General features: G+C 43.1%; 4 protein-coding genes and 1 non-coding gene across 7 annotated transcripts in view; 4 read left to right on the top strand and 1 right to left on the bottom strand.

Moving 5' to 3' along the window:
• Positions 1-4,519: 4,519 nt before the first annotated feature.
• On the top strand, positions 4,520-5,738 carry htr1d (5-hydroxytryptamine (serotonin) receptor 1D, G protein-coupled). The gene has a single exon (XM_056591005.1). It carries the CDS (start codon positions 4,520-4,522, stop codon positions 5,672-5,674), a length of 1,155 nt encoding a protein of 384 aa, XP_056446980.1. The 3' UTR covers positions 5,675-5,738.
• An 11,083-nt stretch (positions 5,739-16,821) lies between these two features.
• LOC130383323 (U2 spliceosomal RNA) lies at positions 16,822-17,012 on the top strand. Its single transcript, XR_008895762.1, has one exon. It is a non-coding gene; the product is annotated as a U2 spliceosomal RNA (small nuclear RNA).
• A 245-nt stretch (positions 17,013-17,257) lies between these two features.
• Positions 17,258-23,551, top strand: LOC130383175 (interferon-induced protein 44-like). Its single transcript, XM_056591247.1, has 7 exons — positions 17,258-17,449; positions 18,664-18,745; positions 20,145-20,334; positions 20,434-20,586; positions 22,444-22,615; positions 22,949-23,049; positions 23,130-23,551. The coding sequence occupies exons 1-7, from the start codon at positions 17,338-17,340 to the stop codon at positions 23,289-23,291; spliced, it is 972 nt and encodes a 323-aa protein (XP_056447222.1). The 5' UTR covers positions 17,258-17,337; the 3' UTR covers positions 23,292-23,551.
• A 15,532-nt stretch (positions 23,552-39,083) lies between these two features.
• On the top strand, positions 39,084-55,705 carry LOC130382466 (serine/threonine-protein phosphatase 2A 56 kDa regulatory subunit gamma isoform). 2 transcript variants are annotated; one of them, XM_056590240.1, is made up of 14 exons: positions 39,084-39,283; positions 45,091-45,290; positions 45,894-46,004; positions 46,517-46,609; positions 46,712-46,842; positions 47,187-47,246; positions 47,433-47,541; positions 48,116-48,169; positions 48,260-48,430; positions 49,683-49,810; positions 49,963-50,064; positions 51,019-51,091; positions 51,325-51,441; positions 51,812-55,705. In XM_056590240.1, the coding sequence occupies exons 1-13, from the start codon at positions 39,190-39,192 to the stop codon at positions 51,409-51,411; spliced, it is 1,413 nt and encodes a 470-aa protein (XP_056446215.1). In that variant the 5' UTR covers positions 39,084-39,189; the 3' UTR covers positions 51,412-51,441; positions 51,812-55,705. The 2 variants fall into 2 exon arrangements, with proteins under 2 accessions (XP_056446215.1, XP_056446216.1); XM_056590241.1 differs by having other exon boundaries at positions 51,360-51,441; positions 51,812-55,704.
• A 2,877-nt stretch (positions 55,706-58,582) lies between these two features.
• dglucy (D-glutamate cyclase) overlaps positions 58,583-71,481 on the bottom strand; it is a 16,093-nt gene continuing 3,194 nt past the window's right edge. For both annotated transcript variants that reach the window (XM_056590456.1, XM_056590457.1), the window contains exons 4-15: positions 71,348-71,434; positions 70,780-70,942; positions 69,888-70,038; positions 69,314-69,436; positions 68,647-68,838; positions 68,123-68,240; positions 67,821-67,963; positions 67,271-67,370; positions 66,885-67,033; positions 66,661-66,780; positions 66,100-66,254; positions 58,583-65,581 (exon numbers count right to left, since the gene is read on the bottom strand). In XM_056590456.1, coding sequence (XP_056446431.1) covers positions 65,417-65,581; positions 66,100-66,254; positions 66,661-66,780; positions 66,885-67,033; positions 67,271-67,370; positions 67,821-67,963; positions 68,123-68,240; positions 68,647-68,838; positions 69,314-69,436; positions 69,888-70,038; positions 70,780-70,942; positions 71,348-71,434 — 1,666 coding nt within the window. In that variant the 3' untranslated portion in view covers positions 58,583-65,416. The remainder of the gene's footprint in view (positions 65,582-66,099; positions 66,255-66,660; positions 66,781-66,884; positions 67,034-67,270; positions 67,371-67,820; positions 67,964-68,122; positions 68,241-68,646; positions 68,839-69,313; positions 69,437-69,887; positions 70,039-70,779; positions 70,943-71,347; positions 71,435-71,481) is intronic.

The following is a 71,481-nucleotide window of genomic DNA, read 5'->3' on the forward strand; positions in this document are numbered from 1 at the left end:
ATCATCAATAATAATAATAATAATAATACATTTAATTTAGAGGCGCCTTTCAAAACACCCAAGGTCACCTTACAGAGCATATAGTCATCATACATTTTTTAAAAAACAAGACATTGTGGAAAAAATAAATAAATAAATAAATAAATAAACATAAGCAATAAGAAATAAATAAAACAAAAACAAGACAAAACAAAACAAAAAAACAAACAAAACAGTGATCAGTTAGACGTTGTGTGCGAGTTTGAAATGTTGTAAAGTATGTAGTTGGCAAGTTCCCTTGCTAGTGATTAGCGCATACTAGCGATTTTGATGGTTGGGCTTGTGATAAAGAAGATGTCTGTGATACATTGAAACGGCATAATGATAATGCGATTGTCATAATAATTTATTTAATGATTGCTAACAAAGGAAAAACTAACATTTGGGATTTTCAATCCTGTCGCATCTTTCGCCCGCCATCTTGCCTAGGATTTTTTCTTGATTTTCCATTTTAGTATTGTGGGAGTAATATCAATACCCTCGTTTGCAAGTCTGCCCATCGAAATTCTAACTTCCATTTACCCCATATCTTTCCCCCTACCCCTCAATGCAACTACAATGAGGGTTTGGGCGAAGGGGTGGATCGGGATCGGGCCCAAGGCCTCACCAAGGCCAGTCCTAGGTGAACAAGAAAGCTGCTGTTCCCCTTCCCAGCAGCAGCACTCAGTAGGCCGGGGGCTCACTGGGTGCTGGATTATGTATCAATTATGAATGAAGTCACCAGGTGAGGCTGGGAAAAATCAAAGCATATCATCAATATTTGAGTGGCTACTAGAAAATTAAAGTGCAGCACAACCAGGTTCATGTTGGTGAGTGCAAAAGCCGCGTCAGGAATCCCAAACAAAGATTAGTCTTGTTTCCGGAGACCCTGATGCCTGTGTATCTTGCACTTTCTCTACTGGCCCTTGGCCTCTAACTATAGTAGTGTGTTCCTTCATGTCTCAAGTCTCTCTCTTGGGTACTGTGGGAGTGTTGCTTAGGTTTGGCAATATGGGTATTGATCTCCGATCAATCTTGATACCAGGCACCTGCTGCTGGACACTTGACACACATACCTTCATTACGTCTGATGCTATATATAAAAAAAAATACCTCACCTCATTATGTAAGTAGTTATGGTTTTCGGGAGACAGAAGTTCATCAATACTAGTGCAGATTCAGGCAGAGCGGAGCAGGGCCCAGATGTCTTCAAACACTGTGTTAAAAATATATATTTCATATTTGATCATAGTAGAAAATACATATTTTCATTGAAGAGCACCAGCACAGAGAGAGAGAGAGAGAGCGAGAGAGAGAGAGAGAGAGAGAGAGAGAGAGAGAGAGAGAGAGAGAGAGAGAGAGAGAGAGAGAGAGAGAGAGAGAGAGAGAGAGAGAGAGAGAGAGAGAGAGAGAGAGAGAGAGAGAGAGATCTCTGGGTTGGAGTGAAACAACATGATGTAATTTAGATATTCTTGGATGGATTTCATTCGGAGGCCGATGATGATTGCTTGAGCTCATCAGGACCTAAGTTTAGCCTGGCCCCGATGCTCATTTTGATTTGAAAAGCCAGATATCAAAGCTGATGTGTTCTTCCTCACTAGCATGCTGGCTGACCACGCCAGGGCCTCTCCTTAATTGCATATGTTTCCCCGACATTCGTTAATTATGGCTGCCGTTATCTCATTGAGCACCAACCCAAAGGAGAGATAAGCATTTGCCTTTGATTGACTGATCCGGATTCAGAAAAGCATTCTATTTTTGTGCAGGAAATAGAATTGTACTAATGACACTCTGCCATGGTAGCTCTCAGCTGCCAGGCAGGATAATATTCTCCCAATCATAATTCACCATTTCAGCTTAACTAATCATGAACAAATCCTCCTTAAAGCTCTTCACCTAATTCCCAATCAACCAGGAACCAATAATGAACCAATCACTGGCTGATGTTGAATTCCTTGTTAGGAATTCCACATCAGGTTGCTCCACTTCTGGCCCAGTTGGTACTCATCACGAATCCTTCCTTCTTTTTACGATCCCAGTTGTGTGTCTATTTGTTTAACTTCTTCCCTTTGTTTTGTCAGATACCAGGGTGCTGCGATAGCAGCATGGTTATCACTATTTAATGCTGAAACACGTCACCAAAACGCCTTCAAAACAAAATACGTGATTATTTGTTTCTTTACACTCACTGAGCCCCCTCCCTGTCAGTCAAAGGCGTGTGTTTGTCTGTGAGCTCGGGGCCTTCTGATTGGCTGAGCCCAGTATCTGACCGAGGGCTCAAACTTCTGTAGATGTTAGCAAGTGCACTGCAGGGTCATATGTCTGGGAGGTCCACTGCAGTCTTAGCTGCCTTCCTCTGTGAGGCCAGGCTGGGTGGCTGGGGGGGGACCAGAGGCTGGGAGGTACAGAGGCTAGGAGGTACCAGAGGCTGGGAGTGGCTGAATCCTCTCCTCAGCTGGGTTTATGAAGATCTCACTCCGGTTCTCAGCCTGTTGTGTCTTCTGTGGCTATCGTGTGATCGTATGTATAGGTCTGTAAAAGCCCTCAGAGACCGTAGTGCTGAAAAAGGTCCAGACATTGGAAAAACTCACTTTGCACTTTTTTCCTCAGTCATTATCATCCTATTCTATATGTGTAGGTGCGCGCATGCGTGCGCGCGCCTACACATATAGAATAGGATGATAATGACTGAAGATCTTAAAGCTGTCTACAGCTCACCTGTTGATGAGGAAATGGACATTAATATATAATTAACGGTATATAATATTAAAAACACCTGTCCCCACTTGGTCTGCATGCCTCACACTCAGTTCTCTCTCCCTCAATCCAGCTGGCTCCCACCACTTTGGAATCATGCTTCCTTTGGTCATTTGCGTCTCCACCCCCACAGGGATGTACACACATCATGTCCATATTCAGCTCACACTAATGAACACTTGGCAAAGGTAATGAACATATCCTCTGTTTACAATGTAAGCAGAAATGTGTGGTCTCGGAATGTGTTGCAAATCCAGAGCTTAAGAAACACGCATAAATGAGCTACTTTTAGATTTGTTCAATATGGTAACGTAAATGAAACACCAAATCACCCAGGTGCTAATGCTTCCGTTGGTGTTACATATATATACTTTCAACGCCATATATATGTTCTCACACCCTATTCAGGAAGAGGTTTATTTCTCTGCCTTTTGAATCGTGTGCACCGTTCCATATGTATGCCTTTTGGAGCAGGCAGCTGTGTTGTCATTGTGTATCTGTTCGAGGGGGGGTGTGGGGAGGTATGGTATGATTATATATGTATACATTATGTTAAGCTCCATCATTTTCTCTTTGTCTTCTCTTTGTCTTCCCAGGGAGGGGATGCGTCAGAGGAAGTCGGATGAAGTTCCGAAATAAATGTGGACAATCTGACCAGGGTAGCGTCCTCATCCACTGGAAACCAAAGACGGACCTCCGTATCGTCCCACCCATCCGAGGGGAGGAGGACAAACCCACGCGTCCTAAGCATCTCACACGACCTAAACATCTTCTCAGGCACATTAGACACTTAAGACAGCTAGGAACCCCAACCAGGCATTCTCTGATTAGAACATGATCATAGTTCTTGAACCCGTCCCATGCCTTCTGATCAGAACGTGATCGTAGGTTTTGAACCCCAACCAGGCTTCTCTGATCAGAACGTGATCATAGTTTTTGAACCCGTCCCATGCCTTCTGATTAGAACATGATCATAGCTTTTTGAACGCCAACCAGGCTTCTCTGATCAGAACGTGATCGTAGGCTTTGAAGCCCAAACCTTCCCCGGTTCCCGGTTCGCGTGGGAGGGCCTGGCCTCTCGTTGTAACCCGGACCATGAAGCCCCAGCGGCGGTCCTGCTGTAGGATGACTTCCAGCCCCTGACTTGATGCTCTGTGGTGAGGAGATCCACAACACGTTGTTCATCTGTTTCGGTGATCGTCAAGGTGGATTGCAGCGCTCAACGCCGAGGGTTATTGAAAAGGAGGAGCCCCATGCAATCTTTCAACGCATTCAGAAGCTCTAAAGGTGTTGTTTCTGTCTGGCGGCCGCCGGGAGATCAGATAAGAAGAGAGAAGCAGCGCCTGCTGTTAGGACCTGCATACAAATGAATCTCCAGCAAGCCTCAAGCAAGACCGCTGCAACGAATCAATACTGGTTAACCAAAGCGGACAAAAGATCCATTTCCATTACGATGCCATAGATTGTGGTTTGAATTTTTATATGCATATAAAAAAAATATTGATGTAAGAAATTTCAAAAGGGGGGCACGGAGATAAGGGGGCATATTAAAATATTATCGCTGAAAACGGAGGGAACCCTGAAATCGAAAAAGCTCCTTGTCAGAGCGCTGGCGTGTGCCACGATGCAGTGCTCCTCGTTGCCATGAAGGAAGAGCCCTTCAGTCACTCCCTGTAAAGTCCCAGAAGATGCTGATGACACTCTTTTGAAACTGCTTAGGAGATTTGTACAGGCACGAGGCGAGATGGAGCTCGATAACAGCTCGCTGGAACTTTACTTCGGCAACGGCACCGAAGGGTCTCCGGAGAACACCACCACAAACCTGCCCTGGGACGATGCCACGCTGCTGGGCCTGCAGGTCTCCATCTCCGCCCTCCTGGCCCTCCTCACCCTGGCCACCGTGCTGTCCAACGCGTTTGTCATCGCCACCATCTACCTGACCCGCAAGCTGCACACGCCGGCCAACTTCCTGATCGGCTCGCTGGCCGTCACGGACCTGCTGGTGTCCATCCTGGTCATGCCCATCAGCATCGTGTACACCGTGAGCAAGACCTGGGCCCTGGGCCAGATCCTGTGTGACATCTGGCTCTCGTCGGACATCACCTTCTGCACCGCCTCCATCCTGCACCTGTGCGTGATCGCCCTGGACCGCTACTGGGCCATCACGCGCGCCCTGGAGTACTCCCAGCAGCGCACCATGCGGCGGGCGGCCGTGATGGTGGCGGTGGTGTGGGTCATCTCCATCTGCATCTCCATCCCGCCGCTGTTCTGGCGCCAGGCCAAGGCACACGAGGAGCTGACGGAGTGCATGGTGAACACGGACCAGATCTCCTACACGCTGTACTCCACCTTCGGCGCCTTCTACGTGCCCACGGTGCTGCTGATCATCCTCTACGGACGCATCTACGTGGCGGCGCGCTCCCGCATCCTGAAGGCGCCGGCCAGCCGCGCCAAGCGCTTCACCACGGCGCAGCTCATCCAGACCTCGGCCGGCTCCTCCCTCTGCTCCATCAGCTCCGCCTCCATCCAGGAGGCGCACCTCCGGTCGGCAGCCGCCGCCGCCGGGGTCGGGGCGTCGCCGTCGGGCACCAACAGCGTGAAGGTGAAGCTGGCGGACAACCTGCTGGAGAGGAAGCGCCTGTGTGCGGCGAGGGAGAGGAAGGCCACCAAGACGCTGGGCGTGATCCTGGGCGCCTTCATCGTGTGCTGGCTGCCCTTCTTCGTGGGCACGCTGGTGCTGGCCGTGTGCACCCAGTGCTGGTTCCACCCCCTGCTGTTTGACGTGTTCACCTGGCTGGGGTACCTGAACTCCCTGATCAACCCCGTCATCTACACCATGTTCAACGACGACTTCCAGCAGGCCTTCCACAAACTCATGAAGTTCAGGAGGTGCTCTTGAAGAACTGCTTGTTTGCTTTTCTTGCTTCATCTTTTGACACTGTTCATGTGTTGGATTCAATTGACTGACGGAAAGAGAATATATGTATTTTAAGAAAGGACATCAATGTGAGTCAAACTATGGACATGAGAGATCTATTTCTTTGAAATAGCAATTCTATTATATTTGTATATATATGGAGAATAGAAAAAGATATATATATGAATCTATATATATATGAAGATTTATGGAGAATAGAAAAAGAGCCTTATGGACTACAGTATGTTCCATTTAATGTAATGCTATTACTAAAAAAAGATAAGATCAGACATAAAAGATGAAATATAAATATACATGACAGAATGTGTTTTAGTGAGCTGTGTTTTTTTTGTTTGTATGTACTTAAATCTTAAATCACAGAAACTGTACCGTAAATGTCCAGAAACGTCTTCAAACACATTGTTGCATGTGTGTCTGAAAAGACGCTTTCTTGATATTTCATGAAAACACGAACTGGGGTATTTTTAATCCACAGAGAAAGGATAATTGTGAAAGAGATTCCATAAGAGAAGGACAGACTCCTCTTGTTGTGGAGAGCGGGAATGAAAGCCATGGAATATACACGACCACGTCCCAGAATCACAGGATATTGTCCATATGAAGTTGCTGTGACACAGTATGTATTTTAAGAAGTCTATGAAGTGTAAATATCTAATTATATGAACTATAACAAAGAGTTTGTGTGTGTGTGTGTGTGTGTGTGTGTGTGTGTGTGTGTGTGTGTGTGTGTGTGTGTGTGTGTGTGTGTGTGTGTGTGTGTGTGTGTGTGTGTGTGTGTGTGTGTGTGTGTGTGCCCCATGAAAACAATGAGCATAAGGAAGGAAAGCAGAATTTCGTCTTTAGATTGTAAGTAGCCCTAGCAACAAATTATACTGATTTGTTGGATGGAAATATGCCGAAATTGACTGAAGAAGAAATATAAACTGCATCATACATGGCGATGTAAAGTTCATGGGAAACATAGTCTCACCAACAGACACTTTGGCTTTGTATCTGTTTCGACCAATCCTGTGGCAGGAGACGGGATCTGTGCGCGGGTATTTGGCGAACACAAACCCGGCCAGCAGTATTCAACGGTAGAAAGGGTTGGTAAAGGCTCTGCATCAACGCGGCTGGCCCCTGGAGAAATACACGTATCAAAACCCCTTCTGAAAGCTCCTTCCTCTTGCACCAACGCCTTTCCTTTGGTAGAATAGCTTCAGAATTATACAACAATCACAGCGTAACTCCGGGCCTCCGGCCGTCTGCCGTCAGGACTGCTGGATCCGAGATGATGGGAAACATAAATCAAGGTGTCCCTCAATAGCACAGAGGTGGTGCTTGAAGTGTGCAGCAAGATGAAGTTGAGATTGTTTTAGCCAAAGGTAAAGAACCTAAAAGATAGGGTTCCCCATGCCAGAAACAGAACTAATTCTGAAGTCTTGCAGATTTCTGCCTCTGTTGACTTTTAAAGTGAATCCAAATCGCAATGCCGGCCAGGAAACTAGAAAAACAAAGTGTTCTGGTTTGACTTGAGGTTGACCTTGGGAGCACGTCATTTTAGAAATGTATTGGAGAGTAAAGATCGTTTATTCACTTTAGAAACTAAAAGAGGCACCCCTACACAATCCTAATGGATAGTTCATTGACCTTCTACATCCCACCATCTTTTCAGTTTTGTTAACTTATTTCTGATCCACCGAATTGAAAATGACTAGGCAAGGCAAGGCAAGGCAATTATTCTACTGGAGAAGATCAAGTTTCATGATCCTTGCAAAACCATTTGCTGGCTTTCAAAGCAAAGCAACGTCTGCTGTGTACGATGATGCTCAATATGTAGGGATAGGGTTAATGTGTTAGGGTTAGGGTGAGGGTTAATGAGTTAGGGTTAGGGTTTATGTGGTAGGGTTAGGGTTAGGGTTAATGTGTTAGGGTTAGGGTATGGGTTGATCTGATAGGGCTAGGGTTTGGGTTATCGTAATAGGGTTAGGGTAGGGTTAGAGTAGGTTTAGGGATAATGTGGTAGGGTTAGGGTAAGGTTAGGATTAATGTGATAGGGTTAGGGTAGGGTAAGGTTTATTATGATAGGGTTAGGGTAGGGTTAATGTGATAGGGTTAGGGTTAGGATAGGGTTAACGTGATTTGGTTAGGGTAGGGCTAGGGTGAATGTCATCAAATTTGTATTAGGTGTTGGAGCCAAACCAGGACGAGACTGCAGTCAGAAGCTGTCAGAGTCGTAAGATGAAGAAGAATCTGCCCGCAGTTCATCCTGGGTGACAACGCTTGAGGGTTATTAAGGTTAAAAACATTTGAGGTACCCTGTAATGACAAACTAAATGTCTGAAAGAGTGAATTTCTGGATTGAATGGATGAATGGAAAATGAAACAATAAAATAAGAGACTTCAGAAATAAAATAGAACTGAAAACAAAATATGTGTCATTTGTGGTTATCTATTTCAAAACTCTCAAATCTCAGGCTTTCTTCAACAGCGCATAAGAGAGGTTGAAATGCACATTGTTTGGGGGGGAAACCAGGCAGAGAGCAGATGGAGGAGGGGTGAGCAGGGCACCCACACCGACCTTGATGGATAAATGATTAGGCACATTAAAATCCCCTAATTTAACCCTCAACACAGAACAGTGTGTGTGTCCAAAGGGATCTTTCACTGATGAACGTGTCCAAACTGTACAACTGCACTTTACAACTACACTCCCTCCCTCCCTCCCTCCCTCCCTTCCTCCCTCCCTCCCTCACTCAATCCCTCACTCACTAACTCCCTCACTCACTCACTCACTCACTCACTCACTCACTCACTCACTCACTCACTCACTCACTCACTCACTCACTCACTCACTCACTCACTCACTCACTCACTCACTCACTCACTCACTCACTCACTCACTCCCTCCCTCACTCTCCCTGTCTGCCTCACTCCCTCAATCCCTCACTCACTCACTCACTCACTCCCTCACTGCCCTATACCCTTCCTCACTCACTCACTCACACACTCCGTCACTCACTCACTCACTCACTCATTCACTCACTCGAACACTCTTCTCTTCCAGAGCCTTGAGTCAGTAGCAGACAAAGGCTGCACATCACTTTATGGAAATATATTTCTTCTTGGGCTTCGATGAATCACATTAGGAACGCATTAAAGAGGCTGATGCCATGGAAACAATAAAAATATTTAATAAATATGATCAATCATGTGTACACCAACATCAACACCACTCACAGCAACACCACGCAAACACTGAGCTGATTCTGTGTTGCATACCTCAATTGGGATTTATGTTTATCACCAAATAAACACCATGTATTATATAGTATACATTAAAGTACTATATTTAAAACTATGTGTCACATCGTACCTACTTCTGGCCATGGATTTAGTTCTGGAGCTCATAGTGCTCATGTGAAGGGTCTTCCATGTTGCTGCCGCCCAACAGAACAACACAGAAGGGCTGGTGAGATGTCACCTGACACTAAGACAGGACACACAGGACACAGATAAAGGACAAGACACAGTGGACACAGAGGAGGGAGGAAACAGAGGACAACAGATGTAGGCACGACTGTAAGGTAGTAGAGGAGGAGGAGGCATGCAGGTGAACTTTTTTCATCGCTTCCCAGGGAAGAACAGATATGCGCTCCCACCTTGTCCTCTAAAACGCTCTCAACCGCCCACATCAGGTGGATACACACCTGGTATCACTGTATTATGATGCTGTTAGTCTCTCTCTCTAGCCCTCTCTCTCCCTCTCTATTTCTCTTTCACTCTCCCTCTCCCCTTTTCTATCTCTCTCTTACTCACTCACTCCCTCTCTCCTTCTCTCTCTCTCTCTCTCTCTCTCTCTCTCTCTCTCTCTCTCTCTCTCTCTCTCTCTCTCTCTCTCTCTCTCTCTCTCTCTCTCTCTCTCTCTCTCTCTCTCTCTCTCTCTCTCTCTCTCTCTCTCTCTCTCTCTCTCTCTCTCTCTCTCTCTCCCTCACTCTCTCTCTCTCTCTCTCTCTTTCTCTCCTTGACTCTCCTGTGTGTACAAAGAGAGTGTATCAATTATGCCAACAGCAGCATCATAAGAGCGGAACGCTCCATGAGTGGTGCGCTCATTAGCATGCAGGAATGCAGTCCGTCAACACTGTGCTCCTGCATGTGCTCGCTCTCTTTTGATCGCCCGCACCCCTCCTACAGTCAGCCTGTTCATGGAAGAACTTGCATACAAATCTTAATTGCAAATACGCGGAAACAGGATCTCAACACACAGATGCAGAAAAAGACACACGCAGACAGATGCACAATCACACAAAAACACATACACATACAAACACACATGCAGACAACGCACAATCAGACACACACACACAGACAGACACACTCACCGACGTACAACCACAAACATACACACACACACACACACACACACGCACACACACAGACACTTTGTGTTTTATTTATCAAATGCGCAGCATAATGCAGGGAAGTAAAGTCTTTCTTGAACACACACACACGCAGACAGAGGCACAACCACCCACACACACACACACAAGCACCCACACACAAAAACGGTTTCACTTTCTCTAGACATACTGACGCACGCACAAACACACACACAAACACGCACACAAAGACGGTTTCACTTTCTCTAGACATACAGACAAGCATGAACACAAGTACACTGAACACGGTTGAAGCGACATAATGAATATTTTATATCCTATATATATTTTATATATCACTGATCCGAATCCATCACATGAAACGTGAAGCATGAAAAGGAACGCTGGATGAATTGGACAGAGAGGCTCGACACGCGCTTTATCAAACTGTAGAACGCTAGACAACCTGATACTGTACCTGGGTGTCCTCTACTCTGAGGAAGACATCAAGTTGTCCTCTGGACTTATTCATTACAGGGTTAGGGTCAACTCTGAGGTTAGGGTTAGGGTCAACTCTGAGGTTAGGGTTAGGGTTAGGGTCAACTCTGAGGTTGGGGTTAGGGTTAGGGTCAACTCTGAGGTTAGGGTTAGAGTTAGGGGCAACTCTGAGGTTACTGTCAACTCTGATGATAGGGTCAACTCTGAGGTTAGGGTCAACTCATAGGTTAGGGTCAGCTCTGAGGATAGGGTCAGGATTAGAGTCAACTCTGAGGTTAGGGTCCACTTCATGAATGTTTGCATTCATTGTGACGTTACCATGCCAATGAAACAATGAAGAAAACATTGGTTAGTTTAGATTGTGTGTCACAGTTTACACATAAGAAACATTGAGATAGTCCAATGCTCTTTAATTCATGATTGGGATCTGGTTCAAAACCTCCATGTGGATTACATGAGAGACAAGACACGATAAACAGAATACACTAAATGACAAACTAGGGTTAGGGTAAGAGAGTTAGGGTTATGCTAACCCTAACTATGGAAGAAGGAAGCTAGTGACCAACAGAGTAGACTGGGAAGAGGAATAAGTACAGTGGAAAGCACCCTTTTCATACAATTCAGTGAAGGAGTTCCAGCCCTGAATCCATCAGTTTTTCCCTTTTCGCTTCCTCTCTTCATCTCTCACTACATCCATTTTCCAGCCTTGGCAGCCTAAAGTGATGGGGCTCGAGGGGCTGCGTGGGAGGAAGAGGAGGAGGAGGAGGAGGTGGAGGAGGAGGAGGAGGAGGAGGAGGAGGAGGCTGTGTGTAAGGCGGGTGGATGCTGTGTGTGTGAGAGGAGGTAAAGAAGGAGGCAGGGGGGGGGTGTTTGATGGGGGGTGTGGGAGGAGGAGGAGGAGGAGGAGGAGGAGGAGGCTTTGTGTAAGGGGGGTGGAGGGGGCTCGTGAGAGGAGGTAAAGGAGGAGGCAGGGGGGGGGGTGTTTGAGGGGGTGTGGGGGGGGGGGGACCCACACCGTGGTAGAGACGTATCCAGCTGTCTTATCAGGAATGCTTGGCTACGTCTGCCCACCCCTGCTCAGCAAGGGAGAGAGAGAGAGAGAAAGGGATAGAGAGAGAGAGAGAGAGAGAGAGAGAGAGAGAGAGAGAGAGAGAGAAGGAGGAAACCCTTGAGCACATAGAAGAACAATTCCCATGAGATTCCAACTCGTCTCACTCCTCTTCATCTCACTCCTCCTTGTGCGAGGAGAATAAGAATTCAGTAGTGTGTCTTCTGGATCGGGAGATAACATCACAACAAACTGTCAATAATGTAAAAACACACACAACCTATATAATGTACAAATACTTACTATGACAATAGGTACAGCATGGGTTATAAATCCTCAGTTATACTCACCAGAATTTGCACCTCATCGGTTGCTATTAAAAACAAGTAAAGGGCTTTAGCTGAGGGGATCTCTTCATTTCAAATGGCAGAATACTCACCCAATTGAAGCCTATTTCCACAAAGATCCATGTCCTGTATTCCACATCTTCTGGAATACAGGTTAACTAACTCTGTTCAGCATCTCATCTTTGACCGCTTAGTGCAGAGACATATTTTCTCTCTCATATGAAACAATCCCAAAACCAGAAAACTTTGACTTTGAAGAATTGAAACATTTAAATGTATTTACTGCTATTTTACCACATTGATACTTGGTTTATTCCTGTTTCCTGTTTCCTGCATTTCTTTTTACTAATTTGATTAATCCAACTTTGGAAGACAATTACCAGTTGTAATCTTTAACAAAATGTGGTCTTACTTTTAAACCCTGTTCTAAATGGAAATGCGATGAATCTCACATCACATCTCAGTCAGACGTCTAATGCTTTGTGAGAGGCGAGGTGAGTAGAACTGAAGCGCGAGCTCATAAGAGTCACAGCTCCTGGAGCCACTGTCTCCTTGCTCCCTTTCCCTTCTCCTGAATGAGTCTGGGCATTGTGCCCAGCGGCTGAACCCTGAACACTGAACACAGGAGGGGATGCCTCAGGTGTTGGTGCTTAATGAACGAGGAGAAGGTCTGGAGGTTCATGTGATGTTTGGTTTTGTTCTGCCTCTCCCACTTCATAATATATTGCATGTGTGGTGTGGTGTGTGTGTTTTGTGTGCTTGCATTTGTGTGTGTGTGTGTGTTTGTGAGAGGAGGTGGAGGAGGTGGCTGTGCCCACATGTGTGCACACATGTGTGAGTATGTTTATCTGTGTGTGCTTGCATGTCTGCATGCATATATGCAGGCGTGTGTGTCTGGATGTGTGTGTGTATGCGTGCATGTGTGTGTGTGCATGCACACGATGACGTGTCTGTGGCTGAGAGGGCACACACACAGCGTGCCCTGATGCCTCCGTTTGCTTTTGTTCTTAGCTGAGTGTGCCGGTGTGAGGAGCTTTTTAAATGAGGAATGCGTTCACCGCACCAGCGTCTCCCACTGACCTTTATGCAGTCGCTGTGGGTTACTAGAACATCAGGGACACAGCTGTCTCGTTAGGTTCTAGATACAAGGGATACTAATCAATCACAGAACAGTGCTGTAAAAAGTACTTTATTCCATTCTTTATTTTCTAGGTTTGGCTATTGTGTAACATATTTTGTAATATATATTATATATATATATATATATATATATATATATATATATATATACATACATACATATATACATATATATATTCAGTACAGTATATAGGCCCAACACAGAGTCCTCTGGTATTTTCTGCAGTCTGCTGTCCATAAAGGCTACCATTAATGGAAATCTCTTTGCAAGCTGTCGTAACAAGCTTTGTGACACCATGAGGGAATCCTCAGCTCCTTGTGACACCATGAGGTAAAACTCTGCTCCTTGTGACACCATGAGGTAAAACTCAGCTCCTTGTGACACCATGAGGTAAAACTCAGCTCCTTGTGACACCATGAGGTAATCCTCAGCTCCTTGTGACGCCATGAGGTAAAGCTGATGCTCCTTGTGACGCCATGAGGTAATCCTCAGCTCCTTGTGACACCATGAGGTAATCCTCATCTCCTTGTGACCCCATGAGGTAAAGCTGATGCTCCTTGTGACGCCATGAGGTAATCCTCAGCTCCTTGTGACACCATGAGGTAATCCTCAGCTCCTTGTGACACCATGAGGTAATCCTCAGCTCCTTGTGAAGCCATGAGGTAATCCTCAGATCCTTGTGACACCATGAGGTAAAGCTGATGCTCCTTGTGACGCCATGAGGTAAAGCTGATGCTCCTTGTGACGCTATGAGGTAAAGCTAATTTCCATATTTGCTATAATGCCCACTAATTAAACTGCCTGTTCGGCTGTCTGTATTCGCTGGCGGCTACAGCTCAATGAATTTCTCCCTGATAGGATTTACAATTGTAATCCATTTCCTCAGGCTATAACAATTTTGCTCCACAATAATGAGTAGCACTGAGGCTGATGTGTGACACAAGAGACACCTCCCACTCAATTATATTCAGCGGTGGATATACTTAACTCATTAATGAAATGCTAGTCAGTGTTAAAAGAACCATCGTTTGGTTCCTACGGCTGAGACGCCTTATGCCCCCTCCCCCCTCCCCACTCCTCTCTTTTAAAAATCCTTTTCCAGTACTGAGAGACTCCATCTCCAGACCAGGGCCGTCTACTCCTGCACGGCGACACTATATTTATAGGTCATGCTGGATGTTATCTGCCACGAGCCCGCAAGCAGAAGCCCTTTTTTATCTGTGTGCAAAGAGGCCAGCCTCTCTGTCGACCTCTGTCTCCATCTCGCCGCGCCTGGACTCCCCAGATTAGCTGGCCTGCGTTCTGACCCGGCGGTGAGGAGCCGGAGGAAGAGGAAGGAGGAGGGGAAGGAGGAGGAGGAGGAGGAGGAAGAGGAGGAGGAGCAGGAGGAAGAGGAGGAGCAGGAGGAAGAGGAGGAGGATCAGGAGAAGGAGCAGGATAAGGAGGAGGAGCAGAAGGAAGTGCAGGAGGAGGAGGAGCAGAAGGAAGAGGAGGAGCAGGAGGAAGAGGAGGAGGAGGAGCAGGAGCAGAAGGAAGGGCAGGAGGAAGAGGAGCAGGAGGAAGAGGAGGAGCAGAAGGAAGTGCAGGAGGAGGAGGAGGAGCGGGCGGAGGGGGAGCAGGAGGAAGAGGAGCAAGGGGAGGAGCAGGAGAGCTCCTATTGAGAGCGTAGCTTGCGGAGGACTGAGGAAAGAGCAAACGTAAACGTTATGACGTAAAGGTGAACTGGATCGATCGAGTGTGTGTGTGTGTGTGTGTGTGTGTGTGTGTGTGTGTGTGTGTGTGTGTGTGTGTGTGTGTGTGTGTGTGTGTGTGTGTGTGTGTGTGTGTGTGTGTATGAGTGTGTGTGTGTGTGTGCGTGTGTTTGTGTGCGATACGTTCACTATTGACCTTTATACTTTAACCCCTAAACTGTTACATTGTGTGTTTTATAGCCCCACTCTATGTTCCCCATAAGGCCTTTCTGACTGGTTTTTATCGGATAAAAAAGCCCTGCTTTGAAGAACTTTTAGATTCCCAACCAGCTGTTTCCCCGGTGCACATGAACGGTCGCTGTCGGGAACACGCGAAAGCGTGAGCGTCATCACTGGCGAGGCGTCTCCTTATCACCAGGAGAGTGAACGCGCCTTTACAATAACGGCTCTAAACATGTGACATGCCTACGTTTTGTAATGTATGTAAAAAAGGGCGTGGCGGAATAAGGTGGATACAATCACAGAGCCAGGAAATCGGGCCATGTCTAACTGGCCACACTACAAGATTCGAGGGTGCGATGCTCTCTACTTTCTACCATTCACGTTTGCAAGATATTTAGAAAATCTAAGTTTAAGAACTGATAAAAATGTTTTTTATATTTTTGTCATAAAGGTTCCAGTAGTTTTTATATCTGCTCAATGCAGCAACTCGGGCAGCATGTGTGTAGTCCGGGGCATGTGAAGACTGGGACCAGAAGATGGTTATTTTTTCTCCATTGAAACCCATTCATATTTTTCGATCTCCTAGGTCCCATGGGCTCTACCGGAAAGGGCGTGACTTCGCCACTCTAACAAGCGACAGTCAGTAAAATGCAAAGTAGGTTAGGAGGTTAGGAGCCCCCTGTCTGCCTGCATGGGGGATTTTCAAAGAAAATTGGTCTACCCATCTTGGTGTGTCACATCACATTGTATTTTTTTTTTTCTACGTAAAAATGCAATCATACAATTGCATTTCCCCCCCCCCCCCCCCCCCCCCCCCCCCCCCCCCCCCCCCCCCCCCCCCCCCCCCGTCAACAATCTTGCCCGGGGCGCAATTGGACGTAGGATCGCCACTGTCTGCAGCCATGCCTAAACGTAAATGTAAGTTCACGGACGAACTAAAGAAAAAAACACCCATGTTTTCGCCCCCCCCCCCCCCCCCCCCCTCCGCGACGAAGTGTCCTCTTTTTCACAAACTCAAATCTGGTCACCCTATCATACAATGACTGAAGAGATCACATGCTAGCTTGTCACTTTCGCCGCAGACCAATCAATTGTAGGTATATTACTCTTGCAAACATATTAGGAAAATCGGTGTTAATGTCCACCAAGGAGTCATGTTGACCTATTTCTCTGTGACTTGGAAACAACGTGTCAGGCGAGACCGTACTATTTGCCATGTTTTGAGATTGATAAAAAAAACGGTATAAAAATGGTATCAAGGCAACTGTAGAAACGCATTGATTTCATTTTCGCCAGTGTTTGCAGTTCACACAATTGAATATAGGGACACAGCTCGGCTTTGTTGAAGTTGGTGACCTAAACTGTCCACTAGATGGAGGAGGAGTGGTAGCTTCCTAACGTGTGCTTCCTAACGTATTATCTTTCATTGATAAAGGTTACTTTGGTTCATCACCTTTACCAAACGAACACAATTAAATCGTAAAAATGTGTCTGCAGTTGAGATTTACGTCAGTCAGGAGTATATAATGTTATTTCATCACAACAAACTCATTTTACTTCTCTAGCATTCTGGTTGGCGCATGTCAGCCTACGTCATCGGTAACTGCCACGTGTGCAATGAATTGAATCAAGGGTCGATATAAAATAGTTATTTTCGGGCTACATATAAGGAAGGTAACAGGCTATATGTGGTTGACAATCAGTGGTGTATATTGTATTAGTTTGTTCTGTTATTTAATTTGTAAACCGTCTGTGAGAGTGACATACCTGGAGAAGTGGTCCATAGCACTGACAATATTCAGTATCGCTTCTCGGCCTTTTGGCTAAGATCAAGTGTAGTATCTGTTCTTATCAGTTTAATATCTGATACGTCCCCTACCCGGGGACCATATATTAAATTGATTTTTGGAACTGGGAGATGGAAAAGGGGCTTGCTCCGTCCACTCCACGCATCGACCTGGTATTGCAGTACCTCCAGGAACGGTGCACCCCCTAATGCTGTCAATTGAAAAAAATGTCTTTATTATTCTATCTGACACAGTGCAAGCAAGTGCCATGTGTAGTGTTCAATTAGTCTAGATAGCTTTGGTTTTATAGTTATCCAAAAGTTGTATTTAAACTATTATACTTTGTATATATATATTTGCAAATGTCAATGTCGAGAGTATTATTAATTTTCGCCCCCGGTACAATTTTAACGTGACAGCGGACGCAATGAAGCGTCAGGGAATGACTTAATGATGCAAAGGTACCCTATAGACACAATTGAAAAAGGCTAACTTATGAACTCTGAAAGGAAATTCATTGTTTTTTCCCAGAATGTCTTTTGGTGTTCCATCTGCGGGCACTTTGTTCCGTCCGCATGATGGAAAAACGGTAGACAATAACACGACTACCAAAAAAATGGAAGGATCCAAAGAAAAGGAGACAGGTAAAGGATTTATTACAAATGATTTAAATCATAACAAACAACGGTGATCAAACTATATGTGAGAGGCCGTGTTCTGCCAATTTCTGCTACCCATCAGATTTTGGTAGATGGATTGCATTTATATAGTGCTTTTTTGTCACCAATGCCCACTCAAAGCTTTATAATATCGCCTCCCATTCACCTGCACACATTCACACACCGACGGCGGCGTCAGCCATCACTACTATACACCGCGGATCAATAGTGTCCTCATGCGCAGGTAGCAAAATCTGACATGGGCAGGGACCTTGGAAGTAGGGGCCCTCTCAAAGTTAGGAAATGTTCTGGTAAAGTAGGCCTAAAATCTCTCTGATGTGTTCCCTGTTAATGATTTTCTACTGAATTAATTTTAGTTTGTTAACACAAACACTATTAAAAAATTAATGTTAAGTTTCGAGTTGAAAACCGAAACGTAACTATCGCCTTGCTGGGCTGACTTGAGTTGGAGCAGCCTAAAAGCCTAAATGAATAAATGTTGTTACTAAATAGAAGTAATGTGTTATGTGATTTTCGTCAGTAGCCTACAGTAGACCTAGATTCTGCGCTCTGAACGCCACCAACTGTTCTCTAATATGCCTACACTGTCGCCGATCACATGAACACCCAGCCGGCTTCTTTTTTTCTTTTTTTTGATTGATGTGATTTTCGGCAAACCACACAACAGTTGGGAGGCACGTGGTGTTAAAAATCAAAACCCACCTCATGTCTATTTGAACCAATGACAGTGCATGCTATACAGCACGCGCCATGAAAAAATAAATAAAACAACAATGCTGCGCCAATCAGCACCCGGCAGGAGATACAATGTTGCGTCGCGCAGTATCCGGTATCAATGGTTAACCTATGATTCTAACCAGTAGTCTACTGCCGTGTTGCCCCCCCCCCCCCCCCATTGTCCTTGAAAAAGTACTGTGGGACTTGCTCAAAGAGTAACAGCTAAGGCAAACAGCCAAGCACAAAACTAGAAAGAGGGCGAGAGACTGGCATGGTTGTACATAAATTCCTGGTCCAAGGCAAGCAATTAGCAGCAGGATCAGACTGTACAGGTGTACTCCAATCAAGTCAGGAGGACCTATTGAAAAAAAGAGTATACAGGAGAGGGAGAGAAAGAAAACCAAGAGGGTAGGACACCCTGACAGCACGCAACAAAATGAGAGAGGTTTCCTCCATCCCAGGTTCCTCCGACCTCCAAGATAAACCGGACTTGACATGGCTGCAAAAGATGAAGCCTTTAAGAGAAGTTCAGTGGACCAATGAGTGAGTTAAAACATTACTTCATTATATAGTTCACTAAATGTTAACTTTAAGGAGGAACACTTGTTTCTTGTTATTCAACTTCCAATGACTCCATCTGCATTAAATGTTATTTTATCTGTACAAATGTGGATGTAATAAAAATGGATGTTTGTTACCCGGTGATATAAAATACACGACCCAGAATGAACAGAGCCCAATGACTGCTCTCCCAAAAATATTAACTTTATTGACTTATGACAGACATCAAATCAACACTAAAATGGACAAAGAAAGTAAACAATGGGGCTAAACTGTACTATCAGGGTCTTTGCTATAATAATAAAAACAATAATAAGTTATGATTCATCCCAAAATACATAGGCTAAGCAAATTTATAAATAAACCCGCTGCAAACCTAACCAACCAACTCAAATTAAAGGTTTTCTACAGCACTCAAATGAACCCACACCCCCACCTGTATTGTATTGATACACACTCAAATGCATCCTTGTTTAAAAACTAAAAGAGACCCCTGGACATCAGAATCAGAATCAGAATCTCTTTATTATATACATATAAAGAGCCATGTTGCACTGCATTGCAGGGACTAAGAACCCATTTAAATACATCTCCTTTTTGCTTGAGGATAACTTATTTCTTGGCATATGTGCCCAAGTTATCAATCCAAGTTGAAGTCCTAAACCAAGCATGAAGAATCCAACCAAAAAGTATATTTGCAGTTATTTACCAAATCTTTAAATGAATACTATGACCTAAAATAAATATTCATCGGTCTATGTTCTCACTATCAAGATCATGCTTTTAAACATTAATACAAAGATAACCTACCAAATCAAACAACAGCCTCAGCTGCTCTCTCTCAGGTGTGTCTCATTACAGGAAGAAAGGTCAAGGTGACTCTTCAGACCTTTTTTAGAAAAAATATCAACATAGAGTTTTATGACACATAATAGGCAAACGATTAAGTAATTAATCAAATTATGAAATATCATGTGCAAATCCAATTTTATATATAGGCCCACTTACTAAAATTGATATATCTTATCCCATTCACGCTTGTACAATTATACGCATTTCATTTGTAACATTGATTGTGCCGCTTAATATTAACATCCAGAATACTTGATTGATCCCAAGGGAAATTGTTATGCTTACAGGTGCTCTGCTCAATGATAGAAACAAGCATCTCAAAATTATGTACAAATATAACACATAAAGAATGTATAAATATATATAAAGGAATAAAAATGATGAGAGGCGACGAAATACTCAGATGCTGGGATGTTGCGGATTAAATTAAATTAAATATTTATAAATGGATACACAACATGAAATATTTGGAGGCATCTGTGCTGTTGCTTCGACATAACATATGTTTTCCTCAAATCTCCATGTCCAGCCACAAACGAGAGCTGATGTCGAAGATCAGTTCGTACAAGACAAGCTATGAGGCGCCGGCCCGCGTGCTCCTCCTCGGCCCGGTGGGTTCTGGGAAGTCCAGCTTCATCAGCTCGGTCCAGTCCGTCTTCTCAGGAAGGGTCCTGAACCGCGCCATGGTGGGCTCATCTACAACCGGATTCACCAAGAAGGTTGGACAGAACAGGAATACAGCGAAGTTACTGTAATGGCTGTTTCGAGCTGGCTGCTGTTGAAGGAGACTGACGTTTTAATCTCTTTTTCCCTACCAGCTGCAGTCCTTCACTATCCAGGGTGAGAAACGGGGGGGGCCTACTGCACTGACCATGTGTGATGTCATGGGTCTGGGGGAGGAGCAGGACACCGGAATCAGTTTCGATGACATCGTTTCTGTCCTCAAAGGCCATGCTCCCGAAGGACACAAGGTGAGAGAAGAAGCCTTGTGGTGGGGTTAGGGGCCTGTTCATAACAGAACCAAACCAAAGCATAAACCACCAGACCAGTATCAACTAGTATCTATCACACTTGACTAAGCTAAAAGGAGGAGGGTGGACTTCCACACAAAAACAGTTTGGAATAACTTTCTTGTCAACAAGAGGATTTACAAACGCCAGGCAAACTGCCCTGTACTACGAACCTCGGTTAGTGGGTCAGCGAGGTATGTTGTGCTCATAGCCTGGTTTAGCCGGGATACGAAAGTCACTCTCTTTTAGCATCGCTGTATCACCATGGTGTCAACCAAACCTTGTCGGGAGCAGGTTTTCAGTTAAGCTAAGCGCAGCTTCCTCGCCCCTCCTTTGACAATGCCGTCACCATTTGTGGGTTTTCTTGTGTACCTCGGAGCCCGCAGTCTCTTCGGTGACAGAGGGTCTTTCGGGACAGATCCGATCCCTTGGCATTGCTCGAGAATATGCTTTATAAGAGATACAGGTTCTCATTAGAGGGTATTCGCTATTTGATCGTCCTTGTTGAACCTTATGTGGACAACTCTTTAAATTAATACTATTAATGTTACTAGTCCACTGGGTAACAATACTGTTGCGCAGTGTGTCTCCGTGAGAGAGTGTTAGAGTGGAGGTAGCGAGTCAATCTTGAATTTCTGCATGCAGGGTTCGTCCCTACATGTGATGCCCATTTATGTGAAGCTTAAAAAGCCCTAAATCTTATGTCATATAGAATACTTATTCGCTAAAGGTTATAGAATTATATTTTTGTGCTTATTTCAAACTTGAACCCATTTTCTCAAGGCAGTGCTGGCACCACATCTAGATGGGGGTAAAAGGCATGATGATGGACAGGCGAGATTTGAACCCCGGTCGCTGGCATTCAGGTCTTATACTAATCCACTACGCCACCGCTGCTACATCGCAGCAGTTGAAAACATGCTATACATTTCTTACATAGGGCGTATTTAAAGTGAATACCCTAAATTATAGAATAAAGCAGGTTGGATGTTGCGTTTGGATTTGGAAAAATCATCATCCCTCTATTGGGATTAATAGCAAACAATTCTGCATTTGGCATAGTTATTTTATAGACAAAATCGTACAAATGTAAACGATCTGCTATTTTTTGCTAGCACGCCTCCCTAGCCTTATTATGTGCAACTGTGTTGCCCCTAGCTGTTATCTGATTTTTGAACTCCTCATAGAAGTTAATTATGACCATCTATTCCTCTTGAGTGAAATATAGGCTACTGCTCTTGATCTATCCATTTATTAAAGGTAAGTAAAATGACCCGATAAACGCCCCTTTTATGGGAACGCGCATTGAAACTAAAGCGGAAAGCCTGGCTTGACAAATCGAATCCTAAGTGAGCTTCGTGGTACCATTTAACTCTGAACACGAGTATCGTATTTGTCGATCCAGGTTATCCCAAGAAAGCCTGGGTATGTTCAGCTCGCTTCGTATAACCCACAGAAACCACACCAAACACTAACACTAATATTAACCAATATCAAACACACCAACATTAACCAACACCAAAAGGACAAGCATTCACAACATCAAAACACACTAACATTAACCAACATCAAACACAGTAACATGAACAACATCGACACAGTAAAATTAACCAGCACCAAAATAACTAACATTAACCAACATCAAACAAACTAACCTTAACCAACATCAAAAAAAATAACATTAGCAACATCAAACACACAAACATTAACCAACATCAAACAGACTTGCAGTTGGGGTGGCAAACCAGCGTGTCATGGTGTCTCCTGTGTTCTGCTGACTCTCTGATCTGCATGTGCGCTGATTTTGCTGCCCTGTAGTTCAGCCCCAGCCACCCGCTGCAGCCGAGCACCGCGGGCTACCTGGAGAAGCCCCGCCTGGCAGACAGGGTGCACTGTGTGGTGTTTGTGTTGGACGCCTCCCGGCTGTCCTCCTACTGCACGGGCCTAAGAGAAACCTTCCAGAAGCTCCGCGAATACTTCAGTGACCTGGGTGAGTTCAACCTTCCCCCGGCCCAACAAGGGGACCCTACCGTCACAAGGGGACCCTACCATCGCCACACACACACCCCAACATCCCTGCCATTGCCACACTCAGCCCAACATCCCTACCATCGCCACACACACCCCAACATCCCTATCATCGCCACACGCATACCACCCAACTGAATTCATCTTCATGAATTTCCATACCTGCCATTTAGTCGGTTGTCAGACATTATTGTCCTTTGTTGTGTAATTTACAAATGTATGTGTGTTTTCTTTCCCCCCCCAAAGATGATTTTGATTATTAATCCTGTCTTCATATGAGCTTGTGCTTCACCAGGGGTGCACCAGGTGACGGTGTTAACGCACATCGACAAGGCGTGTGTTATGACCAACACAGATGTGAAGGATGTATACAAGAGCCCAATCATCCAGCCAATGGTGAGAGAGATAGTCAGTGAGAGAGGGGAGAAAAGTGAGCAAGAGATAAGCGAGATAATTTACAGTTTGTGTGTGTGTAGATGTCCAAGGCAGGGGAGATGCTGGGTATGTCCAAGTCCTCCATCATGCCGGTGAAGAACTACTCCAGTGAGCTGGATCTGGACAGCAACACAGACACCCTCCTGCTGGCGGCCATCGATCTAATCCTGGAGTACGCCGACCTGTATTTCCTGGACCAATAGGTGAACATTTAGGTTCACCTATTACGTAATAGAGCAAGCATAATAATTTTCTCACGTTATGAAGCAAGCATAATCATTTGTGAGCATTTGATTACATTATAAAATTTGTCAATTTATGGGTTACAGTGCTAATTGTTAAATGGAAAGTGTATACTATGCATGCAAATCAATTATTCAATCGACTGTTATTCAGGGATCAAACTGCATTAACGTTTTTAAAATGCATTGCAACTACTATTGGTTAGTTAAAATAAAAACAAACAGCTCTTCTGAAACTGAAAGTTGTGTTAATTGTGTTAATAAAAAGAAACCAAGAGTTAAACTCAAAATATTACAACAGAAGAGAGGTGATGACTTATTGTAAGTCGCTAAAAAAGTCGATAAAAGCGTCTGCTAAATGCCCTAAATGTAAAAAAGTGATGGGGGACTCGAGTTACCTTGACAAATAAATTATCATTATGCAGCACAAGTAAAATTTATTGTAATAATGTTGAACAAAGAGTTGTACCCTCAATGGAAAAATAATATGGAAAATAAGTTGGCGGGCACTTTAAATACACTATTCTTCTCAAAACAGACAAAAACAATCAACTTTATAGTCATTAACACTGTTAAAACTTGGAGAATTCTATGTAAGACAATAAAAGTCAAAGACAGATTTGACCTGTCTTAGAGAGATACACAGCGACCCAGACGCTTTCAAGAGCTTGGAAAATAAGGGCCTCATAGTGCATTACTAAAAGTTCAGTGACACTGGAATTGAGTTGTTTGACAAAATCGCAAGGGGATATCAGCTCGCAAGCAATTTCTACCTATACTTGCAACTGAGAAACTAACTACATGAAAAAGTCCAGTTAAAAATCCTCAAAGAAAATGGGAACCATATGCGATAATGAGTGGAAATAGAGTTTTAAATATATTACCATCTATACAAGGTCCCCCTACTGGCAGGAATATGCCTGGAAGGCGAATCTTAGATACTTCATAACACCATCAACAACACTCAGGTATACACAAAAACCAGTACCAGCTGCTGGAGGGAATGTGGGTCAAACAACGCTGACCATAAACACATTTTCTATACATGTAAGAAAATACACAAATATTGGACAGAGGTCCAACATTTGACGAAGCTAAAACTGTGGAAAGATGGGTTCTTAGAACAACATAACATGCTCTTGGTATACAACAAGACCCAAAGAACTTGAAAAGGAACAGCTATACCTCTTTTGGGCCCTGAGAACAATAGCACTTAAATAATTCACAAGAAGCTGGAAAAAAATATAACACCCAGTATAGGTAAGTGGCTAGAAATCATAGAGGAAATGTGCAACATGGAAAAGGTAATTTATAAGATTATCAACAAGAACATTTTATTTGAAAAAAGATGGGCCCTTTACTTGCAAATCAAGCATGAAAGGTTTTGAAAGAGAGGGGGGTGGTAGTTAAACGAGGGATCCTGCTAAAAACTCATGAGAACTGGTAGTAACCTATAGTCGGAATAAAGATTGTAAGAGCCATGTTTTTTTTGGGGGGGGGGTTATGCAGATGTATGTATGTGTATGCATGTACATGTGTATATATATATATATATATATATATATATATATATATATATATATATATATATATACACGTGTGTATGCATGTGTGTGTATCCGTAAAAAATAAGAAAGAAAATGTGTTCTTCAGAAATTAATGTCATAAGTTATGGAAAATTAAATGATTGAACACAAAGTATTTAAAAAAAATATAAAATATAAAAAATAAGGAGATACTAGAGAATGATATAAGTATACATTTAAACGCTGCAGAAGATCATGGTTTTGACTTTATGAATGAATAAATAAAAAACCTTTTTGGCACACTTATTATCAACACTTTTAAATAAAAGCGTTCCCTCCAAAACAAAGATGACTTTCAGTAAACTGAAAGAGGTATACTTGTAAAGATCCCCTTCCATCCATGGGTCCCTGAAGGGTTCCATGTCGTCCCATTGCTCCTCCACAACAATCTGGGCAGTCTCTCATGGCGTAGGGTGGCAATTTTGTGCAAGACTGCAAAGGCTAGATATCACAAGCCATGCCTTAAGTAACCCTGAAGCTTCTTCGGCATCAACACCAAATTGAGCAAGGTTAAACTCCCTCTCTACTTCTGTTGCTTTTTTGGGGTAGGATTTCACCAAGTACAGCATACAGGCATAGGCTCTCTCCCAAGCAGAACTCCATTCAACTGTCCTACCGAACAAAAGTGTTGGTTAAATGTACATGAGATTGTTAGGGTTTGAGTAGATTAAAGGTTGGGTATGGGATTTGCGAAACGCCCGCGTTTGGCGAAACGCCAGCAGTTGTCAATTGCCAGCAAGGAAAATGTCTTTCTAATGTCTTTCATGACAAATGGTCGATGACCCAGCACGAGTGAAATCAGACATGTGTACTTAATAAGGCAAGGCAAGGCAAGGCAACTTTATTTATATAGCACTTTTCCTACACAAGGCAGACTCAAAGTGCTTCACATATAAACATTGTTATACAATAAAATAAAATAATAGATAAGTAAAAGAAAACATATGCAAAGAAATGAGTAAAATAGAAAGTGCAATGTAATAAGCTTGAAATGGTGTGATAATATTCATGGTGTATGACATATTCATGTCTTTGTGTTCCCTTTTGTTTCCAATGTCATGATTATATATATATGTATCATCAATCAGACATGATCCATAGTGAAATAATGAATAATGCTCACCTTCGGACTGGTCTTTGGTCGGGCGGAGAGATCTCTGCTGAAATGTCCACGGCAGGGCTTTATGTAAAGTTGCAGCAAAGTTTGAAAATACATTAGAGCAAATCTGAAATGGGTTTCTAGAACAGCTAATACGCTATTTTGTAAACAGGGGAAATCACTTTGAGATGAGGTGCAAAACTTTGAGATTGCCACTTTATACAATTTGACAGAGAGAGGGAGAGTGAGCGAGAGAGAGAGAGAGAGAGAGAGAGAGAGAGAGAGAGAGAGAGAGAGAGAGAGAGAGAGAGAGAGACAGAGAGAGAGAGAGAGAGGGGGGGGGGGGGGAGGGAGGGAGGGAGAGTGGAGCTGTATAAATTGCTGACCGCTCACACATTGTTTGAAGTGCAAACTTTTCAAAGACACAATTCTCTGTATATTTAATACACATGTGTTCCAACCTAGCTACCTCTGCTCTCCACATAAAGGAGTTTAGAAGCCGTTCTTGTGGACGTGGGGAGTGTAGAGAGCTAACTGGGGGGAGTGTAGCCAATAGAACACAGAGCCCTTCAATTATGCAGAAGGTGGACAGTTACAGATAGCAACCGGGTGTATGTGCATTTGCATGCGAGCGAGTGTGTGCACATCGGTGTATACACAAAAACCAGTACCAGCTGCTGGAGGGAATGTGGGTCAAACAACGCTGACCATAAACACATTTTCTATACATGTAAGAAAATACACAAATATTGGACAGAGGTCCAACATTTGACGAAGCTAAAACTGTGGAAAGAGGGGTTCTTAGAACAACATAACATGCTCTTGGTATACAACAAGACCCAAAGAACTTGAAAAGGAACAGCTATACCTCTTTTGGGCCCTGAGAACAATAGCACTTAAATAATTCACAAGAAGCTGGAAAAAAATATAACACCCAGTATAGGTAAGTGGCTAGAAATCATAGAGGAAATGTGCAACATGGAAAAGGTAATTTATAAGATTATCAACAAGAACATTTTATTTGAAAAAAGATGGGCCCTTTACTTGCAAATCAAGCATGAAAGGTATTGAAAGAGAGGGGGGTGGTAGTTAAACGAGGGATCCTGCTAAAAAAAACTCATGAGAACTGGTAGTAACCTATAGTCGGAATAAAGATTGTAAGAGCCATGTTTTTTTTGGGGGGGGGGTTATGCAGATGTATGTATGTGTATGCATGTACATGTGTATATATATATATATATATATATATATATATATATATATATATATATATATATACACGTGTGTATGCATGTGTGTGTATCCGTAAAAAATAAGAAAGAAAATGTGTTCTTCAGAAATTAATGTCATAAGTTATGGAAATTAAATGATTGAACACAAAGTATTTAAAAAAAATATAAAATATAAAAAATAAGGAGATACTAGAGAATGATATAAGTATACATTTAAACGCTGCAGAAGATCATGGTTTTGACTTTATGAATGAATAAATAAAAAACCTTTTTGGCACACTTATTATCAACACTTTTAAATAAAAGCGTTCCCTCCAAAACAAAGATGACTTTCAGTAAACTGAAAGAGGTATACTTGTAAAGATCCCCTTCCATCCATGGGTCCCTGAAGGGTTCCATGTCGTCCCATTGCTCCTCCACAACAATCTGGGCAGTCTCTCATGGCGTAGGGTGGCAATTTTGTGCAAGACTGCAAAGGCTAGATATCACAAGCCATGCCTTAAGTAACCCTGAAGCTTCTTCGGCATCAACACCAAATTGAGCAAGGTTAAACTCCCTCTCTACTTCTGTTGCTTTTTTGGGGTAGGATTTCACCAAGTACAGCATACAGGCATAGGCTCTCTCCCAAGCAGAACTCCATTCAACTGTCCTACCGAACAAAAGTGTTGGTTAAATGTACATGAGATTGTTAGGGTTTGAGTAGATTAAAGGTTGGGTATGGGATTTGCGAAACGCCCGCGTTTGGCGAAACGCCAGCAGTTGTCAATTGCCAGCAAGGAAAATGTCTTTCTAATGTCTTTCATGACAAATGGTCGATGACCCAGCACGAGTGAAATCAGACATGTGTACTTAATAAGGCAAGGCAAGGCAAGGCAACTTTATTTATATAGCACTTTTCCTACACAAGGCAGACTCAAAGTGCTTCACATATAAACATTGTTATACAATAAAATAAAATAATAGATAAGTAAAAGAAAACATATGCAAAGAAATGAGTAAAATAGAAAGTGCAATGTAATAAGCTTGAAATGGTGTGATAATATTCATGGTGTATGACATATTCATGTCTTTGTGTTCCCTTTTGTTTCCAATGTCATGATTATATATATATGTATCATCAATCAGACATGATCCATAGTGAAATAATGAATAATGCTCACCTTCGGACTGGTCTTTGGTCGGGCGGAGAGATCTCTGCTGAAATGTCCACGCAGGGCTTTATGTAAAGTTGCAGCAAAGTTTGAAAATACATTAGAGCAAATCTGAAATGGGTTTCTAGAACAGCTAATACGCTATTTTGTAAACAGGGGAAATCACTTTGAGATGAGGTGCAAAACTTTGAGATTGCCACTTTATACAATTTGACAGAGAGAGGGAGAGTGAGCGAGAGAGAGAGAGAGAGAGAGAGAGAGAGAGAGAGAGAGAGAGAGAGAGAGAGAGAGAGAGAGACAGAGAGAGAGAGAGAGAGGGGGGGGGGGAGGGAGGGAGGGAGAGTGGAGCTGTATAAATTGCTGACCGCTCACACATTGTTTGAAGTGCAAACTTTTCAAAGACACAATTCTCTGTATATTTAATACACATGTGTTCCAACCTAGCTACCTCTGCTCTCCACATAAAGGAGTTTAGAAGCCGTTCTTGTGGACGTGGGGAGTGTAGAGAGCTAACTGGGGGGAGTGTAGCCAATAGAACACAGAGCCCTTCAATTATGCAGAAGGTGGACAGTTACAGATAGCAACCGGGTGTATGTGCATTTGCATGCGAGCGAGTGTGTGCACATCGGTGTATCTCAATTGTGGGAATTCTGTTTTTGTCAGTTATGCTGATAAGGCAAAAGTACCCTCACCCTAACCATTCACAAATATTTTAATGATGGATGATGCATGTATGTCTGTATCTAAGTATGTATGATTGTATGTGTGTGTTTGTGTGTATGTGTGTATGTATGTATGTATGTATGTATGTATGTATGTATGTATGTATGTATGTATGTATGTATGTATGTACAACTACAGAAGAGAGATAAAGAACAATGGTTATTTTCTGCCTTTCATGTTTGACTCTCAAGCAGGTACGGCCGTGGGCGTCCCTCTGGACATCAAACCTCAGAAGGGAGAGAGAGAGAGAGAGAGAGAGAGAGAGAGAGAGAGAGAGAGAGAGAGAGAGAGAGAGAGAGAGAGAGAGAGAGAGAGAGAGAGAGAGAGAGAGAGAGAGAGAGAGAGAGAGAGAGAGAGAGAGGAGAGGAGAGAGAGAGAGAGAGAGAGAGAGAGAGAGAGAGAGAGAGAGAGAGAGAGAGAGAGAGAGAGAGAGAGGGAGAGAGAGAGCTTCATCCCATTTCCTCTACTTCATCACCACCGCAGCTCTGGTAAAGACCAGGTCATGGAGAACAAAGATCGAGGTATTCAACAAATCGAAAGACTGTACTCTTGGGCGAACTGTACTCTTGGTAAAGAATCAACATATTTGTTGTGTGGATGGAGACCATGGAGACCCTGAACATCACCCACCCCCACCTTAACCATAGATAGAGACCCAGGAACATCACCCACCCCCACCCTAACCATAGAGACCCTAAACATCACCCACCCCCACCTTAACCATAGAGACCCTGAACATCACCCACCCCCACCTTAACCATAGAGACCCTGAACATCAACCACCCCCACCTTAACCATAGAGACCATGAACATCACCCACACCCACCTTAACCATAGAGACCCTGAACATCACCCACCCCCACCTTAACCATAGAGACCCTGAACATCAACCACCCCCACCTTAACCATAGAGACCCTGAACATCAACCACCCCCACCTTAACCATAGAGACCATGAACATCACCCACCAACAGCAGAACCATGGAGCCTCTCTAGCTCCGTGGCCAGGGAGTGAATCAGCCACGCTGGGCGTCTTTGTGAGTGACGTTGGGGGCTGGAGCTCTACTCCGCTCCGCTGTCTCCCTGACAGCAGGGAGACAGAGAGGAGAACGGAGCGAGGGGCTCAATCCTCCTCCGGCGTCCTACAGCGAAGATACAGTATGTCTGTTGTTCAACTGTTGCTACTTAAGTATAACAAGAAGCTACTTTCTAATGCAGGGCGTGTGAACTTGTTAGGCGAAAATAAAACGAGACAACCAGACAATCAATGTGGTCCCAGACCATTAGAAGAGGCTGTGTTTGACAGGGCGGACAAGACGGGGCCGACAAGACGGCAATTAATGTAGCATGAAAGAGCTGGAAAACCGGTACTGTGGGCTCCAACGAGGCTTGTTCAGTTTGTTTGTCTGTGGCTGAGTAAGTCAGTGAGTGAGTGAGTGAGTGAGTGAGTGAGTGAGTGAGTGAGTCTTTCACAAACCTCATTGCGAATTTCACCATCTACCTTCGAACCTTCTAGTGAATTACTTTACCAAAGTACGCTTTGAAGGAAAAGTTTTCACCTCTTTTATTCTAGCAACACATGCCAACGAAAATCAAACACAAAGGATGAATAATTTCCGATGGCTAAGAAAGGACATGAAAAGGGAGGCATGTCAGAAAACTGAACAGCAGTGTGCAGAATAATGTGCTTTCATGCGCTCAATGACAGGGAGGACAAACCGGGAGAGAAAGGTTGTGTTCATCATTGTATTCCTTGTGCGTATGCTGTGTGCCATACTAGTGTTTTTATTGGATTTATTTTGTGAAGAAGCGACACTGGCCAGCTTCACACACATCTGACTGCATCTAACCACCCACTGATGTGCCCACCCACACACAGACACAAACACACACGTACACACAAGCTCATACACGCTGCGAACCCATTCACATTCATGCAAGCACACATGCATGCAGAGGCTCAAACAAACACACACACACACACACACACACACACACACACACACACACGCACACACACCATTACACACACAGGGGATATGTTTTCTTTCAATATCGTTCCATTCTCCCCCTCGCTGCTCAGCAGGAAATGAAGGCGACCCTATCTGTATCAGAACGGCGCTGGGATGGCGAGCCACGAGACGGAGGCACAGTGTCTCATTGAAACTCTTCCCATCAATAGTGTAATAATGTATCAACAGCCAGCCTACAAGAACAACTTATGTTACAACGCTACCATGTGCTGGAGCAACCTCCACCTTTGGAGTTGTCACCACAGTGGTGACATCATGTGATATGGAGAATCTGGGGTCATGTGATATGGAGGGTCAGGTGTCATGTGATATGGAGGGTCAGGTGTCATGTGATATGTTGGGTCAGGTGTCATGTGATATGTAGAGTCAGGTCAGGTGTCATGTGATATGGAGGGTCTGGGGTCATGTGATATGGAGGGTCAGGGGTCATGTGATAGGGAGGGTCAGGGGTCATGTGATAGGGAGGGTCAGGTGTCATGTGATAGGGAGGGTCAGGTGTCATGTGATAGGGAGGGTCAGGTGTCATGTGATAGGGAGGGTCAGGTGTCATGTGATAAAGGGCGTTTCGGTAGACTGCAGCCACATTGCTGAGGGGTTCTGCGTCTGCCACTTCTGTCGAACTCACCACAATGTGTGTGTGTGTGTGTGTGTGTGTGTGTGTGTGTGTGTGTGTGTGTGTGTGTGTGTGTGTGTGTGTGTGTGTGTGTGTGTGTGTGTGTGTGTGTGTGTGTGTGAGTTTGTGCAAAGTAATGTATGTGCTTTATGCTTTATGCTACAATATAAAATAATGTATTTGATGTTCTCCGCCTGGTCCTCTGTCTCACTAAACACATTTCTGAGAGTTAGCTAAGCACGTAGCCTATCATAATAATTAATAATTGAATGCTAAATGTAAAAAATCATTCATAGGCCTTTATATAAATAAAGTTCAACTGGGTCAGACACAAATACACACAAACAACAGGAATGCATATGAATTACCTTTACTTAAGTCAGCCAGCATGGCGCAGAGCGCTATGGATACAGCGCTCCCCCGTGGCCAACCCCGAAACACCGACCCTAAAAACAATAACAACATGGCCATCTACTGGCGATCAATACACATTGTGTCGCTGACAACAAGAGTACTAGAATAATGCGGGCACCAGAAAGTTGCCTAAAGAGGAGGTCAGGCAGCATTAAGTTTCACATTGCGACCATAATGCACACCATCTCCCCTGTCCTCGCACATTGTTTGGGATCATGACAAAAGGATGTCATGTAAGGAGAGTGGATCAATCGGAAGGCGGTCACATGGTGGTCATTCGGGAGACAGACTGCTCTACAGGTCAGTTGACAGACGAAGGGATGCACGTCCCTTATCGGCAGTGGGTGAGAAGATAGCCGGGCTGATCGCTGAATCTCCCTGTTCCTTTGGGGCTCCCATCACAGAATGCCTCACAAGAGCAAGAAAGAAAAGGTAAAGGGACTTTCGTTGGGTTTTCTTCCTTGCATCGACATTAAGTAGTTGCTGTGTGATGTGGTTTTTTGATTTGGAAGGGTTGTTCAGGACTCCAAGTCTGGTAAATCATAGTGGAACTAAAAATGGCCCTGCAATTAGGGAAGCGTTAGGAAGCGTTTGCCTAGCGTGACCAATACAGTTTTCATTGAATTAATTGACTGAAGAGAAAATGTATAAACTAAATAAATGAACAAAAATATGAATAATATAATTACCAGTCTAACAAAATGTCATTATTTGTTCCCTTCCATGGTGCTGTATGGAACAAAAGCAGTTTATCATGGGACACAACACCTGTCAACTTTATTTTGGTCAATCAAAAAAAATACTTTGTCACGGCGTGTTTTACTTCATGTCTGCACCTCATCTATTTGTGTGTCACATGTGTTGTGAGTGTGTGAAATCATCGGGCTTCACAGAGATGCCTCCCAGGTTTTCAACTTCTCTTCAATGAGATTATCTGTTATTTATTGCTGTGAGCACGGAGGTCAATCAGCGCCCTGTCATCAGACTCAGTCTCACAGAACCTGAGAGATCAGGTGGCCGGGAACCACCTGGTTGGAGGGAATGGAACGTGACCCTTAACCACATCTAACAGCCCCCCACTGTCCTACGCACACACACACACACACACACACACACACACACACACACACACACACACACACACACACACACACACACACACACTGTGGGCGCAGGCATGCTGACATGCTAGCAAAGCTCATCTCATCTTCTCTGTCTTTCCAGTTCTCTTATCCAAGTTCTTTCTACTGTTTCACTCACCTCTTCTCCTCTCCTTTCCTAACCTCTCTTCTCCTCCACTCTCCTCTCATCACCTCTCCTTTCCTCTCCTCTCATCACTTCCCTGTTCATCTCCTCTCCTCTCCCCTCTCCTCTCATCACTTCTCCTTTCCTATACTCTCCCCTCCCCTCTCCTCTCATCACTTCTCCTTTCCTCTCCTCTCCTCTCCCCTCTCCTCTCATCACTTCTTCTTTCCTCTCCTCTCCTCTCCCCCTCTCCTCATCACTTCTCCTTTCCTCTCCTCTCATCAACTCTCTAACCTCTCGTCTCGTCTGCTCCAGTCACTTTCTCCTCACCTCTTTCTTCTGCTCTAACCCACCACTGGCGGCGCTGTCTTGAAACCTGAGTGTTTCTGGTTCCTGTGGTTCTCTCTTACGAGTACCGGGAACCGTCTCTCTCTCTCTGCCCGATGGGTAACCAGAACCCGGCCTTCTGTGATTGTTGTCCCGGCAGGGATCCAACAAGAAGCAGCCGCCTGCCACTCAGGCGATGAGGGTGAGGCCACCGGGTTCACACTCGGCCACCAAAAAGGAGAAGAGATACAGCACCTCCTGTTTCCCCCTCAGCACCAACCGGGACCTGCAGAAACTCACTCCACTGTCAGGTACACTCCATCTACTGTCAGGTTCAGTCCCTCAGGTTCAGTCCCTCCACTGTCAGGTACACTCCCTCAGGTTCACTCCCTCAGGTACACTCCCTCAGGTACACTCCCTCCACTGTCAGGTACCCTCCCTCAGGTACACTCCCTCAGGTACACTCCCTCCACTGTCAGGTACCCTCCCTCAGGTACCCTCCCTCAGGTACACTCCCTCAGGTTCACTCCCTCCACTGTCAGGTTCACTCCCTCCACTGTCAGGTACACACCCTCACACTGCAGGGAGAGTAAACCCCCGTTCCATGGACACAACGGGTTCCATAGGAGCTTGTGCGAGTGGTGTGGGAGGGGCTTGGCAGGGGCGTGGGAGGGGCTTAGGAGGGGCGTGGGCAAACCTGGGTCAATCTCGCTCAAGCAAGGGAGCGTATCCGATAGAAAAAGACCACTCTGGAAAAGGGTCTTCAGCCAGAACTAGCTGACTTATTTTACAGAGAATTCCCCCCTGTAAAAAAGAACACAGAAATGTTCACCAACAGTGTAAGATCAAAACGGAACCGTTTGGTATAAAAATAAAGCGATTTGGAGGTTAACTCACCCTTCAAGCTATACCTGGTTACCATGTTGTTGATTTTGGGGATGATTTTATCCAAAAGGGGTTTGCGGTGACTACAGATAAGAAGCTTGCCTGAGTCATGCTCAAGAATGTGATCAGGTTGAGCAGTGGGCATTGAGGATCAAACCTGGAACCTTTTCATAGCTTCAGTATGCTAGCCTCCTCCTGCCCCAAATAGACTTAGTTGTACTAATCTACTACTCCTCTTTCTCAAGAACGCATAACATAACTCTGGCCTTTCAGAACCACTTCACATCCATTCAACAGGCTCATATTTACGCTATGATTTAAATCTCTGCAACCCCTCCAGCCAAGCTCTCGAATAGCAGCCAAGTATACGTTGTCAGTCATCCTGTTTGATCTCCTCTGGAAAACGGGCAAGGGTTAGGGGTTAGGGTGAGGGTTAGGGCTGGGGCTAGGGCTAGGATTAGGGCTGCCTCATGACCTTAATCTAGCGCTGCATGTTCGGCCAATACTGGACAAAGAGGGCTGCGTTAACAATTCATAGGCTTGTCGGATCCTCACAACCAAATTTTTGTTCTTAACCCTGAGGTCTGAGGAGCTCTACATAATTGATAGCTGACTGGACCGGTCGGTGCCGGGTTGATCTGGAATACTGATCCTGTCCATTCAGCCGTGGCCGCGGACTCAGGGCCGAGGGAAACGGATCTTACCTGCGGAGGGCTTACTTATGTAAGATAAGCTCCACACGGAGAGACGTGATTGGGACCGGAACAGAGATCTGGGTCATCAAACCAGCAGAGCGAGCAAATGGTTTCACATCATGTACAACATGTAGACGCTTGCTGCTTGACACTGAACCCTGACCCTGAGAGGAAACAATGGGCCCTGTTCATATTTCGGTTCAGATGGTTCAACAGAGTCTGCAATGTATCAATATTCACTGTTCGATACAATGTATCACACCAATCATCTTTATCATTCTGCATAGGATGCTGAAGAGGAAGACCATTGATAGTGGGATCGATGGCCTGTGTCTGACCTGTTCCCACCACTGCAGTAGGGCTAGTTAGGGTTAGGGTTAGGGTTAGGGTTAGGCTATGTCCCCCTGGTGGTCTAAGTGTTCTACTTCCATTGGTCAGATAAACACCATTGCAGCTCTTTGCCATGTTTAGTTGTCTCTCAGACTATATTGTGCTGTAAGCAACATTCCCTGTCAAAGTACTTAGCTGTGATCATAGCTTATTTTACTTTATTGTATTCATGTATTCATTCATGTATGCACTTGACCACGTGTGTATTGGCGGTTATTTTACTGTGTTGACTGTTAACAAGACAGTGATGGTTGAGGTTTGCACGCTTACATGAATCTTTCATGGCTTCTTTGTTTACATGCCAAATTACAGCGGATCTGGTCCAAGCGGTTTCCTGTAAGCTATACTGTGCTCTGATGATCTCAGTGGATGAACAGCAGCTGATAGGGATGTAGGATTTGGCTGTGGGAGAGAAACCTGTCGCATGTGATATTTAAGGGGGAAAATGTATCTGATTGAATCATTTATGTCATATTCTCTTCTACAGTTAACCCTAACCCTTCATGGGTATAGGGGGGTTAGGGTTAACCCTAACCCTTCATGGGACTAGACATGGGTAGGGTTAACCCTAACTCCATTGTCTTTCCCTGTTTAAAATAACAACAGTTGGGTGTTAAGTCCACTGTTAAGTGAAAGAATTTCAGAAGCACCCGAATTCACCACCAGGCTTTCACATTACTAATGTGTATGTGTCTTAGACACATGGGTAATGTGTGCCTTCCACATTATAAACATGGGTAATTTGTAGGATGTGCCTTTCACATTACAGAAATTAACTAAATAGGTTAGCATTGCGGTTAATGTCCCAATTAGTTATTTCTTAACACACTGAATGATTATTATTGACTGGATATGATTACTAGGGCAACTCAAAGCCTTAAAATGTCATATTATTGAGTATGCCTCATTTTCTCTGGCTGTATTTGTAAGTGCAGCTCACACAGCGTTTGCTGCCACTTGCTGGATAAAAATGAAACTGCGTAGCGTTTCTTCCACAGAATAATTAGTATATTCTGGACAACCCAATTTTCCGCTTTCTATGTATTTTCTATCATATGCTTGCTAAAACACAACATTTCACAGTACCTGCACTCATATTCATATCGGATTCATATCGTTCATGTCATATCATATTCATATCATATTTTAAGGATAGCCATCTCTCTTTGTTGGCTGGCTCATTGCATCTGCTCAGCATTTAATGGTGAAATGTTTTTTAAGTAAGGGTTGGCAGTTTATTTTGTATTCATTTTTGTACCCATTAGTTGAGATTATCTTTACTTCCCGAGAGCAATCAATCAATCAAAAACTCGGAAAAAAAAAAGGAAAAAACCTTAATTCTGTATCTGGCTGTCGCATGCCTATCATAAACCAGGCAGATTGTTCAATTTGGCCTGAATCAAAGCATTGGCCTTCCTGTCTGCCCACCAACCCATCTGTCCAACCACCTGTTGCCCGCTCTGCACACTCACTGCCCATGGGTGGAGTTTTAAAAAGGAGAGCTGAAACCAGCCATAGACAGCTGATATTACGCCACCGACGCATCACGGGTGGCCTTTTGTAGACAAACCACAATTTTGTTGTATGTTTATTGGCACCCATTTGAACAGGAGACTATTCAGAAAATCGGTCCCATGGGCCGTCTCCAGTCCGGGGACCGGTGGTCTAGAGCTAACCGCTGGTCTAGAGCTAACCCTAACCCTCTCTGGGTGAGCTGAGTATATAGGTGAGTCTAGATAACCAACTATAGTCTAGAGCTAACCCTTACCCTCTCTGGTGAACTGAACGATGAAGAGATTTAAAGAAGCGCAGGCTTGTTTGGTTCATCATGATAGGGCCCAGTTAGCTAATCAGTGATTCACTGTGAACCATGGCTTTTGGATGATTACTGAACACAGTCGTCTGTCTACCTTTATGTCTGTCTGACTGGTAGTCTGTCTGTGATAGTAATAAGCAATAGAGTGAAAAAAATGATAATTTTTTGAATGACTCAGATGTATTAGGTTGATCAAAATATAAAATAAAAAAAGATAAGATAAGATATTATTATTAAATTTTTTACCGACTCAGATTTATTAGGCTGGGAGGGACAGATGCTGATGAGAAGGTTTGGATTGGAAAGGCAAGGGCAGCTTTCCACCAGCCTAAGAAAGTCTGGGGATCCTCTGAGCTGCCTAGGAACACCAAGATCAGGATCTTTAACTCCATGGTAAAGCCTGTTCTTCTGTACGGTACAGAGACCTGGAGAACAACGGTCACCACCATGAAGAAAATCCAGTGCTTTATCAACACCTGTCTCAGAAACATCCTACGAGTACGCTGGCCGAACACCATCAGTACCCTGGAGCTGAGGCAGCAAACAGGACAGCAGCCTGTTGAGGAAGAGATCCTCCCAAGACGCTGGAGATGGGTTGGCCATATCCTTCGCAAGCCTCTATCCAGCACTGCAAGACATGCCCTCTTTTGGAATCCACAAGGGGAAAGGAAGAGAGGCAGGCCAAGAAACAGCTGGCGCCGTGACCTGGATGCAGATGTGAAGAGGTCTAGTATCCATACATGGGGACAGTTGGAGAAATTGGCCGAGGGCCGGGATGACCCTTGTTCGTGGCCTATGCCCAAAGTTGGGGCGGTAGGCGTAAGAAGATGAATTATTCGAGTTTTGACCAGCGTGGTGATTTCCCTACAGTCTATCTATATGGATGTCCAGTTACATCCAACGGAACAACTCTATTTAATTAATGGCATGGCTGACATAGAGCCAGCCTGTACAATAAGTCCAGAACTCTTCATGTAGGCTATGCAACGTCATTACTGTATCTCTCAGAATCAAGGCATTACAGTTTACCTGGTAACTGATACGATTTATCTTTTATGATCTCTTATGATTTCTATGGAAAATCTCCTGCTGCCACATCGCATTTTGGTGACTCCTGTTCCCTTGATGCTCTGAAAAAAAATCGCCATATTAATTATATTTGTGAGTCAAAATTTGAAGACTTTCACTTTAAAATGAACCTGGCTTCACCGTGCACGAAAATTTAGGAAAGTAATGATTTTACTGAGAAGTAAAAGTCCATAAAACTGGCTATGAAATCCCCTTATCCTCTTTCAGAATTACGCTTTAACCCCTTTTGCCATTTAAACAGTGCGATACGGTTAAGCTTTCTGATCTGAGACTGAGGCCCGGTTGCATTGAAGGGCAGAGATACCAGTCAGCGGGGAGGAGGGGCCGGACCTATATTACACTTCATGGCCCGCCCCTTTTGCAGCTTTCAGCCAATCACTTTACGTCACTGGCAGCATGAGCGGTCAAACCTCAGCCAACCGGCGGGCTCCTTCCCTAGTGACGTCACTAACTAGCCAGTTCCCTCCAGCGGCAGAGAGCTTCATTTTCTGATCTGCTTTTTGTGCTAAAATGGAGGCTGGCCTCTCGCCCTGAGTTATCGCCTTCCTGGTCGAAGTTTAGATGTTGACATGCAATAAACCAGCAGACAGGATGGTCGTGGACGCCCCTAACTCCAACGGGCCTTTTCAGCCGGTGGCTCTGATGCACTTTCGAGGTATGTTGGGTTATTCCCTGCTATGTCCTAGCATATGAAGAGCTGTGTGTTTTCTCTGCTACCCTCCATTGGTTACCGCTTGGTTAGTCAGCAATCAGACGTTTGGTTACAGAAACTATTATTTCTGTCAATCTAATTTCAGTTGTTTCGGCCTCGCTATTATATTTGATTGCAAGCTAATCTACTAACCAGCTGTGCTTGACTATAAGACTAGATAACGCCATTAACGAGCTGGTTTTACTAGCTAGTTACTGTCTGCCCATCCCCCCACTAGTGATGTCAAAGGAAGTGAGGTCATAGCCAAGGAAGGGCTTCACTTGAGTTCTCATATGTACTGCGATCTGCTGTTCTTTCTTCTGTTTACATGACGTTGTGCATTAATCGCTGACCGCCCTCTTGGGGCCAAGGAGTCGCGTCTCCTTCTCCTCCCGCTCATCCGCTACTGTTCTCTGTGATGAAGGACTCGGTCACACACTCAGTGTACTTGGGAACACATTGACCCTGGGGTTTAGAATGTAGTGGACTGCCCTCTTCTTTCCAGCACCCTTCCGTGTGACTTTCTATATGGCATGCACCTGCTAAATGCCCCATGCTCTATCAGAAGGCATCAGACCATTAAAGAACCATTTCCCAATGGTCAATAAGGCAGATTCCTGGTCGAAGTGTGCCCACAAAACAATGCTGTCATTGGAGCCAGTCCATGATTTTTCGATGTAGCTCAGTTACAATTGTACAGTATATATATTGTGAGAGTACTAGCTAGATTGAATGTGGCTACTGTGCGTTTGATTTGTGGAAGGCCAGTCAAAGAGGACACTGTACACTGGTACAGCCTAACTTGGACGGCGCCTGAGGCACTTATTGATCATCTTATCGATTGGAATCTAATGGGGACTACATTGGATGACACCCTATTTGACCAACAACAGCACTCTCTCCAATAATCACTTTCTCTCTCACACACTAGCTCCAAATTAGTTCATGTTTACCACATTTCACAAGTGGTGAATATGTGTCTCTCACACTTGAAAAAAAAACAGTACGATCAAACCCAAGCATTATCCTAGCATGCACAACAGCATTGAATTTAATTCAACTACTCAGCCCCCCCCAACATCAATGCTATGAACTATAGCGGTTTGACCCTGATATGATGATATAGGCCAACCCCAAGACGGTATATTGTACGTTGTTCTAATGCAAATCTTCAACAGTAACTGCAATGTCAATGTGCAGCCGGCATCGTCCCTCTGCCCCTCAATGTGAATCGTTAGTCTGCACATAGTCTCTCTGCACATTGTCCCTCTACACCTCAATGTGCACCGTCTCCTCATAGTACCTCTGCCCTCAATGTCCGTTGTCTCTTTGCATATAGTCCCTATGCACCTCAATGTGCTCGCTGGGTTTCCGCCGTGCATTGATTGAGTGATCTTAAAAGAGAACCAAACTTTAAACATCATGGAGTCCTATTGTGTATAGTCTCCTGTCATTGTATTTATTAATGTAAGATGGGCATGCAATTATGTAAGGTTTGTATATAGACGTAATTTCAAAGGATTCGGATTGATAAATCCTACTCCCTGTGGTTTGTGGATGAACAAACATGATCCCCTCCGCTGGCTGAGTTCAAGTTGTTATTCTAATTTCATTCATGTACAGAGTAGTGTAGATGAACCAGTAGGTGGTTCACAATGGGACTACAATTATTCATAGACCTTGTTTATTATCAGGATCCTATACAGAAACACACAGGTGACTAATCTGAGGCCTGCGACATTAATGAAGTCACACCGGGGTTAGCACCAGTATTGGCATAACACCGGCTCTTTATCTGTTGCACAACAAGCCGGTTGGGTATTTTAGGCTGTAAACGAACTTCATAACCACACAGGCCCTTATGTCACGGGAGCAGAGACTGAGTGGAGTGTTGTGACCGTAATATTATTATTACGGTCCTTAAATGCATTAACAGATCCAGAATACTACATTGCAGAGGTTCTGTATTGTCTGTGGAGACACAAGACAGGCGTGATCAAATTCACATTCAATTTTAAAGATCTACTGCTAAAACAAAGTCTCTCTGCGTCATGGTGTACCTGTTTTCATCAACAGGGAGGAAATTCAACTAGAGACGTAATGTCTAAACATTAGGACTTCAGTTGACCGGGCCACATTTCTCAATCTTAAAATATAAACCGCAAAAGGGCTTTATTAGGTGTTCAAGGAGTTATGTCGTTAGAATAATAAAGCATCCAAAATAAGGTTAGAATCCTTAAAATATTTCATTCACTTTAAATTCACGACAAAGTTGTAATTTCAAATAGCAAAAGCATGTGTTTTGAAATGAACCTTTCTTGACCCTGCACCTGTAGATCTCAGACTATATTCCTGAGGATGTAGTGGACAAATCTTTGAACGCCTAGAACTGTAAGCCTAGGCTAATGTCATTAACTCGAATACTGATCACCCTGATCCTATCCCGATTGTTGCTGCTAGAATCCAAAACTTATCATAACTGTTATGCCTAGCTTATGTTGTTTTCCACTAGCGAATTAATCTATTTATGTGTGCCGCCCCCAAACAAGACTCCCAATACCGGGGGGGGGGGGGGGGGGGGGGGGGGGCATATAACTTGGTGAAGACGAGCTGGAGGCATTAGATGTTGTGATGGAAAGGTTTGTTTTGAAGATCGTTTCTTTGGTCCGGACCCTAACCCTAGCAGCGTTTCTTGTGTCCAGACCCTAACCCTAGCAGCGTTTCTTGTGTCCGGACCCTAACCCTAGCAGCGTTTCTTGTGTCCGGACCCTAACCCTAGCAGCGTTTCTTGTGTCCGGACCCTAACCCTAGCAGCGTTTCTTGTGTCCGGACCCTAACCCTAGCAGCGTTTCTTGTGTCCGGACCCTAACCCTAGCAGCGTTTCTTGTGTCCGGACCCTAACCCTAGCAGCGTTTCTTATGTCCGGAGTGACCCTAAACCTGGCAGTGTTTCTTGTATCCGAACCCTAACCCTGGCAGCGTTTCTTGTATCCGAACCCTAACCCTGGCAGCGTTTCTTGTGTTCTTGGGACCCTAACCCTAGCAGCTTTTCTTGTGTTCCTGGGACCCTAACCCTGGCAGCGTTTCTTGTGTTCTTGGTACCCTAACCCTAGCAGCTTTTCTTGTGTTCCTGGGACCCTAACCCTAGCAGCGTTTCTTGTGTTCTTGGGACCCTAACCCTAGCAGCTTTTCTTGTGTTCCTGGGACCCTAACCCTAGCAGCGTTTCTTGGGACCCTATCCAGCAGGACACGGTCACTGGTGTGGGTCTGTTCTGGGTTTAGCATCATGTACGTCAGAGCCCCCCAGGTTCTCCGTGGGGGGCTGGGATAAAGCCCCACGCCGTACCGATGAGGCTGTGAAAGATGCTTCTATACTTAGTGAGACTGTAGGCCTGGTGTGTCATGTGTGCACGGGAGAACCTTCTAGTGAATTGCTAACCTTAAAGCTCTATTGTATGTAGTAATGTGGTGGTCTTGTGCTCTCTCTAGTGGTCCCCCACTTCTGACCCTATAGTTTCAGACAGGCAGGATGATGGAAAGTGTTGGAAACAGGCAACATTCTGATGTTTTATCTTTTTCGTTTAATATGTTAGTTGTATTGGTACACTCAACTATTTCCCTTTTTCCCTCGTATTCATAAGGGAGATATTCTAGTGAAAATGTAATTCTAGAGAAAAGACTACAGCCGTAGCTATGAGTCCCAGATGATCCAATTTACAAACGCGAGGCGATAAAAATTGCCAGATCTCACCAACTCTTAAATTACATCTAAGGTTGTATAATTGTCCTGCAAAGAAATTGTGATTTTATGCTAGTTGCATATTATGCATGTATTGGTTAGCTCTGCAGATCCAACCAGCCTGTATAATGGATGACAGCACCCGCTGATAGATAAAGACTGCCCCGGTAAATACTTCCTTTTGATAATAGGAACCGGACATTGGTTTCAGCCTGGGCCTTCATCCATTCATCCAGTCATCCATTCACATGACTCTATAAGACCTTCTAAAGGCGTGTCTGGGTGGGCCAGCAGGGAAGGGATATCTAAAAAAAAAAAGACCTGGCTTGGGCCGTTGCCCAGCAACAGAGAAAATGTGAGAGTGAGTGGATGCTGACAGGCCTTGTCAATACCACGGGCTTCCTGAGCTCTGACAGCCTGCTACCCTTCCCCTCTCGCCATGCACAAGGGCTTTACCCCTTCCTAACCCAATTAAGGGTTAGTTTACCCCTAACTCAGTGTGGGATTAAGTTTCTACCTTTTTAGTTCATGGAAGGCTGCTGTTTGTATAGAATCTTTTAGGGGGGAAGTGACTAATAGTCTTTCAACAGCTCAAATGTAAGGCTGAATAGAACGATATTTAGCTTACAATGAGCCAATTGGCAAAATATGAAAATCACAGTTCTAATTGGAAAAATAAAAGTACCGGACCAGCTATATATACACACTCACCCTGAGTTAGTGCATTCTTGCTTTTTTTATTTTGCTAATCCAAATGAAAACCCATTATTTTGTCTGCATTTAAAACAAGGAGACAGGCAGTCTGAGAGGTATTCCTCGCCGGTCACAGATCCGCCCTTTTAGAGAGAATCATGGGCTTTTTCTAGGAGTAAAAGAGACTATCTGGAGGAGCAGACTTCCACACAGTAGTTGTGGTAAAATGGCATATAATGCCTTATGGTTTACCGGAAGTAAACATATCAAAATAATCCCCAACCATGTTTCTGAAGTATAAAATGTCAAAACCCACCATCCAAGCTGACTTGTAAAAGATGATGTATGTACCTCTTTAAGGCCCACCCTGCGTTGGCGAGAGGCCTCGGTTTGGATAGATTAATCTCAAACCAATGCATCCAATTATATTTTCCAAATTTTTCCACACACACTGGTTTAGTGGAAGATGGCGTTTATGTGATTATTTGCCACCTGCTGGTGAAATGGTGCAGTATGCTTGAGAGTAATTCCTGTAATTGACACTGTGATGTCATGGAAGATGAGATATCGACACCAAACCTTTTCCCATGTTAAGGGAGCTGCCCCGATGAGCGCGTCTCAAGTTTCTGCTACTTTCTGAAGCTGACTTCTACAAGTTGCTAGAATATTCTTTGCTAAATTAACATATTTTGAATCTGCCATAGGTCTGCCACTTTCTATTTTATCAAAATCATTGCTAAATGTAAGATCAGACGTAGATTGATCATGAGGATCAAAATTTGGGCAATCTTTCCTATCGGTTATTTTTTGGGGGGGGGAATCTCCACAAATATCACTTGTACAGAGATATTTTCTGAAAGACGTATAATCTTTAGATAGGATCGATTATGCTATACAATGTGGTACACTGTACAGCATAATCGATCCTATCTAAAGATTATACGTCTTTCAGAAAATATCTGTCGATTTTGCTGTACACTGAGTGTACAGCAAAATCTATCCTGATGGACAATATGGGTCCCAATGGCAAAAATGTTCAGCATGCAAAATAAGGCTTGTACACCAAGTTTCGTCCAAGTTATCAGCGAAGAGTACTAGACAATGAGAGGCAGAGTGGAGTTCATGCCTCCGCCCTCTGTCTGCTAAACCCTGGTGCTGCTTATAGGCATCTCGTGCTGGTCGTTCAAACCGCTAGCTACACTTCCAGGCAGCGTGGAGGACACAAACACTGTAAGCAACCTGTTTCATAGAAGTTATGATTCGTTTGATAAGGGTAGGCTTGTCAAACAACCTCCAGTCCCTCAAAATGTGTGTGTGTGTTTTTTGTTTTTTGTTTTCAGACGTAGCCCCGGCGGAGCAGGAGAAGCTGTTCATCCAGAAGCTCCGGCAGTGCTGCGTCCTCTTCGACTTCCTGTCCGACCCACTGAGCGACCTGAAATGGAAGGAGGTGAAGCGCGCGGCGCTGAGCGAGATGGTCGAGTACATCACGCACAATCGCAACGTCATCACGGAGCCCATCTACCCAGAGGTGGTGCACATGGTGAGTTCAGATACTGCGACTCGAGCGTGTACGCGCGGGTAGAGTCACGCAAACTGCTCTTGAACCATGGGGTTGGCGCCATTCATTGATTTGCAGTAGGTGGTGTGGTATAGTGTTGGGTGGAGCGGGTCTGGGGTATGTGGTGTTGGGTGGAGCGGGTCTGGGGTATGTGGTGTTGGATGGTGTAGTTGTGTTGGGGTGGAAGCTGCTGCTGAGTAACTGGTATTGCTTAATGGGATAGAATTTAGTTTGTTGAACTGGTAACTGGTGTGGCTTAATGGGATAGGAAAAAAAATGGTTTCAAGATCATTTCTCTGGAAATCATAAATCGAAACATGGCAGATAAGGGACAGTTTTGAGGAATGGTTTTGTTATCAATAGAACGGTTAACCCTAAATCAACAGCTTCAGCATCAATAAACCCTCCTTGGAGTGCTAAAAGGGAATGTTGATAACCAGTCATGAGATATTAGTGACGTTGGATAACAACCTTTTTCTATGTTTTATAAATTCCCTTTGGCGCCGAAAGCAGCTGACTGTGTGTTCAAAGAAAATGCTCCAGACGTTATTGATCTCACTTTACCTCGTCTTTTTTCTATTCTAGTTTGCGGTGAACATGTTCAGAACATTGCCTCCGTCTTCGAACCCCACCGGGGCGGAGTTCGACCCAGAAGAGGATGAGCCAACGCTGGAGGCAGCCTGGCCTCATCTCCAGGTGGGGCCTCTCGGATGAACCCCTCGACTCCCACCCTCTGATAGACTCCTCCCACCCTCTCCATCTCTGATAGACCCCTCCCAACCTTTGATAGACCCTGCCCACCCTCTCCATCTGACACTCCTCCCACCCTCTGGTTGACCCCTCCCACCCTCTGGTTGACCCCTCCCACCCTCTGGTTGACCCCTCCCACCCTCTGGTTGACCCCTCCCACCCTCTGGTTGACCCCTCCCACCCTCTGGTTGACCCCTCCCACCCTCTGGTTGGCCCCTCCCACCCTCTCCATCTCTGATACACCCCTCCCACCCTCTCCATCTCTGATACACCCCTCCCACCCTCTCCATCTCTGATACACCCCTCCCACCCTCTCCATCTCTGATACACCCCTCCCAACCTCTCCATCTGATACTCGCACGCTCTGATAGACTCCTTCGATCCTCTCAGTATAACTGGCTTTTTGCTTGGTTCATGGTTCGAAGTGGATGGTCTGATTTTAACTTCTTCTCTTCCAGCTTGTCTATGAGTTTTTCCTGAGGTTTTTAGAGTCTCCAGACTTTCAGCCCAACGTAGCGAAGAAGTACATCGACCAGAAGTTTGTGATGCAGGTGAGCAGCCCACGCTGTTTTCTCTTCACTTGAGCTATGACCTTGATTTATGACCTCGTTAGAAGTCTAACGGGTGTGGGATATTTCTGTTGGACGGCATAGCTTCTAGATCTATTCGACAGCGAGGATCCCAGAGAGAGAGACTTCCTGAAAACCACGCTCCACCGCATCTACGGGAAGTTCCTTGGGCTGCGGGCCTACATAAGGAAACAGATCAATAACATTTTCTATAAGTGAGTTTAATTACCTTGGATCAATAACTTTTTATAGATGAGCCCTGTTAGCTTAGATTAATTGTTTTCTACAGGTGAGCACTATTAGCTGAGATAATAACATTTTCTATAGGTGAGTCGGACTAGCTTAGATCAATTACTTTGTAAAGGTGAGTCCTATTAGCTTAGTTCAATAACGGTATCAGCGAGTCCTGTTTAACTTGGATTCATGATGTTTTCTCTTATTAAGCCCTATTTAACTTCTCGACCACATGTTTTAAATAATACATGCACGCACTGCAAACCATTTTTAATCTAAACATTTTCATTTCAAAACTAAAAAAGCATTTTCTGCGCATTTCCAGGTTTATCTATGAAACTGAGCATCATAACGGTATTGCCGAACTACTGGAAATACTTGGAAGGTTTGTTATTTTTGTTTTCATATGAATATTTCTTTATTATGCAGCTGTCGTTTTTTTGGATCAATCCTCTGAATTTCTCCAGGATGTGGAATTATTGCGTTGACCCTATTTAGTGTTATTTGTTTTCAGTGTGAAGAGCTTCTAATTGCCTGTTGTTGTGTTTCCGACCCCCCCCTCTCCCCCCAGCATAATCAATGGCTTTGCCCTGCCACTAAAAGAAGAGCACAAGATCTTCCTGCTGAAGGTCCTATTGCCACTGCACAAAGTGAAGTCCCTCAGTGTCTACCATCCCCAGGTCTGTCACGCCGTTCTTCATTCATGCATGTTTATATGCGAAAGAAGTATTGGTTAGCATAAGGAGTTAGGTGTTTGGATTTACAATGAAGGAATGAGTTTCAGCAGGAGGTTGTACTCTGTAACCTGTAGGGTTAGCCTTAACCCTAACCTGGACTCTGTAACCTGTAGGGCTAGCCTTAACCCTAACCTGTGCTCTGTAACCTGTAGGGCTAGCAGTAACGCCAACCTGTACTCTGTAACCTGTAGGGCTAGCCTTTTACCCTAACCTGTACTCTGTAACCTGTAGGGCTAGCCTTAACCCTAACCTGTACTCTGTAACCCGGGTTATGTTGTTGAGGATCCTTATATTTACGGTTAGGTTTATGTTGTTGAGGATCCTAATAGTTAGGGTTATGTTGTGGAGGATCCTAATGGTTAGGGCTAAGGTTATTGTTAGGGTTATGTTGTGGAGGATCCTAATGGTTAGGGTGACGGTTATTGTTAGGGTTATGTTGTGGAGGATCCTAATGGTTAGGGTGAAGGTTATTGTTAGGGTTATATTGTGGAGGATCCTAATGGGGTTTATGTTGCAGCTGGCCTACTGTGTGGTACAGTTTCTGGAGAAAGACAGCACTCTCACTGAACCGGTACGTGGGACACATTCACCTCGTTTGTTGTACTTCTCTTAATCGAACCCTCCTGATTTCTAATCGACCGTAACGTCTGGTTCCTGACAGGTGGTGATGGCCCTGCTGAAGTACTGGCCCAAAACGCACAGTCCCAAGGAGGTGATGTTCCTGAACGAGCTGGAGGAGATCCTGGACGTGATCGAGCCCTCTGAGTTCGTCAAGGTCCAGGAGCCCCTCTTCCGCCAGCTGGCCAAGTGCGTGTCCAGTCCGCACTTTCAGGTAAACCATCAGCCGGGGGTTAGGGTTAGGGGTACCTTCTGTGATTTGTTAGGGGTACATTATTTGGTGGGTTAGGGTAGGGCTGTGCAATTAATCAAATTTTGATGGTGATCCCGATTTTTGGGTCAAACAATCTCAAAACTAATATAATCGAGTTTAAAAGTTTGTTTTTATTTTTTATGTTTTTAATATTTATTTTATTCATTAAAAAGCTGGATACATATTTGTACATTATTTCCGATTTGGACAATTTCTACTTTAAATTTCCCCATAAAGAAATAAAAATAAAATTAAAAGTTCTCATCAAAGGCCGCTTTTCCACTGCATGGTACCAGCTCGACGCGACTCGACTCAGCTCGCATTTTTTGCGTTTCCACCGCGAAAACATGGTATCTGGTACCTGAAGTGGCTGCTTTTTCTAGTACCGCCTCGCTCTAGGTTCCAAGCGGCTGAGCCGATGCTAAAAGGTGACGTTGGCAGACGGCCGGCCACTGATTGGCCAGAGAGTGTGACGAAGTCACGAGAGCGACATGGCAACCATGCTGGTAACAGCCATAGCAGCGCCGCAGCCAACATATTCCACTTCTTCAACTTCTTCAACATGCCAGCTAATAATAGTAATGTTATCGATGTCCTCCATTGTTGTTACGTGGGTTCTGTCCATGTGTGGGTTGCGTAGGTGTTGTTTGCGTCGCGTACAAAAATACGTCACGGCCCTTTCGCGCAGCCGACCCCGCCCACGTCCAGGAGGTACTATTTGTGGTGGAAAACGACCCGTGCTGCTATCGTGTCGAGTCGTGTCGAGTCGAGCTACATGTGCGGTGGAAAAGTGTTTTTCTTGGAGAAAAATTATGAATAAATGCAGCATGTTTTCAAATTCAAAAATAATCGTTTGATTAACCTGGATTTCAATATTGACCAAAATAATCGGGATTAGGTATTTTTCCGTGATCTAGCACACCTGGGTTAGGGGTACGTTCTGTGATGGCCTATGGATTCATCGTAGTTAGTGGACTTGTCTAATGAGGGGTTGGATGTGTCAAAGACGGGTGGACTTATGTAATTCCTGTGAATTTTTGGCAGAGTTGTTATTTACATTTCTTGAAAGACTTGATTCTAGTGGGGGGGGGGGGGGGGCTACTGGCCCACTGGCCCACTGACACGGCAGCTGCCAGAGAGGGACATCAATAGAATGTGACCTGCTGGTATATCTGTGGATGGATCCTCCTGTAATCCTGTGTTTCTCTGGCAGGTGGCGGAGAGGGCGCTGTACTACTGGAACAACGAGTACATCATGAGTCTCATCAGCGACAACGCCGCAAAGATCCTGCCCATCATGTTCCCCGCGCTGTACCGCAACTCCAAGACCCACTGGAACAAGTGAGAACCGGCTGATGTCTAGCTTTAGAGAACATTGGTTATTCAGCGTTGTGATCCAGGATAAATGTCCCTTTTTAATTTGCACGAGGATTATCCAAGCCTAATCCTGTGGTCATGTTCTCCAAGATTCTAACCCTGTGCTTGTGTTCCAGAACTATCCACGGGTTGATCTACAACGCGCTGAAGCTTTTCATGGAGATGAACCAGAAGCTGTTCGACGACTGCACCCAGCAGTTCAGAGCAGAGAAAAACAAGTAGGTCTCCTAGCCAGTGGCAGGGCTGCTTCCGTGATCAGCCTGATGAGGCCTCTGATGGCGTCTCGGGTCACTCAATCCAAAGGGATAACTTGTAGTCCCCTGGGCCAAACCTGGGTCACATATCCCTATCTAGATCAGAAAAACTTTATTTGTTACTCAACAACACAGCAAGACGATGTAGTTTGGATAATCGGTAGGGGTTTGAAAAATAATCTATGCTTTGATGCATCGCAATTCTGTGTAGAACGATTCCGTCTCGATTCAGATAATTAATCATTTATCTTCAATGTGTATTGGCCAATCTGATTTGTCTGGACGCGATTGCGATTCAGCCTACGCGTAGCGTGCACGCAAACTCGCAGTCAGACACAAGAACGACAAACAAGTTCTTATTCTTATAATTGACTAAGAGCAGCTTTTTCTTTAATGACATAGAAAAGAAAGATTAGAAAGAAAAGAAAACTAAATCTGTTTATTTATTACCTACTTCCATAGTGTGTTGTAATGCAAGCTGCATTGATGATTGCATTGTTAATAGAAAGTCATATTTGTGACAAAAGCTTTTTCTCTAATCAAATATTAGGTAAGGTAATTCATCTGTTGATTTCTTTAATGATCATCACAAAAGTAGGAAGTGATCAGCAAACTCTGAGTAGCAAATTCAGATGTATAGATATTCTTTTGAAAATCCCGCAAGGAAATGTACATTAAAAAAAAATTGCTCCGAGATGCATCAATAATCTTTTTAGAATCGAATCGTTGACTTCTGAATCGGAATCGAATCGTGAGGTGCCAAGAGATTCCCATCACTAATAATTGGTGTAGCCTACTGTTTGTATTTCCTCCAAGTTGTTACTTTGTTTTGCCTCCAGCCTACGCTGTTATATATTCACAACATTGATTCGTGGTGACATGTGAAGTTGATGCATTGTGACATTTGTTGATGCACAGAGAGAAGGCCAAGTCGAAAGAGCGGGAAGAGGCTTGGATCAGGATTGAAAACCTTGCCAAATCAAACCCACAGGTCAGCCGTGTGTGTGTGCCTGTATGCTTAGATTTAGTGAAGAATATGACCTTGGCCTTACATAAAATGGTCACAAATCTTTTGATTTAAATCCTAAACTGAACACATTATATGTATAATCAACATTAAATTAATCAGGCCGATTTAAGATTGAAAAACTAAATAACATTTAGATTCTATTCGTTCTTTGCATGCGGCTGAAAGTCTTTTTCCCGTCATTTCTTTCAACCCAGTTCCTTGTGTGTGTTCCTTCCCCTGCCCGCTGTAGTCCTGTAGCAACGGAGACGGAGGCTCCGTCGATAGAAGATGTTCAGAGGTGAAGAAAGACAGTTGAGGAAGGCGCCACTCAGGTAACTGGCTTCTTTCCCTCTCTTACCACCTCTTTTCTCTCAAAGCTTGACATGCTCGTAGCCCAAGTAACGACGGGTGCATGTGTTGAAACTCCAGATTCTCACTGTTTGGTACGTCTGTGATTGGCACAGGGTGGGTGGGGCCGTTATCATTACAAATGTTAATGTTTTGATATTCTTTTTGACCAGTAATCCTGCGACTAATAAAGTAGGGTTGTTTGTGTTTTTGATTTTAAGAAGTTGTAGAAATTGGGAAAGTAACTGTCAACCAATTTTTAAGACTGTTGACCCCTTCTGACCCTGTTGACCCTGACCCTGTTGACCCTAACGTCCCTGACCCTGTTGACCCTGACCATGTTGACCTCCACAGCTACAGCGAGCCCAGCGGACAGAGGGCCCACTGGTGAGCCGCAGGTCTGAGTTGCCTCAGGACATCTACACCACGAAAGCCTTGGACTCCCCCCGCCGAGGCGAAGACATGTTGACCCCCCACGACCGACTCTAGGTCCCCCCCCCCCACCCCATAACGTCATGCCCCTCCCCCCACCGAGGCGCCCGGTAAGCCTCTGAGCCTCAAACCGCACAGCAAGCCACCCCACTGTGCCCCCCTCTCCCCAAGTCATGTTGGCTCTGATTGGCCAAGTAGGACTCGGGGGAGGCTGGCTCAGTTCTCCTCTTCCTGGGGGCCTCGGACCTCCTCAGCCTGTCATGGTTAACTTCAGCACACCGCGTCTGTCTGCTGCCACCAGGAGCCTGCAGTCACTCGCTAGCAAATAACAAGTTTGCTAAAAAACAAAATGGGACTGGGTAGGGGGGCGGGGGGACTGGGTTCTTCTTCCTTCCGGACACTTTTTATTATATTATATATTATTTTATTTTTGGGCGTACTTTATTTTTCCGTCTTCGCGATGAATTCAGCAACTTGAAGACCAATCTGTCCATTTTGTGGATTATTTTACTTTTTCCTCCTTTTCTCGATCCCAGCGACGTCAGTCGGTGCCAAGAATGATGTTTTCATTCTTAGTTTCCATGGTTACGACATGTTTTACCTGGGCCATGCCCCAACAGAAACCCCTGGTCGCATGACGCGGCCGGGGTCAAATGACGCGGCCGGGGTCACATGACGCCTCTTGCCTTTATTTCTTTCTTTGTCGTTGGTGTTTCAGCACAAGCTTTTCTAGGTCGGAAGACCCCAGACCCCCCCAGACCCCGGACCCTAGACACCCCCCCCCAGACCCGTCTGGCGCCTCGGGTCCCGGGAGACGGCCAGGTGAATGTGGTCCCATGGACAACGAGTCTCTACTGGTCTTCTTGGTTCGTGCCATATACCGTTCTGTAGTTTCTGTTCTTCTGTCTGCTGTCCCAGTAAATGAGTCCTTTTCCTTTTATTGGCCAACCAAACTTTCATAGAACAGCATATGGAGATAGTGACCGTTTCAACCTGTTACTTATGAGTTAGCAATATTTAAAGAGGAACGAAACACGACAATCTAAACTTCTGTCTCTAGCAGAATATTCCCTTTTCTGTTTCTTCTTATCGGCTGAAACAGCAGCTCCTGGGGATAAATGTGTTTAGTTGAAAGCCAGTGAGCCCAAAATAATGTTTTTCTTGTTTTAAATTGTTTTTAGTTCTGTGTTTCTATGTCTTCTATGATGTTGAACATATGATTAAATGCCATTTGTCACTGAAATACAATAATGTTATTTTGGAAGAGCTTAAGTCCGTTTTTTGCCAGACTGCGCCAACCTGTTTCAATCCCTTCCCCCCGCTTGCCCCAAACCTGTTCTAGAACTTTCTTGTCCCCCCCCCAAAAAACGATTCCAGTAAGTTCTAGGCCCTCCCCCCCCCAAACCTGTTCCAGAACACTTTGGCCCCTCCCCCCTCAAACCTGTTCCAGAAAATTCTAGCCCCTCTCCCCCTGAACCTGTTCCAGAACGTTCTACCCCCCCAAAACTCTTCCAGAAAGTTCTAGCCCCTCCCACCCCAAACCTGTTCCAGAACATTCTAGCCCCTCCCCCCACAAACATGTTCCAGAACATTCTAGCCCCCCATGAGGACCTTTCTTTTCATGACGTCGAAGTGCCTTTTTGGAGGCACTTCACGCCTTTCATCTAAAACTTCTCTGCTAATAACACACATTCTGAAGGTTCCCACCGCGTTGGGAAGAGCACGCCTCTCCCCTCCTGCAGAAAACCCTTTTTTAATAAATTCCAGCTGAAAGCGTCACGCTAGGAGTGTGGTGGCGTCAGATCGGCTCGGTTGGCCTTTCATTCACTTGGATCTGTGTCATCCAGCCATGTTTGTGTATCAGTGGTTTAAGAGGACACTTTGTTATGTGTTTGGATGCGTTTGCCTGTATATGAAATATGACATAATGGACATGAATGTCCATGGAAAAACTTTTTTCTTTCTTGCTTTCTTTTGTCCTCATAGGAAATCCTCTAGACCAAATACTATTGAATGGGTTTGCAGCGATAGAGATGTTTTATGGGTGAATAGAAAACCCACACGTTTGAATGGCGTCTATATTCTGAAATCAGTGAACAATTCTGTACCATTCCCATGTCAGGATTCTCCTGGTAGAAACGCTGAACTCCAAACCTGCAGTCTCACTTCCCTGGTTTGTTTCTTTGTAGTTAAGCTAGTTTTTTTAAATTCTGCTACCCACTTCATCAGAATCACTGCCGTTGTTTGAATTGAAGGCCTTTTTGGCTAGTTCTTTCATCGTAATGATTTTTTATTTCTTTCATGTCTTGTTCCTGGCGTTTGCAAATTCTTGGATGTGAGATTTGGCAAATAAGAAAAGAAAAAGACAAATGCTGAGAGATGCTGGTGCGAATGCCAGATGCCGAGTAGTTTACTGGCAGTGCACCTTGGGATACTGTCTGTATGGATACTGTATTTAAAGAGATGTACATTTTTAAATGATCATGTTAACATGTCCCTTCTCGCCCTGGAGAAAAGGACTTTCATCAAATTATTTTCTCATTTAGTTTAAAGAAATGAAGCTTGCTGGAAGAGATGTTTGAAGGGTGCGTTTGAGAACCATATGTTGTATTGAAAAAATGATTGATTTTGCAGCTCCTAACCCTCTAGTTTTAAAATAATTTCAAACTACTATAGATTAACAAGTGTCCTTTTGTATGTGACCTGTATATGGCTTCATTTAATATTGTATATATGATTTACTTTGTTTATGTAGTGTTGTATATCTAGATTAATTTTGTACAAATTGTCCCTCTGTACAGAATAAAACCTCACTAGCAAGTAAAAGATGTCGACATGGCACACCTTTCCTTTATTGGCTGTACTTTTTGAAACATTAGAAAATGTTCTGAAATAAATATATATATTTTCCGTTCAAACCTGGATATATTTTTTTTTTCCGGTTTACCCCATTGGAGTAACTGACAAATGTTGGTCCCCATTGTGCTCGGACCCTGTCTCTAGCCGTATTATTTATTAATATAAATAAAATAAAAGTATTTGATTTTATATTTTCAACCATACATCCGTTTGGCTCGTCTGGCTATTCCCAGACCAAGCTCAATCGTAGATTGCACGTTGGTTTGGGGAAGCTGCTGTCATTTTTTTTTCAGCACAAGAGGCGTGATCAACGGGCCACGTTCAACTGACTCTGTACGCGATTGGCTGCTTGTAGTCGCTTGACTGTCGCATTGTGTTAAACCAGCCAATAGCGCGCCAAGCGGAAAAGCCAAAACGCGTGCTAGACTCTAGCACGCGTTAATGTGTCATTTGTATAACATATAAAACGTGTCTAAAGTGCCCTCTTCAGTGGTGAGAACGCGCTATATGTGCCCTTTTTTTCTCTTTCCGCCCCTGCCCTTCAAAAAGTCTGTGCACGCCACAGGCACTTACTAGCCAAAATTTGAGTACACAGTACGTTCCAATTCAGATCCGGCGAAAATAAGTATACTTCAAGGACCCAGATGCCGTACTCAAAACGGGCTAATCGTGAAGTGTGGATCGGATCGAAGGACACTCCCCGTACTCAACGGCAGCCATCTTAGCTACGTAGCGGAAGAGGCGGAGCCAGGCTGAGCCAAAGTCGGCCTATTTTCCACATAGCCTGCATTAATAGTCATTTTGTAGTTTTTATAGCTGCTAGGCGTAAAGAGTTCACCGTTCAAAGCGGGATGTTTATTGCGGGGGAGGAGCCACGGCGGCAGTCGTGATCGTCATTTCCGGTAAGTGCAACACAGAGTACTCGATTTGGAACAGCACTCACATCTAAAAAATTTGCGTACTCAAGTGAGTACGGATAGTGCAGATAGTGTACTTCCTTTAAGTATACTCATGGAAGTACGGGTATTGGAACACGGCACCGTACTTCCATGAGTATACTTAAAGGAAGTACTCATATTTCTATTTCATGCGAATTATAAAGTCAAGTATAACCTTTGTGATGACATTATTCGGTGTCTTGATGGTGCATTGATAAGTTCGGAGGTTGACCCTCTAAACCGCTCAGGTTCGAATCCCCGCAACAACGTTGACATGGGTACCACTGTCGATTTTTTATTGGTCGTCATGAATAAAAAACATAAAAAAAAAAAAAAAAGAATGTTGTCCTTGTCAAATAAAATATAAGAGGTAACACTGTTTTTCATCTGTCATCATGGGAAAAAAACATAAGGGGTAACGCTGTCGTTTTTTATTGTTCGTCATGAAAAAAACATAAGGGGTAACACTGTTGTTTTTTATTGTTCGTCATGAAAAAAAACATAAGGGGTAACACGGTTGTTTTTTATTGTTCGTCATGAAAAAAAACACAAGGGGTAACACTGTCGTTTTTTATTGTTCGTCATGAAAAAAACATAAGGGGTAACACTGTTGTTTTTTATTGGTCGTCATGAAAAAAAACATAAGGGGTAACACTGTTGTTTTTTTATTGGTCGTCATGAAAAAAACATAAGGGGTAACACTGTCTTTTTTTATTGTTTGTCACGAAAAAAACATAAGGGGTAACACTGTCGTTTTTTATTGGTCGTACTGAAAAAAAACATAAGGGGTAACACTGTTGTTTTTTATTGTTCGTAATGAAAAAAACATAAGGGGTAACACTGTTGTTTTTTATTGGTCGTCATGAAAAAAACATAAGGGGTAACACTGTTGTTTTTTATTCGTCATAATGAAAAAAAACATAAGGGGTAACACTGTTGTTTTTTTATTGTTCGTCATGAAAAAAACATAAGGGGTAACACTGTCTTTTTTTATTGTTCGTCATGAAAAAAACATAAGGGGTAACACTGTCGTTTTTTATTGGTCGTACTGAAAAAAAACATAAGGGGTAACACTGTTGTTTTTTATTGTTCGTAATGAAAAAAACATAAGGGGTAACACTGTCGTTTTTTATTGGTCATGAAAAAAAACATAAGGGGTAACACTGTTGTTTTTTATTGTTCGTAATGAAAAAAAACATAAGGGAAATAATAGAAATACACAATAATAGAAATACACACGTCATATATAACCTCAGACATATTGAAATTATGAATCTCATTGGGAAGTGGTGAGAGCTGTGAGCGAACCCCCTGGAGACCGGGGTTCAAGTCCGGTTGATGTCCTCTGTTGGAAGACTCATATTTCTATTTCATGCGAATTATAAAGTCAAGTATAACCATTGTTAAGATTTTATTCGGTGTCTTGATGGTGCATTGGTAAGTTCGGAGGTTAACACCCTAAGCCGCTCAGGTTCGAATCGCCGCAACAACGTCGCCACTGTCGTTTTTTATTGGTCGTCATGAATAAAAAACATATTTAAAAAACAAAAAATGTTGTCCTTGTCAAATAAAATATAAGGGGTAACACTGTTGCTTTTCATCTGTCATCATGGGAAAAAAACATAAGGGGTAACACTGTCGTTTTTTATCTGTCGTCATGAAAAAAAACATAAGGGGTAACACTGTTTTTTTTTATTGGTCGTCATGAAAAAAAAAAAAAGGGGTAACACTGTTGTCTTTGTCAAATAAAACGTTAAGGGTAACACTGTCGTTTTTTATCTGTCGTCATGAAAAACCCATATGGGTTAACACTGTCGAAATGTATCGAATAAAACATAGGGGGTAACACTGTCGTTTTTATTAAATGAAACATGAGGGGTAACATTGTGGTTTTTTATTGGTCGTACTGAAAAAAAACATAAGGGGTAACACTGTCGTTTTTTATTGTTTGTCATGAAAAAAACATAAGGAGTAACACTGTTGTTTTTTATTGTTTGTAATGAAAGAAAACATAAGGGGTAACACTGTTGTTTTTTATTGTTTGTAATGAAAGAAAACATAAGGGGTAACACTGTTGTTTTTTATTGTTCGTAATGAAAAAAAACATAAGGGGTAACACTGTCGTTTTTTATTGTTCGTCATGAAAAAAACATAAGGGGTAACACTTTTTTTTTTTATTGGTCGTCATGAAAAAAAACATAAGGGGTAACACTGTTGTTTTTTATTGTTTGTCATGAAAAAAACATAAGGGGTAACACTGTCGTTTTTTATTGGTCATGAAAAAAAACATAAGGGGTAACACTGTTGTTTTTTATTGTTCGTAATGAAACACTGTTGTTTTTTATTGTTCGTAATGAAAAAAAACATAAGGGGTAACACTTGTTTTTTATTGTTTGTCATGAAAAAAACATAAGGGGTAACACTGTCGTTTTTTATTGGTCATGAAAAAAAACATAAGGGGTAACACTGTTGTTTTTTATTGTTCGTAATGAAACACTGTTGTTTTTTATTGTTCGTAATGAAAAAAAACATAAGGGGTAACACTGTTGTTTTTTATTGGTCGTCATGAAAAAAAACATAAGGGGTAACACTGTTGTTTTTTATTGGTCATAATGAAAAAAAACATAAGGGGTAACACTGTTTTTTTATTGTTCGTCATGAAAAAAACATAAGGGGTAACACTGTCGTTTTTTATTGGTCATGAAAAAAAACATAAGGGGTAACACTGTTGTTTTTATTGTTCGTCATGAAAAAAATTATATATATATTTTTTTTTCATGAATTTTTTTCATTTTTCATAAAAAATTATAAAGTCAAGTATAACCATTGTTAAGATTTTATTCGGTGTCTTGATGGTGCATTGGTAAGTTCGGAGGTTAACACCCTAAGCCGCTCAGGTTCAAATCGCCGCAACAACGTCGTCACTGTCATTTTTTATTGGTCGTCATGAATAAAAAACATATTTGAAAAAAAAAAAATGTTGTCCTTGTCGAATAAAATATAAGGGGTAACACTGTTGCTTTTCATTGGTCGTCATGAAAAAAAACATAAGGGGTAACACTGTTGTTTTTTATTGGTCATGAAAAAAAACATAAGGGGTAACACTGTTGTTTTTTATTGTTCGTAATGAAAAAAAACATAAGGGGTAACACGGTTGTTTTTTATTGTTCGTAATGAAAAAAAACATAAGGGAAATAATAGAAATACACAATAATAGAAATACACACGTCATATATAACCTCAGACATATTGAAATTATGAATCTCATTGGGAAGTGGTGAGAGCTGTGAGCGAACCCCCTGGAGACCGGGGTTCAAGTCCGGTTGATGTCCTCTGTTGGAAGACTCATATTTCTATTTCATGCGAATTATAAAGTCAAGTATAACCATTGTTAAGATTTTATTCGGTGTCTTGATGGTGCATTGGTAAGTTCGGAGGTTAACACCCTAAGCCGCTCAGGTTCGAATCGCCGCAACAACGTCGCCACTGTCGTTTTTTATTGGTCGTCATGAATAAAAAACATATTTAAAAAACAAAAAATGTTGTCCTTGTCAAATAAAATATAAGGGGTAACACTGTTGCTTTTCATCTGTCATCATGGGAAAAAAACATAAGGGGTAACACTGTCGTTTTTTATCTGTCGTCATGAAAAAAAACATAAGGGGTAACACTGTTTTTTTTTATTGGTCGTCATGAAAAAAAAAAAAAGGGGTAACACTGTTGTCTTTGTCAAATAAAACGTAAAGGGTAACACTGTCGTTTTTTATCTGTCGTCATGAAAAACCCATATGGGTTAACACTGTCGAAATGTATCGAATAAAACATAGGGGGTAACACTGTCGTTTTTATTAAATGAAACATGAGGGGTAACATTGTGGTTTTTTATTGGTCGTACTGAAAAAAAACATAAGGGGTAACACTGTCGTTTTTTATTGTTTGTCATGAAAAAAACATAAGGGGTAACACTGTTGTTTTTTATTGTTTGTAATGAAAGAAAACATAAGGGGTAACACTGTTGTTTTTTATTGTTCGTAATGAAAAAAAACATAAGGGGTAACACTGTCGTTTTTTATTGTTCGTCATGAAAAAAACATAAGGGGTAACACTTTTTTTTTTTATTGGTCGTCATGAAAAAAAACATAAGGGGTAACACTGTTGTTTTTTATTGTTTGTCATGAAAAAAACATAAGGGGTAACACTGTCGTTTTTTATTGGTCATGAAAAAAAACATAAGGGGTAACACTGTTGTTTTTTATTGTTCGTAATGAAACACTGTTGTTTTTTATTGTTCGTAATGAAAAAAAACATAAGGGGTAACACTGTTGTTTTTTATTGGTCGTCATGAAAAAAAACATAAGGGGTAACACTGTTGTTTTTTATTGGTCATAATGAAAAAAAACATAAGGGGTAACACTGTTGTTTTTTATTGTTCGTCATGAAAAAAATTATATATTTTTTTTTTTTTCATGAATTTTTTTCATTTTTCATAAAAAATTATAAAGTCAAGTATAACCATTGTTAGGATTTTATTCGGTGTCTTGATGGTGCATTGGTAAGTTCGGAGGTTAACACCCTAAGCCGCTCAGGTTCGAATCGCCGCAACAACGTCGCCACTGTAATTTTTTATTGGTCGTCATGAATAAAAAACATATTTGAAAAAAAAAAAATGTTGTCCTTGTCGAATAAAATATAAGGGGTAACACTGTTGCTTTTCATTGGTCGTCATGAAAAAAAACATAAGGGGTAACACGGTTGTTTTTTATTGTTCGTCATGAAAAAAACATAAGGGGTAACACTGTCGTTTTTTATTGGTCATGAAAAAAAACATAAGGGGTAACACTGTTGTTTTTTATTGTTCGTAATGAAAAAAAACATAAGGGGTAACACTGTCGTTTTTTATTGTTCGTCATGAAAAAAACATAAGGGGTAACACTGTTGTTTTTTATTGGTCATGAAAAAAAACATAAGGGGTAACACTGTTGTTTTTTATTGTTCGTAATGAAAAAAAACATAAGGGGTAACACTGTCATTTTTTATTGTTCGTCATGAAAAAAACATAAGGGGTAACACTGTTGTTTTTTATTGGTCGTCATGAAAAAAAACATAAGGGGTAACACTGTTGTTTTTTATTGGTCATAATGAAAAAAAACATAAGGGGTAACACTGTTTTTTTATTGTTCGTCATGAAAAAAACATAAGGGGTAACACTGTCGTTTTTTATTGGTCATGAAAAAAAACATAAGGGGTAACACTGTTGTTTTTTATTGTTCGTCATGAAAAAAATTATATATATTTTTTTTTTTCATGAATTTTTTTCATTTTTCATAAAAAATTATAAAGTCAAGTATAACCATTGTTAAGATTTTATTCGGTGTCTTGATGGTGCATTGGTAAGTTCGGAGGTTAACACCCTAAGCCGCTCAGGTTCGAATCGCCGCAACAACGTCGTCACTGTCATTTTTTATTGGTCGTCATGAATAAAAAACATATTTGAAAAAAAAAAAATGTTGTCCTTGTCGAATAAAATATAAGGGGTAACACTGTTGCTTTTCATTGGTCGTCATGAAAAAAAACATAAGGGGTAACACTGTTGTTTTTTATTGGTCATGAAAAAAAACATAAGGGGTAACACTGTTGTTTTTTATTGTTCGTAATGAAAAAAAACATAAGGGGTAACACGGTTGTTTTTTATTGTTCGTAATGAAAAAAAACATAAGGGAAATAATAGAAATACACAATAATAGAAATACACACGTCATATATAACCTCAGACATATTGAAATTATGAATCTCATTGGGAAGTGGTGAGAGCTGTGAGCGAACCCCCTGGAGACCGGGGTTCAAGTCCGGTTGATGTCCTCTGTTGGAAGACTCATATTTCTATTTCATGCGAATTATAAAGTCAAGTATAACCATTGTTAAGATTTTATTCGGTGTCTTGATGGTGCATTGGTAAGTTCGGAGGTTAACACCCTAAGCCGCTCAGGTTCGAATCGCCGCAACAACGTCGCCACTGTCGTTTTTTATTGGTCGTCATGAATAAAAAACATATTTAAAAAACAAAAAATGTTGTCCTTGTCAAATAAAATATAAGGGGTAACACTGTTGCTTTTCATCTGTCATCATGGGAAAAAAACATAAGGGGTAACACTGTCGTTTTTTATCTGTCGTCATGAAAAAAAACATAAGGGGTAACACTGTTTTTTTTTATTGGTCGTCATGAAAAAAAAAAAAAGGGGTAACACTGTTGTCTTTGTCAAATAAAACGTAAAGGGTAACACTGTCGTTTTTTATCTGTCGTCATGAAAAACCCATATGGGTTAACACTGTCGAAATGTATCGAATAAAACATAGGGGGTAACACTGTCGTTTTTATTAAATGAAACATGAGGGGTAACATTGTGGTTTTTTATTGGTCGTACTGAAAAAAAACATAAGGGGTAACACTGTCGTTTTTTATTGTTTGTCATGAAAAAAACATAAGGGGTAACACTGTTGTTTTTTATTGTTTGTAATGAAAGAAAACATAAGGGGTAACACTGTTGTTTTTTATTGTTCGTAATGAAAAAAAACATAAGGGGTAACACTGTCGTTTTTTATTGTTCGTCATGAAAAAAACATAAGGGGTAACACTTTTTTTTTTTATTGGTCGTCATGAAAAAAAACATAAGGGGTAACACTGTTGTTTTTTATTGTTTGTCATGAAAAAAACATAAGGGGTAACACTGTCGTTTTTTATTGGTCATGAAAAAAAACATAAGGGGTAACACTGTTGTTTTTTATTGTTCGTAATGAAACACTGTTGTTTTTTATTGTTCGTAATGAAAAAAAACATAAGGGGTAACACTGTTGTTTTTTATTGGTCGTCATGAAAAAAAACATAAGGGGTAACACTGTTGTTTTTTATTGTTCGTCATGAAAAAAATTATAATTTTTTTTTTTTTTCATGAATTTTTTTCATTTTTCATAAAAAATTATAAAGTCAAGTATAACCATTGTTAAGATTTTATTCGGTGTCTTGATGGTGCATTGGTAAGTTCGGAGGTTAACACCCTAAGCCGCTCAGGTTCGAATCGCCGCAACAACGTCGCCACTGTAATTTTTTATTGGTCGTCATGAATAAAAAACATATTTGAAAAAAAAAAAATGTTGTCCTTGTCGAATAAAATATAAGGGGTAACACTGTTGCTTTTCATTGGTCGTCATGAAAAAAAACATAAGGGGTAACACGGTTGTTTTTTATTGTTCGTCATGAAAAAAACATAAGGGGTAACACTGTCGTTTTTTATTGGTCATGAAAAAAAACATAAGGGGTAACACTGTTGTTTTTTATTGTTCGTAATGAAAAAAAACATAAGGGGTAACACTGTCGTTTTTTATTGTTCGTCATGAAAAAAACATAAGGGGTAACACTGTTGTTTTTTATTGGTCATGAAAAAAAACATAAGGGGTAACACTGTTGTTTTTTATTGTTCGTAATGAAAAAAAACATAAGGGGTAACACTGTCATTTTCTATTGTTCGTCATGAAAAAAACATAAGGGGTAACACTGTTGTTTTTTATTGGTCGTCATGAAAAAAAACATAAGGGGTAACACTGTTGTTTTTTTATTGGTCGTCATGAAAAAAACATAAGGGGTAACACTGTTGTTTTTTTATTGTTCGTCATGAAAAAAACATAAGGGGTAACACTGTCGTTTTTTATTGTTCGTCATGAAAAAAACATAAGGGGTAACACTGTCGTTTTTTATTGGTCGTACTGAAAAAAAACATAAGGGGTAACACTGTTGTTTTTTATTGTTCGTAATGAAAAAAACATAAGGGGTCACACTGTCGTTTTTTATTGGTCATGAAAAAAAACATAAGGGGTAACACTGTTGTTTTTTATTGTTCGTCATGAAAAAAACATAAGGGGTAACACTGTCGTTTTTTATTGTTCGTCATGAAAAAAAATATAAGGGGTAACACTGTTGTCTTTGTCAAAAAACATAAGGTGTAACACTGTTGTTTTTTAAATATACATAAAAAATATATATTTTAGTTTTTATATATATTTCTTTTTTTTTCAAATTTCATTTTCTTTTATTTTTTTCTTGTGAGAGTAGCGGCTTGCCCCTAATGACCAGTCGCTACTGGTCATTCTGAGCGGGGACATTTAGAATTGTCGGTCCTCCTCATTTTTTTCCGGTCAATGACCGGTAATAACCGACAACGCTGCTATAAACCGGCCTAACTTTCACCGTCAACACCAAACCCCTTCTTCTTCGCACGGCTGTCAACATCCTAAACATACGCTAGTTAGATTTTCTCAAACAGCAGTTTCAAGTACGGGTAGCATAGAACTAACGTTAGCCAGGTGGGTGCTCCATGATTGCTAAATCTAATGAGGTAAAATTGCCATTAAGGAAGGAAAGCATAGTATGTCTTGCGACTGTGCTTCGCAGTATGCCTTGCGAAACCCAGTATGCCTTTCGAAACACCTCGTGATTGGTCGATGAAACGCTACCAGGAACGCCTAAAGGGCGTTCTTGTGTCATGACGGAAATGCCCAAGCCTGCAGCAGGACCCTTCTCGAATGGGCGGGGATACCCAGTCTACAGTTTGGCTTTACTTGCGTCATCGTTTGTCAACGTAGTACTTTATTTAAACACTAAGGGGCGCTTAGTACTTCCAATGACACAGTAGGTGTGTTAAAAGTAGAATTAGAATATGTAATATTCCGGCATTAAAACATGTTAAAACGACTAGATTTGTTATATATTTTATTTTCTTACGTACTAACATAATCCCACATTTTGTCAGCCAATGATCATCTCGGCGAGATCCACATTTTTTAAATGTGACCAACTATGTCCCCTTTCTTGAAAATAACCTACTCAATGTGTATTGTTTCATTTGCTAATGCATATTTTTTTTTCTATCTACAATGCTTCATTTTACATTTTGCGATCAATACACACTATTAGGTCAGTAATGTATCATATTCTAGGAAGCTTTTTTCACTTTTGTTTACATTATTTTTCTTTATTACATTTACATTGAAGGCATTTAGCAGACTTTTATCGAAACAACTTACAACGGTTCATACACACAGTCACAAACGACGGCAGAGTCACCCATGCAAGGTCAGCTGGTCGGGAGCAGTCAGAGTTGGGGGGTCTTGCTCAGGGACACCTCGACTCTCAGCTAGGAGGAGCCGGGGATCAAACTACCTTCTGAGCTAAGCTGACCCATTATTAACGTGCTAATTAAATTAATTCAATAAAAAACTTTTCAAGGACCAAGCTAGGTCTAATCTTCCTGCGATATAGGGTTGATTCAGGACCTCATTCCTACGATCTAATTTCTAGGACCCTCATTTTGAATAGGTCTTAATAACGTTTATGCCAAATGTCTGGTCCAACATTACGAAACAATGTTGAATTAAGAGACTGGCTGATACTAACAGTCAAAATGATAAAACAGTATTAAACAATCATTAACATTGAAGACAAGACTACTTCTGATTTAACATAGCGGACAGTTGACTTAAACATGATCGCATATTGAGCTCAGATTCTGGATAAACCAAACCAAGAAAGCGGTTTCCTTCAGTCATTTTAAAAGAAGTAGAGGTATCATTTTCAATCAGAAAACGTGAGACAATGACTTGAAGAACCGGGGAGGATATATTCAAAACATGACATTGCCTTTAAACGTACTTCTTGCTGCTTGAGGGTGTTGGGAGGCGTTCAGGGCGTGCCGGTGGCGCCTGAGTCTAGCGTGAGCGCCACAAGCCTGCTGACGAGGTCAGAGTGAGTGGGGTGAAAGGGCAGAGCGTCCACCTCCATGGCCAGGTTACCAGTCCCGCCGCTACGCACTCCTAACCGCACCAGGCTGGACAACACCGCCTCCTCCTGGAGAGAGAGGGAACCGATGGAGTCACATGTGGTCAGGTGATCAATGAGAAGGGCTGAAAGGAACTCTTATTACAACTGTACTACTCAGTGGACCGTCATCAAGTAGCCTTTTTAGTGTTATAGTATAAAAAAATATATAAGGAGGCATTTAGTTAAAGAGCCCACCCATCTCACTCAACAGCGAAAACAAATCACCTGTCGTTACACTGAATTAACCTGAGGGCTATGATCGGTTAGGCAGTAAACAACCACTCAAGTGACTCGTCATAAAATAAATAATAATAATCTACAAAATTCAAGAAAGGCTTTCATATGCTTTGTTAAAAAAGTTACAAAGTACTTTTGAAGTGACTTAATTTATACTAAACTCGTTTTTTTTCTTAAACGAGTTCTTTCACTTCTACTGGAGTACATCCGAGTCCCAGTGAAAGAGGACCTTCCAGCACTCTGAACCTCAGATCATCACAGGATAAACACTGGCTACTATAGTAAGTCCAGCTGTTGTTTGTTCTCACTTTGTCCACAGAGGGCAGGGAGGTGAGAAGGTTGTCCAGCAGTCCGGGGGAAGTTGCTGGTTCGGTTCCTCTGCGTAGGTAACGCTGGTGGGTGGGGCAGGTGTAGAGGAGGTACAGGGCGCAGGCCACCGCGTACCCCCCCCAGTTGGACACTCCTGGAGGAGGGCAGAACCACAAGAACACACACGGTGGTCAGCTGTGCCACTGACCCATTGATCTCCTCAACGTCATCCAAGATGGTAGAGGACAGCACAAGTATTAACTACGGAAATGTAACGAACGGGGAAAACTGCGTTTGAGGTGGGAGTTAGTTAGTGTCAGGTGTTAAGCCTGACACTATATTCAGACCCACACTGAGTCTGAATATAATTGGCATGGCAGGATACTGGGTGGTGCTTCAAGTACAAGTTCTCTTTGTGTGCAGAGAACAATAGAGGTGAAATAACGCAGGCAGGCCTGGACAATATGATCACAGCTTCATGACATAATTTGCATAAACGGGATCAGCTTGTTAAAGAGGTGATTCATGGAGTTGTGGTTTACATATAACCATGAACGCACCAGCCGTAATTGCGTAGTCAGCTGCCACATCACATGCTACCAGGCTCCCATTTGGCATCAGGGCCTTCACCTTCTCCTTAACCTTGCCCATCCCCAACTCATTACCACCATCACCAATACCTGAGAGAGAGAGAGAAAGAGAGAGAGAGACATTGTGATATTATTATCATATACTATGTAAATCACTGAAGTCTAAAGACATTGTGTGTTCCTAATCAGGCTACCTATAGTAGTGATTCCAGGTAGGTCCGCAGCGGCTACAAACAGGTCGTCGATGGGGTCCACCAGATGCTTGATGTTGGCCCCCCGCATGTTGTAGTAGTTTCCATCTGCTGCCCGACCGCTGCGCTCTATCGCCACCAAGTGGTCAAACCTGCTCATCAAAACAACCCACAATAGGCTCTTCTTCCCAGGGGGGGCCGTCATTGGACAAACACAGGTGTCAATCAGAACACTCATTGTGGGTCTGTGTCAACGTAGGACATCACTTGTGTTTGTCCTACGATGAAGCCTCAGTCAAATGGGTCCATGTAGGACATAGTGGGCCCTTTCTGAATCGTTCATGCTGGTGGATGTGTCTGGTGTGAATGTGTTTCCCCCATGTGCTGACCTGGGCTTTGTGGGGTCTCCCTCGTGACACAGGAAGTGGAGGGCGGAGTCGGGCCCGTTGTCTTCAAAAGTGACCAATGGGATTGTGGTTTTCAAAACACCTAAAACGGCAGTTGGGGGATGGGTCACATGGCTGTATTATAGATTCAAATACAATTCTGTTAATTTCATTTCCAATATTGTAACCCAAAAACGCGGGTCTGCTGGTCAGAATGTTAAGTACTTTTTATGGACAATATATTTTTATTGACAGTACAGACCCCACTGCAACACTGATATCATGCAACTTTACTGCATTACAAAGCCTTACTAAATACTCAAAAACTCACACACACACACACACACACACACACACACACACACACACACACACACACACACACACACACACACACACACACACACACACACACACACACACACACACACACACACACGAGCAGTGGAATAAACTAGAAACTACTGCTTTGGTAACCTTCCAGCCATGAATGGATGGAGCAGTAGTCAGGGTCATTAGGTGGGAGGGGGGCTCTGTGATGCAGTATCCCCACCTGTCCTCACAGCTTCCTCCAACAGCTCCTGGTTCAGCTGCACAGCTCTCTTGTCCGTTACCATGGTGACCTGTTTGCCGAGGGCAATCAACATGGTTGCCATGGCGAGGGCCCCCGGTGGGCCGTCCGTCTCGTCAGGTGGGCTGGGGGGGGGGGGGAGGATCAACAGGAGCAGGAGTAACATGAATAAAGTTGTGTATGCCTTATCATATAGACTCCACTCAAAGTGGGTTGAGGTGGAAACAAGTATATCTTCGAGTCACATTTGAAAGAGAGACACAATTATGATTGAGTATAAATACCTGTGCATGTAGTGTGTGGGGAAACCAGTTGTTATGGCAACAGAGGTAGAGTGGGAAAGGGCAAGACAGGAACGCAAAAGTTCATCCTGCACAAAAAGAGCCTTGATGCCGCGATTACCTGTGAACACACCCCTCTGTTTACATACAATTTACATTCTTACATACATCGTTCAACTGAAATTCTTCGAAGAAAAACCAAACCCTAAAACATCTTCAATAAAATGAAGTCATACAGTGGGTTTCATCCTAGTCTTATGGATTCATCATGGTTCAAATCTCGATGTAAATAGAAAAAGTTTGAAACATTGTACATTATAAATATGGACTCAAATAGCCCCCTGTGGGTTAAACGCACTCATTGCATTAGTTAGCTGTTATTGGCTGGCACCCATTGTTTTGGGTTGCTAGGCAAGTAAATGAAAGCAACAGATACAGTAGATAAGGTAGAAATATGAACAATAATATTCATTCATCATGAAATTCATTCCAAAAAATAATTTATGGATGTAAATGTTTCACTGTACCTGGATCTTCTCCAATCACCTTCTCCAGCTGCCTTATCTTCCCCACAGCCCCCTCTGAAGCCAGGCTGTACAGCAAGGGATCCTGGGAGATCAGGAAGCAGCATGGGCTCAGCTGGGACGTTGGAAGGGGGGTGTCTGGGATATCTGTCAGGAACATACTGCCTGGAGAGTGGCTGAAGGCCAGAAGAGGTTCTGGAACAAGATGAGTAAAGTGGACAAAGAAGACAGTGATCATGAGGGTGATGACAGTTACTATGCTGGAGGTCAGCTCATATCGAATGGACAACTTGGAGCTACTCTGAATTTTTTTTGCCTTTTCGCCGAAGGCAAAACCTTGTCTTATTAATACTTAATGTGAAAATAGCTTAACAAGGCAAAGAAATATTCCTCTTTGTTGAATTTATTTTGGAAACATAAAAAAATCTCAGGTACCATAGCACTTAACCATGAATAAAATAAAATACCTTTATACCTCTCCGATTTTTTTAATGAGTTGCAAATATGGAAAAAACATATTGACATAAACATAAATCCCTATATTAAAAAACGTATCAAGTGTATGCTTAAACCAGAGCATAAAGTAGATGAATGACCTACAACCAGATTGTAAAAAAGCTTCCTTATGCAGGCATGTGATGCAGGTTAGGGGATAGCATGGTTGACTCACTGCTGTTGCGTATTGCTTCTACGGCGGTGACTCCACAGGCCCAGAAGACTGGCACATCACCAGCGTGGCGTTCTACTGGGTCCCCATACTCTGGCCGGGACAGGTCTCGTATGCCTAGGAGAGCTACACACACACACACACACACACACACACACACACACACACACACACACACACACACACACACACACACACACACACACACACACACACACACACACACACACACACACACACACACACTACTGGGTACTACCTAAATCCAAATAATTGTTTTCATATAATAATTTATGTGAACACATTTATACTACAGCATTCTGTAGAAAAATCTGTCAGCCATTAAACCCAATGCCCTCGATACAAAAAGATAAAATATATCATCAAAATATACTCGTATTGTGGGGCAATTAACTCTCAAAGTGAACCCCCTTCGGTTAGTTGTTTCTCAGTTGCCTTGGCAATGGCTACTGTATTGGGTCTGACTCCTGCCCCGAAACATCATTCACGTCCGTAAACATAACATCATATAATAAAGACTGTACAATAAATCCATCCTGCTCGTTAAGGTGTGTACCTGGGTCTCCTATGTGTATAGGAGCTCCGTGGGCGTGTGGGTTGAGGTGTGTTATTTTCGCAGCAGTGGTCACCATGTCAGCAGGAACCGGACGCATGGTGACCACCAGGGGGCAGTCAAACACTCCCACTGGAACACAGGGGACTGCAGTCTTCGTAAAAAAAACACACAAGCAAATAGCATGACACACATAAGCACAAGCACACACACACACACGCAGGGCCGACGGACTGCGGGGGAAAGTGAGGCAGTCGTGGGGGGGCCCAAGGCAGAGGGGGGGGGCCCATGGCAAAACAAAAAAATATATATATATATTTGAATCATACACCAGCCCATAGTGTTAGGAGTCGCACACGGCCTCGTCCCCCCCCATCCCCCGTCAACAATTGTTCTCTACCCCCCCCCCCCCCGCACACGGCCTCATCTCCCCCCCCCCCCCCCCCCCCCCCCCCCCTGTCAACAATTGTTCTCTACCCCCCCCCCTCCCCGTCAACAATTGTTCTCTACCCCCCCCGTCAACAATTGTTCTCTACCCCCCCCCCCCCGTCAACAATTCAGCGCAGGGGGCTGGTAGGGGAATTCGGGGGGGGGGGGGGGGGGCCCATCAGTACCTCTTGTATAGGGGCCCAGGATTTGGTGCAACGGCCCTGCACACACACATACACACACGCATACATAGCCACGTACACACACTCAGTGTCTGAATAAAATCTGACCTGTAGCCTAACAGCACAGAAAAGAGGTTCAATCACACAGAACCTTTTGTATCTTATTTTGTGCTTCCATCTTTATGAAACCACATTATTAAGATGAGATAATGATTAATGTTAAAATCTATTCATAGAAGTACCCAATCATTCATTCATTTTTAATTATTTGACTTTGCCCATACCTTGTAAATGCTGTTCTTGCCTTGCTCCACATTCCGGTCAGGAACTCCAGCTTCCCTGAGACGGGCCTCAAAACCAAAGCTGCTGCCCAGGTAGAAGAACACCATGTCTGGCCAGCAGGCCCCCGGGCCCTCTGACCGCACCACCCCAGTGTCTGCTCCAGCTCTGGGGGACCGGGAGACAATAGGCGGGGTGAGACCATCAGCCCAATGGCACAGTTCAGGCGCTGACTGACTATAGCGGCTCCACCAATGTATCATAGCAGAATGTTCAGGGGTTCAATAACAGTGGGGCTGAGAAATTCTAGACTACATTCACTTGATTGATCATTGACACCATATCAACCTTCTACCTTTTATAAAATGGCTTAAAGGTGTAAGGTCAGACGTGTGCTGATATCCAATCTGAATGCGGTTGGGAAGCACTCGGAGACTGAAGCTAAAGTTTTGAGACTTCAAAAACAGATTGTACCTCCTAGCTAGGTTTGACTGAGCTCTAGCCTACTGCACTGACATAGTCTGCCCCGTTGGTTGGCTGTTGACACCGTCTCTCGTCCTGTCCATGGGTTACCTTGAATCATCGCCGAAACCTTTCAGACTGGGGACAGTCTTCTGCAGACGGCCATTCTCAAACACACAGTACTGGGAAATATAGCTCCTGCAGATTTGGGAGACAATGAGAATGAATCAACAAAAATAAGAAAG

Source organism: Gadus chalcogrammus, chromosome 5, assembly GCF_026213295.1.
Source record: "Gadus chalcogrammus isolate NIFS_2021 chromosome 5, NIFS_Gcha_1.0, whole genome shotgun sequence".
In the NCBI taxonomy this organism is placed as follows: Eukaryota; Metazoa; Chordata; class Actinopteri; order Gadiformes; family Gadidae; genus Gadus; species Gadus chalcogrammus.

Coding starts and splice junctions, on each gene's coding strand:
- LOC130383175 (XM_056591247.1), top strand. CDS start 17,338: ATGTCTTTTGGTGTTCCATCTGCGGGCACTTTGTTCCGTCCGCATGAT. Junction 18,746..20,144: donor GAAGTTCAGTGGACCAATGA/GTGAGTTAAAAC, acceptor CTCCATGTCCAG/CCACAAACGAGAGCTGATGT. Junction 23,050..23,129: donor GCCCAATCATCCAGCCAATG/GTGAGAGAGATA, acceptor GTGTGTGTGTAG/ATGTCCAAGGCAGGGGAGAT.
- LOC130382466 (XM_056590240.1), top strand. CDS start 39,190: ATGTTGACATGCAATAAACCAGCAGACAGGATGGTCGTGGACGCCCCT. Junction 47,247..47,432: donor CTACTGGAAATACTTGGAAG/GTTTGTTATTTT, acceptor CTCTCCCCCCAG/CATAATCAATGGCTTTGCCC. Junction 48,431..49,682: donor TGTCCAGTCCGCACTTTCAG/GTAAACCATCAG, acceptor TTTCTCTGGCAG/GTGGCGGAGAGGGCGCTGTA.
- htr1d (XM_056591005.1), top strand. CDS start 4,520: ATGGAGCTCGATAACAGCTCGCTGGAACTTTACTTCGGCAACGGCACC.